General features: G+C 51.9%; 2 protein-coding genes and 10 non-coding genes across 12 annotated transcripts; 8 read left to right on the top strand and 4 right to left on the bottom strand.

Moving 5' to 3' along the window:
- The first annotated feature begins 30,043 nt into the window (after positions 1-30,043).
- trnav-aac (transfer RNA valine (anticodon AAC)) lies at positions 30,044-30,116 on the top strand. The gene has a single exon. It is a non-coding gene; the product is annotated as a tRNA-Val (tRNA).
- Positions 30,117-35,491: 5,375 nt separating this feature from the next.
- On the top strand, positions 35,492-36,490 carry LOC148666144 (uncharacterized). Its single transcript, XM_088633086.1, has 3 exons — positions 35,492-36,100; positions 36,202-36,317; positions 36,390-36,490. Exon 1 carries the CDS (start codon positions 35,543-35,545, stop codon positions 35,924-35,926), a length of 384 nt encoding a protein of 127 aa, XP_088489212.1. The 5' UTR covers positions 35,492-35,542; the 3' UTR covers positions 35,927-36,100; positions 36,202-36,317; positions 36,390-36,490.
- Positions 36,491-36,581: 91 nt separating this feature from the next.
- LOC148666143 (zona pellucida sperm-binding protein 3-like) lies at positions 36,582-37,901 on the top strand. The gene is made up of 5 exons (XM_088633085.1): positions 36,582-36,750; positions 36,828-36,945; positions 37,141-37,230; positions 37,311-37,384; positions 37,552-37,901. The coding sequence occupies exons 1-3, from the start codon at positions 36,626-36,628 to the stop codon at positions 37,180-37,182; spliced, it is 285 nt and encodes a 94-aa protein (XP_088489211.1). The 5' UTR covers positions 36,582-36,625; the 3' UTR covers positions 37,183-37,230; positions 37,311-37,384; positions 37,552-37,901.
- A 3,885-nt stretch (positions 37,902-41,786) lies between these two features.
- On the top strand, positions 41,787-41,858 carry trnad-guc (transfer RNA aspartic acid (anticodon GUC)). The gene has a single exon. It is a non-coding gene; the product is annotated as a tRNA-Asp (tRNA).
- Positions 41,859-42,479: 621 nt separating this feature from the next.
- Positions 42,480-42,552, bottom strand: trnav-cac (transfer RNA valine (anticodon CAC)). Its single transcript has one exon. It is a non-coding gene; the product is annotated as a tRNA-Val (tRNA).
- A 694-nt stretch (positions 42,553-43,246) lies between these two features.
- trnah-gug (transfer RNA histidin (anticodon GUG)) lies at positions 43,247-43,318 on the top strand. Its single transcript has one exon. It is a non-coding gene; the product is annotated as a tRNA-His (tRNA).
- Positions 43,319-44,074: 756 nt separating this feature from the next.
- trnaf-gaa (transfer RNA phenylalanine (anticodon GAA)) lies at positions 44,075-44,147 on the bottom strand. The gene has a single exon. It is a non-coding gene; the product is annotated as a tRNA-Phe (tRNA).
- Positions 44,148-45,169: 1,022 nt separating this feature from the next.
- trnad-guc (transfer RNA aspartic acid (anticodon GUC)) lies at positions 45,170-45,241 on the top strand. Its single transcript has one exon. It is a non-coding gene; the product is annotated as a tRNA-Asp (tRNA).
- Positions 45,242-47,447: 2,206 nt separating this feature from the next.
- Positions 47,448-47,520, bottom strand: trnaf-gaa (transfer RNA phenylalanine (anticodon GAA)). The gene has a single exon. It is a non-coding gene; the product is annotated as a tRNA-Phe (tRNA).
- Positions 47,521-48,542: 1,022 nt separating this feature from the next.
- trnad-guc (transfer RNA aspartic acid (anticodon GUC)) lies at positions 48,543-48,614 on the top strand. Its single transcript has one exon. It is a non-coding gene; the product is annotated as a tRNA-Asp (tRNA).
- A 2,206-nt stretch (positions 48,615-50,820) lies between these two features.
- trnaf-gaa (transfer RNA phenylalanine (anticodon GAA)) lies at positions 50,821-50,893 on the bottom strand. The gene has a single exon. It is a non-coding gene; the product is annotated as a tRNA-Phe (tRNA).
- A 1,026-nt stretch (positions 50,894-51,919) lies between these two features.
- Positions 51,920-51,991, top strand: trnad-guc (transfer RNA aspartic acid (anticodon GUC)). Its single transcript has one exon. It is a non-coding gene; the product is annotated as a tRNA-Asp (tRNA).
- Positions 51,992-60,414: the final 8,423 nt, after the last annotated feature.

Here is a 60,414-nt window from a genome sequence, read left to right as displayed (position 1 = left end):
TCCAGTAAGAGTCTGGGACGTCCAGAGGCAATCTGTGCTCTCAGAAGGCTATAATGGACCCGCGACCCTGTCTCTTGAGCCGAGGCGTGTCCTCAGTCAAGATCACCACTGGAAGTGTCTCTCCTCGTCTGGAGGTGTTACCGTGAGACCTGGTCTGTCAAGCGCTTTGCGCTGCTATGTGTGTGAAAGGTGCTCTATCAGTGAAGTTTATTATTATTATTATTATTATAATACAGCGAGCTCTGCTGGGGGCAGAGAGGCCAGTCGGAGGAGGGCTGGACGCTCGACGCTGGACGGCGGGCGGGAGGGGTGGACTTACGACGCCTCGCTGGGCCCGGGTCCTGCTGCGACCGCGCACGGCCGTGCGGCATCTCTGTCGGTCCATCGTCCTGCCGAGACAACCAGAGTCACAGAGGGGAGGGGAGAGGGCGGAGCCACACAGCTGAGCGGCTTGTTCCCCACCCCCGCCCCCCTCTGTGTACAGAAGAGCCTCCTGTCCTAACTGGAGGACCTCACCCAGCTGTGTCTGGAGAGAAGCCGGGGTATCAGCTTTGTTCCACACCCCCGCCACTCTTTGTGTACAGTAGAGCCTCCTGTCCTGACTGGAGGAGCTCACACAGCTGTGGCTGGAGAGAAGCCAGGGTATCGGCTTCAACCACAGGGCTGGGCGGCTTGTTCCCCACCCCCACCACCCTCTGTGTACAGTAGAGCCTCCTGTCCTGACTGGAGGAGCTCACCCAGCTGTGTCTGGAGAGGAGCCAGGGTATCAGCTTTGTTCCACACCCCCGCCACCCTCTGTGTACAGAAGAGCCTCCTGTCCTGACTGGAGGAGCTCACCCAGCTGTGTCTGGAGAGAAGCCAGGGTATCGGCTTCAACCACAGGGCTGGGCAGCTTGTTCCCCACCCCCACCACTCTCTGTGTAGAGGTGCACCTCCTCTCAATATCTTTTTACAGCACGATCACACCCATAAGAGTTGAGTAACGGTAAAAAAAAACAACTTATTTCTCCACTTATTTTGTTATTTCTCGCCAGCGGCACTTTTGACTGACTTACCGATTTCACGGGGATTCTGAAGAGCGATTCTGAAGCTGAAACTAACGATCTAAGTCGAAGTAACTTTATTGGAAGAAACACGTGTTTAGAAAGGACTATATAGCGCTTTCCTCCTCTTCTCTCTTCACTCCTCTGAGCTCACGGGGCTCCGGCGCCGCCCCGCGCTAGAATCCGCCGCTCTGTGACGTCATGCGGCTCATTGTGACGCCCCCGTGACGTCGCCCCAAACGCGCTCACGGCTCGGCCGCGAAACAAAAATGGCCGACATTTTTCACGGTTGCTGTTTTTTTTTGGGTGGACATTTTATTTTTCCAACTCTCGGCGGCCAGCCGGGTGTCCCTTCACGACCCCGGTAGTCGCCACCTCGGACAGGCAGGGGAAACGGGTCCAGCTGTTTCCGGCCCAAGGGTTACAAAAGCTGCACTTGAATTTAAAGACAACATCACGTCGAGGGCGCATTCAGCACCCCCACGTCCAACACGGGTTTCCGTGGGGTTTGGTTCAGTGAAATTAGACCCCCCCCCAAATCAAAGAAAGACCAACCTCCACCCCCCTCTAGCGCCCAAGGGCGGAAATTTCGGGCCACGCCACTTCCAAAAAACACGGGTACCCCCCTGTCCTGCGGGGAAAAGAGACGCCATTTTCTTTTCCGAGCGCTGCGTGGGACCTCACGACCCCCCCCCCCCAAAAAAAAACCGGGCTTCGCAGACGAGGAAAACCAGGCATGTCGACCTCTCTACAACACCACCCGGTTGTTTCTGTTTCAGACCGTGGGAAAAAAATAAATAAAATTTCGCCCCTCACCGACCGCTGCGCAAAAAAACACAACTTCACGCTACAGAAACGGCCTGTATGAGGGGGGGCACGGGAAAAAAATAAAACCTGCGTGTTTTCGGCAGAGTAAGCTCAGCGGGGAAACTCCCTGAATCTCGGGGTTGCTTCTTGAACCCCGAAAACGACCTTTTTTCTCTCTCTCGTTTTCTTGGTGTCTGGGACGTTCACGAACTCCACCGCGTCGGTGCGATTCCCAGCGAGAGTTGAACATAGCCCCCCGTGGAGCCACAGCGCCCCCGTGTGGCCAAGAGGACCACCAGCCGCAGGGCTGAGCTTTTACTGCCGTGTCCCGCTTTCACTCTGGCGATGAAGGAGGGAATCAAGGAGGAGAATTAATATTGTGATCCACCAGTCTATCACAGGACACACACACACCCTGGACAGGACAGCAGTCCTTCACAGGATATAAGTCCATTACAGTACACACACACACCCTGGAAAGGACAGCAGACCATCACAGGACACACACACACACTCACACACCCTGGACAGGACAGCAGTCCATCACAGGACACACACACACTCACACACCCTGGACAGGACACCAGCCCATCACAGGACACACACAGACTCACACACCCTGGACAGGACAGCAGTCCATCACAGGACACACACACACTCACACACCCTGGACAGGACACCAGTCCATCACAGGATGTTCAGTGCCTCTCTCTAATAAAGTAGAAACGCAACATTAAACTCCGTTCAAAACGGGAGAAGTCACCAGGACACGATACACCTTGCTCCGGCCGAAGGGAGAAGACCTGTACCTTCATGAGTCCGGGTTGTGAAAACTTCTTCTGGCAGTTCAAAACGTTTCGAAGAGACTACAGCGCTACCCTGTTTCCATTTCTATTGTGTATTATTATACAGTCATAAGTATCTGTACTGATCACAGAGTCCCCCTCTCACTGCCAGGACTGAAGCCCAGTGCAGCACGAATAATAATAATAATTAATAAGTCTGGACCCTCCCCTCAGAGCTCTTCCCAGGTCAGGGGGATCCCCTCCAGCCCCCCCAGTGTGCAGCCCCCACCTGGATGATGCTCCAGTCCGCTCAGCACACAGCAGCTCTCAGTGGGGAGGAGAGCAGAGGGATGGAGCCAGTTCAGAGAGGGGGGGGTGATTAGGAGGCCATGATGGGTCAAGACCAGGGGGGGAATCAGGCCAGGACACTGGGGTAACACCCCTACTCTTCTCCAGAGACACCCCGGGATTGTTAACGAGCACAGAGAGTTGGTTTGACGTCTCATCCGAAGGACGGCGCCTGTTTACAGTCCAGTGTCCCCCGTCACTATACTGGGGCATCAGGACCCCCACAGACCGCAGGGTGAGAGCGCCCCCTGCTGGCCCCACTCACACCTCTCCCAGCAGCAGCCTTGGGGGAGGGGGGAGGGAAAAAACCAAAAGCTAAACAGATTTTTTTTAATTTTTTTTTTATTGATCCTTAACAAAAGAATAAAAATTACAAGCTTCAGTCCAGTCCAGTCTGGTGTCTCTCAGCTCCAGTCCAGACTGGGGTCCCTCAGCTTCGGTCCAGCACAGTCTGGGGTCCCTCAGCTCCAGTCCAGTCCAGTCTGGGGCCCCTCAGCTCCAGTCCAGTCCAGTCTGGGGCCCCTCAGCTCCAGTCCAGTCCAGTCTGGTGTCCCTCAGCTTCAGTCCAGTCCAGTCTGGGGTCCCTCAGCTTCGGTCCAGCACAGACTGGGGTCCCTCAGCTTCGGTCCAGCACAGTCTGGTGTCTCTCAGCTCCGGTCCAGACTGGGGTCCCTCAGCTTCGGTCCAGCACAGTCTGGGGTCCCTCAGCTTCGGTCCAGCACAGACTGGGGTCCCTCAGCTTCGGTCCAGCACAGTCTGGTGTCCCTCAGCTTCAGTCCAGACTGGGGTCCCTCAGCTTCGGTCCAGCACAGTCTGGGGTCCCTCAGCTCCAGTCCAGTGCAGTCTGGTGTCCCTCAGCTTCGGTCCAGACTGGGGTCCCTCAGCTTCGGTCCAGCACAGTCTGGGGTCCCTCAGCTTCGGTCCAGCACAGACTGGGGTCCCTCAGCTTCGGTCCAGCACAGTCTGGTGTCCCTCAGCTTCAGTCCAGACTGGGGTCCCTCAGCTTCGGTCCAGCACAGTCTGGGGTCCCTCAGCTCCAGTCCAGTCCAGTCTGGTGTCTCTCAGCTCCGGTCCAGTCCAGTCTGGTGTCCCTAGGCTCCTGTCCAGTCCCGTCTGGTGTCCCTCAGCTCCAGTCCAGTCCAGTCCAGTCCAGTCCAGTCCAGTCCAGATCTTAGCCGGCACAGAACCAGGAAAGGAACCTGGAAAGAATATTGTTATTGCAGGTGTGAGGGACACAGACACAGACGTCACCATGACATCAAACAGCAAGAGGAGACTCCTCCTTGAATCACAGACACGACCAGGCGGCGCCCCCCTGTCTGCTCACCTGCACCTCCTCTTCCTCCTCTTGTCCTTCCCGGCAGCCAGCTCCTCCTCTCCCTCGCTCTTCCTCTCCTGAGCTACGGTCGCCACCTCCATCGGCTCGTCCTGGTCTTCTGTCTCCACCGACACGCAGCTCAGGGAGTTAAGAAGGGCGCACCAGCGCTTCTGAAGCAGAGACAGGAGAGTCACGTTAAGAGTCGGACTGGACACTCCAGTACATGAACACTGCACTGAGAGAGAGAGGGGTTCATACAGACACACTGACTGGACACTCCAGGACATGAACACTGCACTGAGAGAGAGAGGGGTTCATACAGACACACTGACTGGACACTCCAGTACATTAACACTGCACAGAGAGAGAGAGAGGGGTTCACACAGACACACTGACTGGACACTCCAGTACATGAACACTGCACTGAGAGAGAGAGGGGTTCATACAGACACACTGACTGGACACTCCAGTACATGAACACTGCACTGAGAGAGAGAGAGGGGTTCATACAGACACACTGACTGGACACTCCAGGACATGAACACTGCACTGAGAGAGAGAGAGGGGTTCATACAGACACACTGACTGGACACTCCAGGACATGAACACTGCACTGAAAGAGAGAGAGAGGGGTTCATACAGACACACTGACTGGACACTCCAGTACATGAACACTGCACTGAGAGAGAGAGGGGTTCATACAGACACACTGACTGGACACTCCAGTACATGAACACTGCACTGAGAGAGAGGGGTTCACACAGACACACTGACTGACTGGACACTCCAGTACATGAACACTGCACTGAGAGAGAGGGGTTCATACAGACACACTGACTGGACACTCCAGTACATGAACACTGCACTGAGAGAGAGAGGGGTTCATACACACACACTGACTGGACACTCCAGTACATGAACACTGCACTGAGAGAGAGAGAGAGAGAGGGGTTCACACAGACACACTGACTGGACACTCCAGGACATGAACACTGCACTGAGAGAGAGAGGGGTTCACACAGACACACTGACTGGACACTCCAGTACATGAACACTGCACTGAGAGAGAGAGAGAGAGGGGTTCACACAGACACACTGACTGGACACTCCAGTACATGAACACTGCACTGAGAGAAAGAGGGGTTCATACACACACACTGACTGGACACTCCAGGACATGAACACTGCACTGAGAGAGAGAGAGGGGTTCATACAGACACACTGACTGGACACTCCAGTACATGAACACTGCACTGAGAGAGAGAGAGAGGGGTTCATACAGACACACTGACTGGACACTCCAGGACATGAACACTGCACTGAGAGAGAGAGGGGTTCATACAGACACACTGACTGGACACTCCAGGACATGAACACTGCACTGAGAGAGAGAGGGGTTCATACAGACACACTGACTGGACACTCCAGGACATGAACACTGCACTGAGAGAGAGAGGGGTTCATACAGACACACCGACTGGACACTCCAGGACATGAACACTGCACTGAGAGAGAGAGAAGGGTTCATACAGACACTGGACACTGGACAGGAGTAAAGAGAGGATCAGAGCATCACCCACCTTCTTTTTCTTCTGTCTCACAGGAGGTGGTGATTGGACCTCCTCCAGCTGGAGTCCGAGGAGGGAGAGAGGGGGCAGGAGAGGGACAGCACAGGGAGAGAAAGACAGAGACGGGTGAGTCAAGTGTCCCAAGAGTACAGAGACTCTGCTGAGATCACACTCGCAGGGAGTGAGCCTGGGTGTAGCCCACTAATACCGACCCACTGGACACCACAGGACAGAGAGGAGGAGGAGGAGAGAGACACACTGCCTGGACACCACAGGACAGAGAGGAGGAGGAGAGAGACACACTGAGGACAGAGAGGAGGAGGAGAGAGACACTGACAGACAGGGCTGAAAGAGAGAGAGACAGAGAGGCAGGGACAGGCAGACAGCAGGCCGAGAGAGACACTGACAGACAGGGCTGAAAGAGAGAGAGACAGAGAGGCAGGGACAGGCAGACAGCAGGCTGAGAGAGACACTGACAGACAGGGCTGAAAGAGAGAGAGACAGAGAGGCAGGGACAGACAGACAGCAGGCCGAGAGAGAGACACTGACAGACAGGGCTGAAAGAGAGAGAGACACTGAGACCCAGGGACAGACAAGACGGCGAAACTCCACCACAGACAGGACAGGGGGCAGGGTGGGACCAGCACTGACCTCCTTCCTCTCTCCTGCCGGAGGAGCTGTCTCCACCTCCTCTTCCTCCTGCAAGTCAAGAGACAGGCTGAGAGAGAGACGGGCTGGCGGGACATCGGCGAACAGAGCTGAAGGCAGAGAGCCGTGGAGACAGGCCCAGCTGGGACAACGCAGGACAGACAGAGAGCAGGGAGACACAGGGAGGGAGACCCAGCTGGGACAACGCAGGACAGACAGAGAGCAGGGAGACACACGGAGAGACACAGGGAGAGAGACAGGGAGAGAGACAGGGAGAGAGGGACAAACACAGAGACTCAGATAGAAGGACAGAAAGACAGAAAGAGAGAAGTACAGACGGACAAAAAGACAGAGAAAAGGACAGATGGACTGATGGACAGAAAGAGAGAAAAGGACAGAAAGACAGATGGACTGAAGGACAGATGGACAGAGAAAAGAACAGAAAGTCAGAAGGACAGATGGACAGAGAAAAGAACAGAAAGACAGAAGGACAGTGAAAGGGACAGATGGACAGAAGGAAAGATGGACAGAGAAAAGGACAGAAGGACAGAGGGACAGATGGACAGACAGACAGATGGACGGACAGACAGATGGACAGAGAAAAGAACAGAAAGTCAGAAGGACAGATGGAAAGAGAAAAGAACAGAAAGACAGAAGGACAGTGAAAGGGACAGATGGACAGAAGGAAAGATGGACAGAGAAAAGGACAGAAGGACAGATGGATAGAAAGATAGAAGGATAGACGGACAGACGGACAGAAAGACAGATGGACAGAAGGACAGATGGACAGAGAAAAGAACAGAAAGTCAGAAGGACAGATGGAAAGAGAAAAGAACAGAAAGACAGAAGGACAGTGAAAGGGACAGATGGACAGAAGGAAAGATGGACAGAGAAAAGGACAGAAGGACAGATGGATAGAAAGATAGAAGGATAGAAGGACAGACAGACAGAAAGACAGACGGACAGATGGACAGAGAAAAGAACAGAAAGTCAGAAGGACAGATGGACAGAGAAAAGAACAGAAAGACAGAAGGACAGTGAAAGGGACAGATGGACAGAAGGAAAGATGGACAGAGAAAAGGACAGCAGGACAGATGGACAGAAGGACAGACAGACAGACAGACAGACGGATGGACAGACAGACAGACGGACAGACAGACAGACAGACAGACAGACAGATGGACGGACAGATGGACGGACAGACAGACGGACAGACGGACAGACTCTGCCCCACTTGCCTCGTCAGACATCTCCGCCTCTCTCCTTGCCCTCCGCACCGGGGAGCCCCAGGCGGGGCCTGGCGGGGCCGGGCGGGCGATGGGGGGCAGGACGGGTGGGGGCAGGGGCAGGGGCACCGCCCCGGGCAGCAGGGGGGGCTCGAGGGGCATGGCGGCGAGGAAGGGGTGGCGGCGGGGCGGGGCGGTCAGGGGCCGGAGGGGGCCGGAGGGGGGGGCCGGGGGCGGGGGGCGGAGGGGGCTCTCGGGCGAGGACGGGGGGGACACCGAGCGGAACGAGCCGGGCGAGCCCGAGCGGGACGAGCCGGGCGACTCTGGGAGCTCCAGATGCAGCTCGGCCGCCCTCTCCAGCTTCTGGACGAGCTCGGGGAGACACGAAGACACCTCGGGATTCTGTCCAGCGGGGAGAGGGGGAGACACAACGCAGGGGGGATGAGACTACGCCTGGACAGGTGAGTGTGGACAGTGAGAGTGTGGACAGGTGAGTGTGGACAGTGTGTCCAGTGAGAGTCTGGACAGGTGAGTGTGGACAGTGTGTCCAGTGAGAGTCTGGACAGGTGAGTGTGGACAGTGTGTCCAGTGAGAGTCTGGACAGGTGAGTGTGTCCAGTGTGTCCAGTGAGAGTCTGGACAGGTGAGTGTGTACAGTGTGTCCAGTAAGAGTCTGGACAGGTGGGTGTGTCTCTACAGTGTGTCCATTAAGAGTCTGGACAGGCGAGTGTGTCCAGTGTGTCCAGTAAGAGTGTGGACAGGTGTGTCCAACAGTAAGAAGCTGTCTTACCCTGTAACCCAGCTCAGGGGTGTTAGGGGGTGCTCTGTCTCCTCCCCAGATCTCACCTTCAGGCCTGCTGAAATGCCGGACCACTAGGAGACGCTGGAAACGAGGACACAAGACAGAGGTCAGGTCCACAGAGCTCACTCAATCACTACAGCAAGCAGAGACCTCTCGGCCATCAGGACTGTGGGGGTCAGTGTGGGGAGCTGTAGGGTATCGGGAGTTTAGGGGTCAGTGTGGAGCTGTAGGGTATCGGGAGTTTAGGGGTCAGTGTGGGGAGCTGTAGGGTATCGGGAGTTTAGGGGTCAGAGTGGGGAGCTGTAGGGTATCGGGAGTTTAGGGGTCAGAGTGGGGAGCTGTAGGGTATCGGGAGTTTAGGGGTCAGAGTGGGGAGCTGTAGGGTATCGGGAGTTTAGGGGTCAGTGTGGGGAGCTGTAGGGTATCGGGAGTTTAGGGGTCAGTGTGGGGAGCTGTAGGGTATTGGGAGTTTAGGGGTCAGTGTGGGGAGCTGTGGGGTATCGGGAGTTTAGGGGTCAGTGTGGGGAGCTGTAGGGTAGATGTGGGGCACCGGGCCCACCACAGGGCGGCCGGTCCAGTCTCGCGGAAGGCGACCGGGTCAGACTTACGGAAAAGCACCGGGACTTGGGCCGGGACCTCTCCCGCTGCCAGTCCGGGTTCGGCCTGACCGGTGTGACCTGTGAAGACGCCAGACAGCCCATCTCTGAGACAGCTCTAACCACACAGCCCAGCCCAGTCGTGTCGAGACTAGGGGCCTTGGGCAGTCTCTACAGTGTGTCCAGTGAGAGTGTGGACAGGTGAGTGTGTACAGTGTGTCCAGTGAGAGTGTGGACAGGTGAGTGTGTACAGTGTGTCCAGTGAGAGTCTGGACAGATGAGTGTGTCTCTACAGTGTGTCCAGTAAGAGTCTGGACAGGTGAGTGTGTACAGTGTGTCCAGTGAGAGTCTGGACAGGTGAGTCTCTACAGTGTGTCCAGTGAGAGTCTGGACAGGTGAGTGTGTCCAGTGTGTCCAGTGAGAGTCTGGACAGGCGAGTGTGTCCAGTGTGTCCAGTAAAAGTCTGGACAGGCGAGTGTGTCCAGTGTGTCCAGTAAGAGTCTGGACAGGTGAGTCTCTACAGTGTGTCCAGTGAGAGTCTGGACAGGTGAGTGTGTCCAGTGTGTCCAGTGAGAGTCTGGACAGGTGAGTGTGTCCAGTGAGAGTCTGGACAGGTGAGTGTGTACAGTGTGTCCAGTAAGAGTCTGGACAGGCGAGTGTGTCCAGTGTGTCCAGTGAGAGTCTGGACAGGTGAGTGTGTCCAGTGTGTCCAGTGAGAGTCTGGACAGGTGAGTGTGTACAGTGTGTCCAGTAAGAGTCTGGACAGGCGAGTGTGTCCAGTGTGTCCAGTGAGAGTCTGGACAGGTGAGTGTGTACAGTGTGTCCAGTGAGAGTCATGACAGGTGAGTGTGTACAGTGTGTCCAGTGAAAGTCTGGACAGGTGAGTCTCTACAGTGTGTCCAGGAAGAGTCTGGACAGGTGAGTGTGTCCAGTGTGTCCAGGAAGAGTCTGGGACGTCCAGAGGCAATCTGTGCTCTCAGAAGGCCATAATGGACCTGCAGCTTGGTGTTCCTCGGACCCGCGACCCTGTCTCTTGAGCCGAGGCGAGTCCTCAGTCAAGATCACCACTGGAAGTGTCTCTCCTCGTCTGGAGGTGCTACCGTGAGACCTGGTCTGTCAAGCGCTTTGCGCTGCTATGTGTGTGAAAGGTGCTCTATCAGTGAAGTTTATTATTATTATTATTATTATAATACAGCGAGCGCTGCTGGGGGCGGAGAGGCCAGTCGGAGGAGGGCTGGACGCTGGACGCTGGACGCTGGACGGCAGGCGGGAGGGGAGGACTTACGACGCCTCGCCGGGCCCGGGTCCTGCTGCGACCGCGCACGGCCGTGCGGCATCTCTGTCGGTCCATCGTCCTGCCGAGACAAGCAGAGTCACAGAGGGGAGGGGAGGGGGCGGAGCCACACCGCTGGGCGGCTTGTTCCCCACCCCCGCCCCCCTCTGTGTACAGAAGAGCCCCCTGTCCTGACTGGAGGAGCTCACCCAGCTGTGTCTGGAGAGAAGCCAGGGTATCGGCTTCAACCACACGGACTGGGCGGCCTGTTCCCCACCCCCACCACCCTCTGTGTAGAGGTGCAGCTCCTCTCAATATCTTTTTACAGCACGATCACACCCATAAGAGTGGAGTAACGGTAAAAAAAAAACAACTTATTTCTCCACTTATTTTGTTATTTCTTGCCAGCGGCGCTTTTGACTGACTTACCGATTTCACGGGGATACTGAAGAGCGATTCTGTTTATTAAGCGCTATATAGGTCTTTCCTCCTCCTCTCTCTTCACTCCTCTGAGCTCACGGGGCTCCGGCGCCGCCCCCCGCTAGAATCCGCCGCTCTGTGACGTAAGGCGGCTCATTGTGACGCCCCCGTGACGTCGCCCCCGACGCGCTCACGGCTCGGCCGCGAAACAAAAATGGCCGCCATTTTTCGCGGTTGTTTTTTTTGGGGGGGCGGACATTTTATTTTTCCAACTCTCAGCGGCCAGCCGGGTGTCCCTGTACGACCCCGGTAGTCGCCACCTCGGACAGGCAGGGGAAACGGGTCCAGCTGTTTCCGGCCCAAGGGTGACAAAAGCTGCACTTGAATTTAAAGACAAAATCACGTCGAGGGCGCATTCAGCACCCCCATGTCCAACACGGGTTTCCGTGGGGTGGGGTTCAGTGAAAGTAGCACCCCCCCCGACCCCCAAGTCAAAGAAAGACCAACCTCCACCCCCCTTTAGCGCCCAAGGGCGGACATTTCGGGCCACGCCACGTCCAAAAAACACGGGTCCCCCCCGTCCTGCGGGGAAAAGAGACGCCATTTTCTTTTCCGAGCGCTGCGTGGGACCTCACGACCCCCCCCCCCCAAAAAAAACGGGCTTCGCAGACGAGGAAACCCAGGCACGTCGACCTCTCTACAACACCACCCGGCTGTTTCTGTTTCAGACCGTGGGAAAAAAATAAATAAATAAAATTTCGCCCCTCACCGACCGCCGCGCAAAAAAACACAACTTCACGCTACAGAAACGGCCTGTGTGTGTGGGGGGGGGGCACGGGAAAAAAATAAAACCTGCGTGTTTTCGGCAGAGTAAGCTCAGCGGGGAAACTCCCTGAATCTCGGGGTTGCTTCTTGAACCCCGAAAACGACCTTTTTTCTCTCTCTCCCTCTCTCGTTTTCTTGGTGTCTGGGACGTTCACGAACTCCGCTGCGTCGGTGCGATTCCAAGCGGGACTTGAACATAACCCCCCCCCCCGTGGGGCCACAGCGCCCCCGTGTGGCCGAGAGGACCACCACCCGGAGGGCTGAGCTTTTACTGCCGTGTCCCGCTTTCACTCTGGCGATGAAGGAGGGAATCAAGGAGGAGAATTAATATTGTGATCCACCAGTCCATCACAGGACACACACACACCCTGGACAGGACAGCAGTCCTTCACAGGATATAAGTCCATTACAGTACACACACACACCCTGGACAGGACACCAGTCCATCACAGGACACACACACCCTGGACAGAACACCAGTCCATCAAAGGACACACATACAAACCCTGGACAGGACAGCAGTCCATCACAGGACACACACACACTCACACACCCTGGACAGGACACCAGTCCATCACAGGACACACACACACTCACACATCCTGGACAGGACACCAGTCCATCACAGGACACACACACCCTGGATAGAACACCAGTCCATCACAGGACACCAGTCCATCACAGGACACACACACCCTGGACAGGACACCAGTACATCACAGGACACACACACCCTGGATAGAACACCAGTCCATCACAGGACACACATACAAACCCTGGACAGGACAGCAGTCCATCACAGGACACACACACACTCACCCACCCTGGACAGGACACCAGTCCATCACAGGACACACACACACACTCACACACCCTGGACAGGGCAGCAGTCCATCACAGGACACACACACACACTCACCCACCCTGGACAGGACACCAGTCCATCACAGGACACACACACACACTCACACACCCTGGACAGGACACCAGTCCATCACAGGACACACACACACTCACACACCCTGGACAGGCCACCAGTCCATCACAGGACACACACACACTCACACAACCTGGACAGGACACCAGTCCATCACAGGATGTTCAGTGCCTCTCTCTAATAAAGTAGAAACGCGACATTGGACTCCGTTCGAAACGGGAGAAATCACCAGGACACGATACACCTTGCTCCGGACGATGGGAGAAGACCTGTACCTTCACGAGTCCGGGTTGTGAAAACTTCTTCTGGCAGTTCAAAACGTTTCGAAGAGACTACAGCGCTACCCTGTTTTCCATTTCTATCGTGTATTATTATACAGTCATAAGTATCTGTACTGATCACAGAGTCCCCCTCTCACTGCCAGGACTGAAGCCCAGTGCAGCACGAATAATAATAATAATTAATAAGTCTGGACCCTCCACTCAGAGCTCTTCCCAGGTCAGGGGGATCCCCTCCAGTCCCCCCAGTGTGCAGCCCCCACCTGGATGATGCTCCAGTCCGCTCAGCACACAGCAGCTCTCAGTGGGGAGGAGAGCAGAGGGATGGAGCCAGTTCAGAGAGGGGGGGGTGATTAGGAGGCCATGATGGGTCAAGACCAGGGGGGGAATCAGGCCAGGGCACTGGGGTAATACCCCTACTCTTCTCCAGAGACACCCCGGGATTGTTAATGAGCACAGAGAGTCAGGACCTCGGTTTGACGGCGCCTGTTTACAGTCCAGTGTCCCCCGTCACTATACTGGGGCATCAGGACCCACACAGACCGCAGGGTGAGAGCGCCCCCTGCTGGCCCCACTCACACCTCTCCCAGCAGCAGCCTTGGGGGGGGGGGGAGGGAAAAAACCAAAAGCTAAACAGATTTTTTTTTATTTTTTTTTATTGATCCTTAACAAAAGAATAAAAATTACAAGCTTCAGTCCAGTCCAGTCTGGTGTCTCTCAGCTGCGGTCCAGTCCAGTCTGGGGCCCCTCAGCTCCAGTCCAGTCTGGTGTCTCTCAGCTCCAGTCCAGTCTGGTGTCCCTCAGCTCCAGTGCAGTCCAGACTGGGGTCCTTCAGCTTCGGTCCAGCACAGTCTGGGGTCCCTCAGCTTTGGTCCTGTCCAGTCTGGTGTCTCTCAGCTCCAGTCCAGTCTGGTGTCTCTCAGCTCCGGTCCAGTCCAGTCTGGGGCCCCTCAGCTCCAGTCCAGTCTGGTGTCTCTCAGCTCCAGTCCAGTCTGGTGTCCCTCAGCTCCAGTGCAGTCCAGACTGGGGTCCCTCAGCTTCGGTCCAGCACAGACTGGGGTCCCTCAGCTTCGGTCCAGACTGGGGTCCCTCAGCTTTGGTCCAGCACAGTCTGGGGTCCCTCAGCTTCGGTCCAGCACAGACTGGGGTCCCTCAGCTTCGGTCCAGCACAGTCTGGTGTCCCTAAGCTTCGGCCCAGCACAGACTGGGGTCCCTCAGCTTCGGTCCAGCACAGTCTGGGGTCCCTCAGCTTCGGTCCAGACTGGGGTCCCTCAGCTTCGGTCCAGCACAGTCTGGGGTCCCTCAGCTCCAGTCCAGTCCAGTCTGGTGTCTCTCAGCTCCGGTCCAGTCCAGTCTGGTGTCCCTAGGCTCCTGTCCAGTTCCGTCTGGTGTCCCTCAGCTCCAGTCCAGTCCAGTCCAGTCCAGTCCAGTCCAGATCTTAGCCGGCACAGAACCAGGAAAGGAACCTGGAAAGAATATTGTTATTGCAGGTGTGAGGGACACAGACACAGACGTCACCATGACATCAAACAGCAAGAGGAGACTCCTCCTTGAATCACAGACACGACCAGGCGGCGCCCCCCTGTCTGCTCACCTGCACCTCCTCTTCCTCCTCTTGTCCTTCCCGGCAGCCAGCTCCTCCTCTCCCTCGCTCTTCCTCTCCTGAGCTACGGTCTCCATCGGCTCGTCCTGGTCTTCTGGCTCCACCGACACGCAGCTCAGGGAGTTAAGAAGGGCGCACCAGCGCTTCTGAAGCAGAGACAGGAGAGTCACGTTAAGAGTCGGACTGGACACTCCAGTACATGAACACTGCACTGAGAGAGAGAGGGGTTCACACAGACACACTGACTGGACACTCCAGTACATGAACACTGCACTGAGAGAGAGAGGGGTTCACACAGACACACTGACTGGACACTCCAGTACATGAACACTGCACTGAGAGAGAGAGGGGTTCATACAGACACACTGACTGGACACTCCAGGACATGAACACTGCACTGAGAGAGAGAGAGAGGGGTTCATACAGACACACTGACTGGACACTCCAGGACATGAACACTGCACTGAGAGAGAGAGGGGTTCATACAGACACACTGACTGGACACTCCAGGACATGAACACTGCACTGAGAGAGAGAGGGGTTCATACACACACACTGATTGGACACTGGACAGGAGTAAAGAGAGGATCAGAGCATCACCCACCTTCTTTTTCTTCTGTCTCACAGGAGGTGGTGATTGGACCTCCTCCAGCTGGAGTCCGAGGAGGGAGAGAGGGGGCAGGAGAGGGACAGCACAGGGAGAGAAAGAGAGAGACAGGTGAGTCAAGTGTCCCAAGAGCACAGAGACTCTGCTGAGATCACACTCGCAGGGAGTGAGCCTGGGTGTAGCCCACTAATACTGACCCACTGGACACCACAGGACAGAGAGGAGGAGGAGGAGAGAGACACACTGCCTGGACACCACAGGACAGAGAGGAGGAGGAGGAGAGAGACACACTGCCTGGACACCACAGGACAGAGAGGAGGAGGAGAGAGACACACTGAGGACAGAGAGGAGGAGGAGAGAGACACTGACAGACAGGGCTGAAAGAGAGAGAGACACTGAGACCCAGGGACAGGGAGACAGCAGGCCGAGAGAGAGACACTGACAGACAGGGCTGAAAGAGAGAGAGACAGAGAGGCAGGGACAGACAGACAGCAGGCCGAGAGAGAGACACTGACAGACAGGGCTGAAAGAGAGAGAGACACTGAGACCCAGGGACAGACAAGACGGCGAAACTCCACCACAGACAGGACAGGGGGCAGGGTGGGACCAGCACTGACCTCCTTCCTCTCTCCTGCCGGAAGAGCTGTCTCCACCTCCTCTTCCTCCTGCAAGTCAAGAGACAGGCTGAGAGAGAGACGGGCTGGCGGGACATCGGCGAACAGAGCTGAAGGCAGAGAGCCCAGCTGGGACAACGCAGGACAGACAGAGAGCAGGGAGACACAGGGAGAGAGACCCAGCTGGGACAACGCAGGACAGACAGAGAGCAGGGAGACACAGGGAGAGAGACAGGGAGAGAGGGACAAACACAGAGACTCAGACAGAAGGACAGAAAGACAGAAAGAGCGAAGTACAGACGGACAAAAAGACAGAGAAAAGGACAGATGGACTGATGGACAGAAAGAGAGAAAAGGACAGAAAGACAGATGGACTGAAGGACAGATGGACAGAGAAAAGAACAGAAAGTCAGAAGGACAGATGGACAGAGAAAAGAACAGAAAGACAGAAGGACAGTGAAAGGGACAGATGGACAGAAGGAAAGATGGACAGAGAAAAGGACAGAAGGACAGACGGACAGAAAGACAGACGGACAGAAAGAGATGGACAGAAGGACAGATGGACAGAGAAAAGAACAGAAAGTCAGAAGGACAGATGGACAGAGAAAAGAACAGAAAGACAGAAGGACAGTGAAAGGGACAGATGGACAGAAGGAAAGATGGACAGAGAAAAGGACAGAAGGACAGACGGACAGATGGACAGACAGACAGATGGACGGACAGACAGATGGACAGAGAAAAGAACAGAAAGTCAGAAGGACAGATGGAAAGAGAAAAGAACAGAAAGACAGAAGGACAGTGAAAGGGACAGATGGACAGAAGGAAAGATAGACAGAGAAAAGGACAGCAGGACAGATGGACAGACAGACAGACAGACGGACAGACAGACAGACAGACAGACAGACAGATGGACAGACAGATGGACAGACAGATGGACAGACAGACAGACGGACAGACGGACAGACGGACAGACAGACGGATGGACAGACAGACAGACAGACAGACAGACGGACAGATGGACAGACAGACAAACAGACAGACAGACGGATGGACAGACAGACGGACAGACGGACAGAAGGACAGATGGACAGAAGGACAGACGGACGGACAGAAGGACAGAAGGACAGACGGATGGACAGACAGACAGACAGACAGACGGACAGACGGACAGACAGACAGACAGACAGATGGACAGACAGACAGACAGACAGACAGATGGACGGACAGACAGACAGACAGACGGACAGACTCTGCCCCACTTGCCTCGTCAGACATCTCAGCCTCTCTCCTTGCCCTCCGCACCGGGGAGCCCCAGGCGGGGCCTGGCGGGGCCGGGCGGGCGATGGGGGGCAGGACGGGTGGGGGCAGGGGCAGGGGCACCGCCCCGGGCAGCAGGGGGGGCTCGAGGGGCATGGCGGCGAGGAAGGGGTGGCGGCGGGGCGGGGCGGTCAGGGGCCGGAGGGGGCCGGAGGGGGGGGCCGGGGGCGGGGGGCGGAGGGGGCTCTCGGGCGAGGATGGGGGGGACACCGAGCGGAACGAGCCGGGCGAGCCCGAGCGGGACGAGCCGGGCGACTCTGGGAGCTCCAGATGCAGCTCGGCCGCCCTCTCCAGCTTCTGGACGAGCTCGGGGAGACACGAAGACACCTCGGGATTCTGTCCAGCGGGGAGAGGGGGAGACACAACGCAGGGGGGATGAGACTACGCCTGGACAGGTGAGTGTAGACAGTGTGTCCAGTGAGAGTGTGGACAGGTGAGTGTGTACAGTGTGTCCAGTAAGAGTCTGGACAGGTGAGTGTGTCCAGTGTGTCCAGTGAGAGTGTGGACAGGTGAGTGTGTCCAGTAAGAGTCTGGACAGGTGAGTGTGTCCAGTGTGTCCAGTGAGAGTCTGGACAGGTGAGAGTGTACAGTGTGTCCAGTGAGAGTGTGGACAGGTGAGTCTCTACAGTGTGTCCAGTGAGAGTCTGGACAGGTGAGTGTGTCCAGTGTGTCCAGTGAGAGTCTGGACAGGTGAGTGTGTACAGTGTGTCCAGAAAGAGTCTGGACAGGTGAGTGTGTACAGTGTGTCCAGTGAGAGTCTGGACAGGTGAGTGTGTCCAGTGTGTCCAGTGAGAGTCTGGACAGGTGAGTGTGTACAGTGTGTCCAGTGAGAGTGTGGACAGGCGAGTCTGTACAGTGTGTCCAGTGAGAGTGTGGACAGGTGAGTGTGGACAGTAAGAGTCTGGACAGGTGAGTGTGTACAGTGTGTCCAGCAAGAGTCTGGACAGGTGAGTGTGTCCAGTGTGTCCAGTAAGAGTCCGGACAGGCGAGTGTGGACAGTGTGTCCAGTAAGAGTGTGGACAGGTGTGTCCAACAGTAAGAAGCTGTCTTACCCTGTAACCCAGCTCAGGGGTGTTAGGGGGTGCTCTGTCTCCTCCCCAGATCTCACCTTCAGGTCTTGAGAAATGACGGACCACTAGGAGACGCTGGAAACGAGGACACAAGACAGAGGTCAGGTCCACAGAGCTCACTCAATCACTACAGCAAGCAGAGACCTCTCGGCCATCAGGACTGTGGGGGTCAGAGTGTGGAGCTGTAGGGTATCGGGAGTTTAGGGGTCAGTGTGGGGAGCTGTAGGGTATCGGGAGTTTAGGGGTCAGTGTGGGGAGCTGTAGGGTATCGGGAGTTTAGGGGTCAGTGTGAGGAGCTGTAGGGTATCGGGAGTTTAGGGGTCAGTGTGGGGAGCTGTAGGGTATCGGGAGTTTAGGGGTCAGTGTGGGGAGCTGTAGGGTATCGGGAGTTTAGGGGTCAGAGTGGGGAGCTGTAGGGTATCGGGAGTTTAGGGGTCAGTGTGGGGAGCTGTAGGGTATCGGGAGTTTAGGGGTCAGTGTGGGGAGCTGTAGGGTAGATGTGGGGCACCGGGCCCACCACAGGGCGGCCGGTCCAGTCTCGCGGAAGGCGACCGGGTCAGACTTACGGAAAAGCACCGGGATTTGGGCCGGGACCTCTCCCGCTGCCAGTCCGGGTTCGGCCTGACCGGTGTGACCTGTGAAGACGCCAAACAGCCCATCTCCGAGACAGCTCTGACCACATAGCCCAGCCCAATCGTGTCGAGACTAGAGGCCTTGGGCAGTCTCTACAGTGTGTCCAGTGAGAGTGTGGACAGGTGAGTGTGTACAGTGTGTCCAGTGAGAGTCTGGACAGGTGAGTCTCTACAGTCTGTCCAGTGAGAGTCTGGACAGGTGAGTGTGTACAGTGTGTCCAGTGAGAGTGTGGACAGGTGAGTGTGTACAGTGTGTCCAGTGAGAAAGTGGACAGGTGAGTGTGTACAGTGTGTCCAGTGAGAGTGTGGACAGGTGAGTGTGTACAGTGTGTCCAGTGAGAGTCTGGACAGGTGAGTGTGTCCAGTGTGTCCAGAAAGAGTCTGGACAGGTGAGTCTCTACAGTCTGTCCAGTGAGAGTCTGGACAGGTGAGTGTGTACAGTGTGTCCAGTGAAAGTGTGGACAGGTGAGTGTGTACAGTGTGTCCAGTGAGAGTGTGGACAGGTGAGTGTGTACAGTGTGTCCAGTGAGAGTCTGGACAGGTGAGTCTCTACAGTGTGTCCAGGAAGAGTGTGGGACGTCCAGAGGCAATCTGTGCTCTCAGAAGGCCATAATGGACCTGCAGCTTGGTTTTCCTCTGACCCGCGACCCTGTCTCTTGAGCCGAGACGTGTCCTCAGTCAAGATCACCACTGGAATGTCTCTCCTCGTCTAGAGGTGTTACCGTGAGACCTGGTCTGTCAAGCGCTTTGCGCTGCTATGTGTGTGAAAGGTGCTCTATCAGTGAAGTTTATTATTATTATTATTATTATAATACAGCGAGCACTGCTGGGGGCGGAGAGGCCAGTCGGAGGAGGGCTGGACGCTGGACGCTGGACGGCGGGCGGGAGGGGTGGACTTACGACGCCTCGCCGGGCCCGGGTCCTGCTGCGACCGCGCACGGCCGTGCGGCATCTCTGTCGGTCCATCGTCCTGCCGAGACAAGCAGAGTCACAGAGGGGAGGGGAGGGGGCGGAGCCACACAGCTGGGCGGCTTGTTCCCCACCCCCGCCCCCCTCTGTGTATAGAAGAGCCTCCTGTCCTGACTGGAGGACCTCACCCAGCTGTGGCTGGAGAGAAGCCAGGGTATCGGCTTCAACCACTGGGCTGGGCGGCTTGTTCCCCACCCCCACCACCCTCTGTGTACAGTAGAGCCTCCTGTCCTGACAGGAGGAGCTCACCCAGCTGTGTCTGGAGAGGAGCCAGGTTATCAGCTTTGTTCCAGAGCCCCGCCACCCTCTGTGTAGAGAAGAGCCTCCTGTCCTAACTGGAGGAGCTCACCCAGCTCTGTCTGGAGAGGAGCCAGGGTATCAGCTTTGTTCCACACCCCCGCCACCCTCTGTGTACAGAAGAGCCTCCTGTCCTGACTGGAGGAGCTCACCCAGCTGTGTCTGGAGAGAAGCCAGGGTATCGGCTTCAACCACAGGGCTGGGCAGCTTGTTCCCCACCCCCACCACTCTCTGAGTAGAGGTGCACCTCCTCTCAATATCTTTTTACAGCACGATCACACCCATAAGAGTTGAGTAACGGTAAAAAAAACAACGTATTTCTCCACTTATTTTGTTATTTCTCACTTTTGACTGACTTACCGATTTCACGGGGATTCTGAAGAGCGTTTCTGAAGTTGAAACTAACGATCTAAGTCGAAGTAACTTTATTGGAAGAAACACGTGTTTAGAAAGGACTATATAGCGCTTTCCTCCTCTTCTCTCTTCACTCCTCTGAGCTCACGGGGCTCCGGCGCCGCCCCCCCGCTAGAATCCGCCGCTCTGTGACGTCAGGCGGCTCATTGTGACGCCACCGTGACGTCACCCCCGACACGCTCACGGCTCGGCCGCGAAACAAAAATGGCCGTCATTTTTCACGGTTGCTGTTTTTTTTTGGGTGGACATTTTATTTTTCCCAACTCTCGGCGGCCAGCCGGGTGTCCCTGTACGACCCCGGTAGTCGCCACCTCGGACAGGCAGGGGAAACGGGTCCAGCTGTTTCCGGCCCAAGGCTTACAAAAGCTGCACTTGAATTTAAAAACAAAATCACGTCGAGGGCGCATTCAGCACCCCCACGTCCAACACGGGTTTCCGTGGGGTTTGGTTCAGTGAAATTAGACCCCCCCCGCCGACCCCCAAATCAAAGAAAGACCAAACTCCACCCCCCTCTAGCGCCCAAGGGCGGAAATTTCGGGCCACGCCACGTCCAAAAAACACGGGTTCCCCCCCTGTCCTGCGGGGAAAAGAAACGTCATTTTCTTTTCCGAGCGCTGCGTGGGACCTCACGACCCCCCCCCCCCCCCAAAAAAAAAAAACGGGCTTCGCAGACGAGGAAAACCGGGCACGTCGACCTCTCTACAACACCACCCGGCTGTTTCTGTTTCAAACCGTGAGAAAAAAATAAATTAAATTTCGCCCTTCACCGACCGCCGCGCAAAAAAACACAACTTCACGCTACAGAAACGGCCTGTGTGAGGGGGGGGCACGGGAAAAAAATAAAACCTGCGTGTTTTCGGCAGAGTAAGCTCAGCGGGGAAACTTCCTGAATCTCGGGGTTGCTTCTTGAACCCCGAAAACGACCTTTTTTCTCTCTCTCGTTTTCTTGGTGTCTGGGACGTTCACGAACTCCGCCGCATCGGTGCGATTCCCAGCGGGACTTGAACATAACCCCCCCCCCGTGGGGCCACAGCGCCCCCGTGTGGCCGAGAGGACCACCACCCGCAGGGCTGAGCTTTTACTGCCGTGTCCCGCTTTCACTCTGGCGATGAAGGAGGGAATCAAGGAGGAGAATTAATATTGTGATCCACCAGTCCATCACAGGACACACATACACCCTGGACAGGACAGCAGTCCATCACAGGACACACACACCCTCACACACCCTGGACAGGACACCAGTCCATCACAGGATGTTCAGTGCCTCTCTCTAATAAAGTAGAAATGCGACATTAAACTCCGTTCGAAACGGGAGAAATCACCAGGACACGATACACCTTGCTCCGGACGATGGGAGAAGACCTGTACCTTCACGAGTCCGGGTTGTGAAAACTTCTTCTGACAGTTCAAAACGTTTCGAAGAGACTACAGCGCTACCCTGTTTTCCATTTCTATCGTGTATTATTATACAGTCATAAGTATCTGTACTGATCACAGAGTCCCCCTCTCACTGCCAGGACTGAAGCCCAGTGCAGCACGAATAATAATAATAATTAATTCGTCTGGACTCTCCACTCAGAGCTCTTCCCAGGTCAGGGGGATCCCCTCCAGCCCCCCCAGTGTGCAGCCCCCACCTGGATGATGCTCCAGTCCGCTCAGCACACAGCAGCTCTCAGTGGGGAGGAGAACAGAGGGATGGAGCCAGTTCAGAGAGGGGGGTGATAAGGAGGCCATGATGGGTCAAGACCAGGGGGGGAATCAGGCCAGGATAGTGGGGTAACACCCCTACTCTTCTCCAGAAACACCCCGGGATTGTTAATGAGCACAGAGAGTCAGGACCTTGGTTTGACTTCTCATCCGAAGGACGGCGCCTGTTTACAGTCCAGTGTCCCCCGTCACTATACTGGGGCATCAGGACCCACACAGACCGCAGGGTGAGAGCGCCCCCTGCTGGCCCCACTCACACCTCTCCCAGCAGCAACTTTGGGGGGGGGGAGGGAAAAAACCAAAAGCTAAATAGATTTTTTTTTAAAAATTTTTATTGATGCTTAACAAAAGAACAAAAATTACAAGCTTCAGTCCAGACTGGGGTCTGGGGTCCCTCAGCTTCAGTCCAGTCCAGTTTGGGGCCCCTCAGCTTCAGTCCAGTCCAGTCTGGGGCCCCTCAGCTTCGGTCCAGCACAGACTGGGGTCCATCAGCTTTGGTCCAGCACAGTCTGGTGTCCCTCAGCTTCGGTCCAGCACAGTCTGGGGTCCCTCAGCTTCAGTCCAGACTGGGGTCCCTCAGCTTAGGTCCAGCACAGTCTGGGGTCCCTCAGCTCCAGTCCAGTCCAGTCTGGTGTCTCTCAGCTCCGGTGCAGTCCAGTCTGGTGTCTCTCAGCTCCGGTCCAGTCCAGTCTGGTGTCCCTAGGCTCCAGTCCAGTCCAGTCTGGTGTCCCTCAGCTCCTGTCCAGTTCAGTCTGGGGCCCCTCAGCTTCAGTGCAGTCCAGTCTGGCGTCCCTCAGCTCCACTCCAGTCCAGTCCAGTCCAGTCCAGTCCAGATCTTAGCTGGCGCAGAACCAGGAAAGGAACCTGGAAAGAATATTGTTATTGCAGGTGTGAGGGACACAGACACAGACGTCACCATGACATCAAACAGCAAGAGGAGACTCCTCCTTGAATCACAGACATGACCGGGCGGCGCCCCCCTGTCTGCTCACCTGCACCTCCTCTTCCTCTACTTGTCCTTCCCGGCATCCTGCTCCTCCTCTCCCTCGCTCTTCCTCTCCTGACCCACGGTCTCCGCCGCCTCCATCAGCTCGTCCTGATCATCTGTCTCCACCGACACGCAGCTCAGGGACTTTAAAAAGACGCACCAGTGCTTCTGAAGCAGAGACAGGAGAGTCACGTTAAGAGTCGGACTGGACACTCCAGGACATGAACACTGCACTGAGAGAGAGAGAGGGGTTCATACAGACACATGACTGGACACTCCAGTACATGAACACTGCACTGAGAGAGAGAGGGGTTCATACACACACACTGACTGGACACTCCAGTACATGAACACTGCACTGAGAGAGAGGGGTTCATACAGACACACTGACTGGATACTGACTGGACACTGGACAGATGTAAAGACAGGATCAGAGCATTACCCACCTTATTTTTCTTCTGTCTCACAGGAGGTGGTGATTGGACCTCCTCCAGCTGGAGTCCGAGGAGGGAGAGAGGGGGCAGGAGAGGGACAGCACAGGGAGAGAAAGAGAGAGACAGGTGAGTCAAGTGTCCCAAGAGTACAGAGACTCTGCTGAGATCACACTCGCAGTGAGTGACACCGACACTAACCAGCCTCAGGACAGCACTGCTAGAGCACCACAACCCAGACTCAACCACATCACAGCACAGATCAAACAGCAATATCTCACACACTGGGACACACACACACAAACACAACATAAACTGGAATGCTACAGAACCTTAAACAGACAATACACACTAGCTGAATATTTGACCAAAATAAAAAATAACAAACAGAAACAGACCCTGACGAAGTACAGGCTCAGTGACCACAACCTGGCCATAGAAACTGGGCGACACAGGCAGACCTGGCTGCCCAGAGAGGACAGGCTGTGCTCCCACTGCCAGCGGGGAGAAATAGAGACAGAGGTGCACTTCCTACTGCACTGTGACAGATACTCTGGGATTAGAGAAACATTCTTCCCGAAATTCAGAAATCTAATCCCAGAGTTCCCACACCTGCCAGAATCACAACGGGTCCCAATCCTACTGGGAGAGGGAGGAGTGAACTCAGTTGATCTGGCAGCCCAGTATGTGATCTCCTGTCACAGCCTGAGGAACAGTGAGTCTGTCTCCCAATAATGCTCCAGCCGCCTACAGTATATGTCAATATTTTATAATATGTCTTTGTTGTAAATGTCTGTAACGTGTCTGCTTTACGCAGAGAGTGGCGGGGGTTGGATTTCAAGGCCTGACGATACCGTATTGCGCAGAGAGTGGAGGGGTGGGATGTCAGGGCCATACGACACTTCTTTATTCAGAGAGTGGAGGGGGTGGGATGTCAGGGCTAGATGACACTGCTTTACACAGAGAGTGGAGAGGTGGGTGTCAAGGCTATACGACAGTGCTTTCCGCAGAGAGTGGTGGGGGTGTGATGTCAGGGCCATACAACAGTGCTTTACACAGAGAGTGGTGGGGGTGGGATGTCAGGGCCATATGACACTGCTTTACACAGAGAGTGGCGGGGCTAGGATGTCAGGGCCATATGACACTGCTTTACACAGAGAGTGGTGGGGGTGGGATGTCAGAGCTTGACGACACTGCTTTATGCAGAGAGTGGAGGGGTGGGATGTCAGGGCTATACGACAGTGCTTTCGACAGAGAGTGGTGGGGGTGTGATGTCAGGGCCATATGACACTTCTTTACGCAGGGAGTGGCAGGGGTGGGATGTCAGGGCCTGACGATACTACTTTACACAGTTAGTGGTGGGGGTGGGATTTCAGGGCCATACGACACTTCTTTACGCAGAGAGTGGCAGGGCTTGACGACACTGCTTTATGCAAAAAATGGAGGGGTGGGTGTCAGGGCTATATGACAGTGCTTTCCGCAGAGAGTGGTGGCGGTGTGATGTCAGGGCCATACAGCAGTGCTTTACACAGAGAGTGGTGGGGGTGGGATGTCAGGGCCATATGACACTGCTTTACACAGAGAGTGGCGGGGGTGGGATATCAGGGCCTGACAACACAGCTTAACGCAGAGTGTGGAGGGGTGGGTGTCAGGGTTATACGGCAGTGCTTTACGCAGAGAGTGGTGGGGGAGGGATGTCAGGGCTTGACAACACTGCTTTATGTAGAGAGTGGAGGGGAGGGTTTCAGGGCCATAAGACACTGCTTTATGCAGAGAGTGGAGGGATTGGTGTCAGGGCCATATGACACTACTTTACACAGAGAGTGGCGGGAGTGGGATGTCAGGCCCTGACGATACTACTTTACGTAGACAGTGGCGGGGGTGCGATGTCAGGGCCTGACGATACTTATTTACGCAGAGAGTGGCAGGGGTGGGATGTCAGGGCCTGAAGATACTGCTTTTCGCAGAGAGCGGAGGAGGTGGGATACAACCTCTCAGTGGGGCCAGCAGGGGGCACTCACCCTGTGCTCTGTGTGGGTCTTAATGCCCCAGTGTAGTGACGGGGGACACGATCTGGCCCACCAGCGACGAGCAGGTTACCAGATCTAGACAAAGGGGGCAACTCTTAGTCGTATGAGCTTAGTCACACATCGCAGCGATTAAAAAAACAAAACAAACATATTATGTCTGTTACTAACGACTTTTTTTTCCTACATTGAAAGTCTCTTTCCCGGGTGATTTTCTAGCGCGACTGGGGCTCTTCATTTCTCCTCAGTGTCTCATCGCGGGCGGATTTGAAACAGACCACAGAAGATGGTCACACACTATATTATTATTGAGAGACAGGCTCACTGTACCTCAGGCTGGGACAGTAGATCACACTGTATTATTATTATTAAGATTACTGAGAGTCTGGCTCACTGTTCCCCAGGCTGGGACAGGAGATCCCACACTGTATTATTATTATTGAGAGACAGGCTTACTCTCTGTTCCTCAAGCTCAGACAGGACATCACATACTGTATTATTATTGATTGACAGGCTCACTGTTCCTCAGGCTGGGACAGGAGATCACACACTGTATTATTATTATTTAGAGACAGGCTCACTGTCTGTTCCTCAGAGTTGGACAGGAGATCCCACACTGAATTATTATTTTAGAGAGACAGGCTCACTGTATGTTCCCCAGGCTGGGTCAGGAGCTCACACAGTATTATTATAATTATTGAGAGACAGTCTCACTGTCTGTTCCTCAGTCTGGGACAGGAGATCACACACTGTATTATTATTATTGAGAGACAGGCTCACTGTCTGTTCCCCAGGCTGGGACAGGAGATAACACTGTATTATTATTGAGAGACAAACTCACTGTCTGTTCCTCAGGCTGGGACAGTAGATCACACTGTATTATTATTATTGAGAGTCTGGCTCACTGTTCCCCAGGCTGGGACAAGAGATCCCACACTGTATTATTATTATTTAGAGACAGACTCACTGTCTGTTCCTCAGAGTTGGACAGGAGATCCCACACTGAATTATTATTTTAGAGAGACAGGCTCACTGTATGTTCCCCAGGCTGGGTCAGGAGCTCACACAGTATTATTATAATTATTGAGAGACAGTCTCACTGTCTGTTCCTCAGTCTGGGACAGGAGATCACACACTGTATTATTATTATTGAGAGACAGGCTCACTGTCTGTTCCCCAGGCTGGGACAGGAGATAACACTGTATTATTATTGAGAGACAAACTCACTGTCTGTTCCTCAGGCTGGGACAGTAGATCACACTGTATTATTATTATTGAGAGTCTGGCTCACTGTTCCCCAGGCTGGGACAAGAGATCCCACACTGTATTATTATTATTTAGAGACAGACTCACTGTCTTTTCCTCGGTCTGGGACAGATGGTCACACACTGTATAATTATTGAGACAGGCTCACTGTCTGTTCCTCAATCTGGGACAGTAGATCACATTGTATTATTATTATTAATATTATTGAGAGTCTGGCACACTGTTCCCCAGGCTGGGACAGGAGATCCCACACTGTATTATTATTATTTTGAGACAGGCTCACTGTTTGTTCCTCAGGCTGGGACAGGAGATCACACACTGTATTATTTTTATTGAGAGAGAGGCTCACTGTCTGTTCATCAGACTGGGACAGGAGATCCCACACTGAATTATTATTATTGAGAGACAGGCTTACTCTCTGTTCCTCAGGCGAAGACAGGACATCACATACTGTATTATTATTGATTGACAGGCTCATTGTTCCTCAGGCTGGGACAGGAGATCAGACACTGTATTATTATTATAGTGAGACAGGCTCACTGTATATTCCCCAGGCTGGGACAGGAGGTCATACATTATATTATTATTATAGAGAGACAGGCTCACTGTCTGTTCCTCAGGCTGGGACAGAGGATCACACACTGTATTATTATTGAGAGACAGGCTCACTGTCTGTTTCTCAGGCTGGGACAGAGGATCACACACTGTATTATTATTGAGAGACAGGCTCACTCTCTGTTCCTCAGGCTGGGACAGGAGATCACACATTGGCTTGTTATTGAGAGGCAGGCTCACTGTCTGTTCCTCAGGCTGGGACAGGAGATCACACGCTGTATTATTATTATTGAGAGACAGGCTTACTGTCTGTTTCTCAGGCTGGGACAGGAGATCACACACTGTATTACTATTATTGACAGATAGGCTCACTGTGTCTTCACTTGGGCTTGAACAGGAGATCACACACTGGATTATTATTATTGAGAGAGGCTCACAGTCTGTTCCTCAGGCTGAGACAGGAAATCACACACTATTATTATTACTGAGAGACAGGCTCACAGTCTGTTCCTCAGGCTGGGACAGGAGATCACACACTCTATTATTATTATTGAGAGACAGGCTCACAGTCTGTTCCTCAGGCTGGGACAGTAAATCACACACTCTATTATTATTATTGAGAGACAGGCTCACTGTCTGTTCCTCAGGCTAGGGTAGGATATCACACACTGTATTATTAGTATTGAGAGAAAGCCTCAGTGTTCCCCAGGCCGGGAAAGGAGATAACACATTGTATTTTTATTATTGAGAGACAGGCTCACTGTTCCTCAGGCTGGGACAGGAGATCCCACACTGTATTATTATTATTGAGAGACAGGCTCACTGTCTGTTCCTCAGGCTGGGACAGGAGATCACAAACTGTATTATTATTATAGAGAGACCTGCTCTTTCCTGACTGTTCCTTAGGCTGGGACAGCAGATCATAATCTGCTTTATTATTATTGAGAGACTGGCTCACTCCTGTCTGTTCCTCAGGCTGGGACAGGAGATCACACACTGTATTATTATTATTGAGAGACGTGCTCACTGTCTGTTCCTCTGACTGGGGCAGGAAATGACACACTGTATAATTAGTATTGAGAGACAGGCTCAGTGTTCCCCAGGCTGAGACAGGAGATCACACACTGTATTATTATTATTGAGTATCTGGTTCACTGTTCCCCAGGCTGGGACAGGAAATCACACACTGTATTATTATTATTGAGAGACAGGCTCACTGTCTGTTCCTCAGGCTGGGGCAGGATATCACACACTGTATTATTAGTATTGAGATACAGACTCACTGTCTGTTCCTCCTGCTGGGACTGGAGAACACACACTGTTCTATTATAACTGAGGGACATGCTCACTGTTTGTCCTTCAGACTGGGACAGGACATTCCATACTAGGTTATCATTATTGAGAGACAGGCTCGCTGTCTGTTCCTCAGGCTAGTACAGGAGATCACGCACTGTATTATTATTATTTAGATACAGGCTCACTGTGTGTTCCTCTGGCTGGGACAGTAGATCACACTGTATTATAATTATTGAGAGGCTGACTCACTGTTTCCCAAGCTGGGACAGGGGATCACACACTGTATTATTATTGAGAGACAGGCTCACTGTCTGTTCCTCTGGCTGGGGCAGGGAATCACACACTGTATTATTATTATTGAGAGACAGTCTCACTGTCTGTTCCTCAGGCTGGGACAGGAGATCACACACTGTATTATTATTGAGAGACAGGCTCACTGTCTGTTCCTCTGGCTGGGGCAGGGAATCACACACTGTATTATTAGCATTATTAAGAGACAGGCTCGCTGTCTGCTCCTCAGGCTGGGACAGGATATCACACACTGTTGTAGTGTTCTCTCACGAGGCACCAGTTCTGTAGGGGTTTGGGCATTTACTGGGACAATTATTTTTGTGGCAGTAAATCACAAAATTGATTATTTTAATGGTCTTAGAATCCAACCATGCGACATAACTCAAACAATGCACACACAGGTACTAATACACGAGGATACATTTGTTAATATATAGAATATGCATGCAAACCTAACAGATCTTATCGTAAGGCTTAACAGAATACAAAAGATATAAATTCATTCAGTTACAAAGAGTTACACATATCAAGAGGACATAAGTTCTTTATATCATTCATTTAGACCGTTTCGTAATTGAACTTGTTTACAACGTCTACATGAGATACTCAAAACAAGAACATAACCCTTAGGAATTAAATTGATATCAACTGGTTGGGAGCAGTAATGCAATAAGGTTCAATACTCACTGCCAGTGGGTCCCTTTTCTCACCGTTTCCGTAGTGCAGCGGTTATCACGTTTGTCTCACACGCGAAAAATCCCCGGTTCGAAACCGGACGGGAACAGCCTCTTTCTCTACGCTCCTGTACTTCACAGAGGTCTTGAGCGACCGGTCACATGTTCCTTGGTGCGCTCATGCCGCAACACAGGAAGGCTTGAGCAGGTGGCTGTGGGCTTTGCGCACTGCCGAAATAGCTCAGCTGGGAGAGCGTTAGACTGAAGCTCTGAAGGTCCCTGGTTTGATCCCAGGTTTCGGCATTTTGTTTCATCGCGCCCTTTGTTCCTCTCTCCAGCGCCCCCTGCCTACAGTGACGCGTCCCTTTCTCAGCCCGAAACGCAAGCGAGACACCAGCAGCGATCCCTGCAGGTTTCCGTAGTGTAGAGGCTATCACGTTCGCCTAACATGCGAAAGGTCCCCGGTTCGAGACCGGGCGGAAACAGCCTTGTTTTGCACGCTCCTGTACTTCACAGAGGTCTTGAGCGACCGGTCATTTGTTCCCAATGTATTTCCGGTGCCTTCGTGCACTCTTGTACCAAACGCACGTTCCTTCTGTACGCGGAGCCGATCATTTGCAATTGGGCTGTGCCGACAGACCAGGTCGAGCTCTGTCGGCTCAAAAGCAGCGCAGGACCTGCAAGAACAACAGAAAGATTAGCATCCAGCGGGGGCCTCTTAGTGAGCCCAAGAGCTCATCAAGAATCGGCTCCAGCAACAGGGCTGGGCGCATTGTTCCATTCTCCGCCCACTCTCGGTGTAAACAAGTCCCTCCTGGTCTCTGCTTGAAATGCACTTTCCTGCGTTTGCTTTGGTGTAACTGGCTTCCCCTGCATGGGCGAATGTGAAGAAGATCCTTAGTAAGTCATTGAAGAAAACCGAGAAGAGGTCGGAGTGGCCTCTGTCGTTCATCAACGATCCAGTCAGGCAGTACTCCTCTGTAAAGCGCCGTTCGTTCACGTCGATTGGCTTTTTTTTGCCTTCATTCGTGCGAGTAGTACGTCTTCATGGCTCAATAGCATTTCAAATACAGCACCCACTCTGCTGAAACCAAGTGTTTTACACACCAGACAGGCCCCCAAACCTCATACAACCTTACTGTGGCTGTGGCCCCTTTCTTTATTTTGTAATGAGTTTCTGAAGATAACACTACAGGTAATACACTGGGACAGGTGGGTCGTCTTCATGGCTCAATAGCATTTCAAATACAGCACCCGCTCTGCTCAAACCAAGTGTTTTACACACCAGACAGGCCCCCAAACCTCATACAACCTTACTGTGGCCCCTTTCTTTAATTTTTTATGATTTTCTGAAGATTACACTACAGGTAATACACTGGGACAGGTGGGTCGTCTTCATGGCTCAATAGCATTTCAAATACAGCACCCACTCTGCTGAAACCAAGTGTTTTACACACCAGACAGGCCCCCAAACCTCATACAACCTTACTGTGGCTGTGGCCCCTTTCTTTATTTGGTAATGAGTTTCTGAAGATAACACTACAGGTAATACACTGGGACGGGTGGGTTGTCTTCATGGCTCAATAGCATTTTAAATACAGCACCCACTCTGCTGAAACCAAGTGTTTTACACACCAGACATGCCCCTGGACCTCGTACAACCTTGCTGTGGCTGTGGCCCCTTTCTTTATTTTTTTATGATTTTCTGAAGATTACACTACAGGTAATACACTGGGACAGGTGGGTCGTCTTCATGGCTCAATAGCATTTCAAATACAGCACCCACACTGCTGAAACCAAGTGTTTTACACACCAGACAGGCCCCCGAACCTCGTACAACCTTGCTGTGGCTGTGGCCCCTTTCTTTAATTTTTTATGATTTTCTGAAGATTACACTACAGGTAATACACTGGGACAGGTGGGTCGTCTTCATGGCTTCATGATTTTTTGACTGTAATCAAGTGTTGTGCACACAAGGCAGGCCTCCTGACCTTTCACAGTCATGCTTTGTTGTTAGAAACTTTAATTCTCTTTTTAGGATTTTTTGAACATGGGAACTTCCACCGAGATGAATGAGGTGCTCTTCAATAGCTTTTTCATCTATACACACAAGCGTATGTAACCAAGACACTCAGAACCAACAGAATCAACGTGAAGTCATAGAAAATCAAGAATGCCCCCGAGACATCTGCACCCCCCTCTTGGACCACTCTGGTATCAACACCCCCAAACCAATCCATACCAGCTAACAAGACTCAGAATCGGTGCAACCCTCCAACCTGGACCAAGAACAGGATGGGACAAGTACCTGCACCACACTACGCACCCCTCATCCAGACCAGCAGGACAGCCAGACAGCACCATCATGACACACATAATGAGATCACTCTCTGTCAGTATGTGTAACATTCTGGGCCTGGGCTCCTCTGTATTTTGGCTGAAGGGAGTTCAACAACATTATTAAACCGACTGACATCATAATCTGACAAGATACATTGTTTAGGGGAGACTAAACAATGTATCTTGTGTGAACGAGAGAAAAAGATCAGTGTAAATTCACTTCATTAGACTGACGGTGTGTATAGCAATGGATGGTTCCGATACATCGACCTCTGGGTTATGGGCCCAGCACGCTTCCGCTGCACCACTCTGCTGACAGCTGTCATGGTGTGATTCAACACAACTGCTCTATCTTTGCTTTCTAAAAGTGCGCCCGAGATGAAAAGTTTCAACGGCAAACACAGACGTCACTTTGAGCACTTGGTCTTTTATAGTACGAATCATCACACGCTGCTCTACATGGGCGTGTCTTCAAGATCGTTGAGAACCAAACCTTTTGCTTTCCGAGGCAACTGATTCTTTCCTTGTTAATTCACAAATCTTCAATGGGAATCAGTGAAACGAAAACCAAACACGTACACACTCGCGTCCTAGCCTGAAAGAAAAATGATGGAAGCACTTGAGGAATAACAAGAGTAGTCTGAACAGCTCCAGTCTATCAACTGCTCTACAAAGTGATCGCTACTTCCACACCCAGTTTATAACGCTGAAAATGATTCAGGAAGCACAGCAAAGTTCTAAAAGCAGTGGTTGAAAAGCGTCTAGATACATAAAATGACAATTTCTCAAAAGTAAAATCTTCAGCTTTTAAATATTGTCATCCATATATTTTCGTTTTTCTCTTTTTTACATAACACGCTTTCGAGAAATAGACTGTCTTGTAATGAAGGCTGCATTAGAAAATGTGTGTCTAAATTAAAATCGGGTTTATGACTTCTGCGTTTTTCAGCTTTCTTAGCGCTTGGGTCTCGATTCAGATATTGCAATGAAAGCAACAGGGGAGTAAGTTTTCCTTTTCTAAATCAAAGGTGATCTGCTCACAAGGAAGTATAAAAACTTCAGCGTTTACTTTTTGAAGACCGCAAATTGTCGAAACACTATTGCTTCATAAGCTAATAAGTAAGGTTTCTGAGCACGCATTGTATTACTAATGCTGTTATTAATAAAAAAAAAGCTTAAATTCACATAATGGAATTTGGACTGCTCAAAGTAGTCTATTCTTTGTACAACTTTACTTGCCCGCTGAGTAGAGTTTAAAGCAACGGCAGCAGAAGTAGCAGTAATAGCAACAACGTGGTTTGAGTGTCACAATACACTCTGTGAAATTATTGCGGCTTCAGATCGTTTTGTTCTGTTGAAGCTGCCTACAGGCTCTGAATTGCTGACATTGGCTGTAATCTTTTTTCAGGTTTCATGTAATTCTTCACATATTTGAAATATTTAATTCGGGTTCGCCTAATACACGGTGCAAACCGTACCTGCAGCAGAATGCTGTGGCACATGAAGCCGTTTTGTTTATCGGTTGTAAGGATATAGGAGCGTACTACAAATCGAGCAAGCGAAAAGAAAATTAAACAGGAGTCACTTTTTGGATTGCTAATTCATTGTGCTCTGTTCGTCTAGGTTCAAATCCTATCCTTGTCATGGTTAAGGCCTGAGACGTGTGTGTTTTTTCTAAACGGTGTTTGCATTTGTTTCCTCTTTACTCCTGTAAACTCAGGATTTTTTTTTCCTTGGTGGCAACAATACGCTTCTGTAATACAGTAAATGGTAGACTCTGCTTTCAAATGAGCTGCACCAGGCATTCGGATACAGAAAAACACAGGGATTTAAAATTCAGGAATATGAATGGCCAATTGCTTACAGCTAGGGTTTTTACGTTTTCTTATTTAGCGATTTGTGTATCAATCTTTTAACAATTCATTAAAATGCTAACAATATGTAAAATCAAAACAACAGCACCGTTAAATGCCGGGGAGACAGGTAGTTTTTTTTTCATCAGATGCCAATCTCTAATACTGTGTGTGAGAGCTTACGTACCTTTCCTTTTCTCACATTTTCTGACAACTATTCCAAAGGGGCACCCTGTCAGCTCCTAATACTTTTTAAAAGTCTGCCTGCATGTTTGATTATTGTCGTTTTATTTAGAAAAAGTTCAATATTGATCATAACTAAAGAAAATTAGGATCACGAATAAAAAAAGGGCTGAAGATGCGAGTCGCTCTTGAATCAGAGCTGGGCGACACGGGCTTCTGTTCTGATATGATTGTACGAGAAGCAGGAGGAATCTCTTCTCTCCTATGGAGCATGAGCTGAATCAGGAGTGAGACATTTCGTATGCTCGTGCATATGTTAACACATGACCTACATCGTAAAACTAAATTAAAAACTAACATTAAGTTGTCAAAGACATTCATTTATATACAAACAAGAGACAGACATAGTAATGATTCTACATTAACTTGTCCTGCACTGATCAGACTAATTGAAATGTATGAAAGCCCGTTTCCGCCAGGGAGTTACAAAACAACGCGCTATGGTATCGCAGAATTCCGACTAAGTAACTCAGAATTGCGACTTAGTAACTCACAACTCTGACTTTATATCTCACATTTGCAACTTCGAAATAGCCCATATTTCATTGTCTGTCCTTTTGTTATTGTAACGGATTCGGGTTCTAGCTAGCAAGACCTGGGTTTGAGCCAATAGAGTGAGGCACGAAGTAGGGTGGGAGCGGCGAGGGCACAAGCCCTAGAACCCGAATTCGTTACAATAACAAAAGGTCAGACAATGAAATATGGGCTTTTCGAAGTCGCAAATGTGAGAGATAAAGTCAAAATTCTGAGTTTTTAGGTCGCAATTCTATGATTCTAAGTCACAATTCTGAGATACCATAGTGCGTTTTTTTTACTCCCTGGCGGAAACGGGCTTCCATAGGTTCTCAGTGCTGCGAAGCAAAAGCAATCTCTGGAAAATCAGACAAATTATTATCAGATCATGTCAAAAGCTGATCAGTATTTCTTTACTGGGAAGCAAAGAAATGCTTGTATTACACATTTTAATATGACATGCAATTACACATGAAAAATAGTAAAATTATTTTCATTGCGGTACGTGTTGATAGAACAGCCCCCTCGATAAAAGAAAGTGTGGACGGACGTGTCGCATGTTCCGTACTCTGTCTGACAGCGAGTTTAACACACTTTCCACGGAAATTAGAAACTAATTGAACAATAAATTAATCTGAGCAAATTTTACACGTGTGGGTGATTTAATTCTGTCGAAATTGCGTGGAACTCCTCCGCTGAGGTCAGATACACACGGGAAAATGTTCAGGCGGCTTCACGGAGTCCTGCCTCAGACTGGAATCAGGTTCTAATTAGACGCTGAGAACAATCCGGATCTCTGTATGTAATTGATTGTGTTGATTGTGTGACCAGGTGTGCGGTAACAGGTCCTGCCAGTATAAAAACCTAGTCACCGCGTTCACACTTTATACTTTCTTGCTTCAACAGTTTTGTGGTTTACTTATTTTACTCCTGTAGCAATTGAGCGGGACGTTAATTTGGCGATGCGCTCGTTTCTCTTTATGCTGTGCCTGTGCACAGGGGCCGGGCTCCCCGCACTGGTTTCCGCCGGGCCGGCTGGCTGGGACTCTCGGGAAATGGCGCTCCAGGCCGACCTCCCGGCTCCTGAAGACGCAGCCCAGTTGGAGGATTTGAACCTGGCAGATGCGCCCTCCGAAGACCTGTCTGCAAGCGAGAACGACTCGCAGTCCTTGGCTCCCGACTTTCGCCGCCTTCCCGTGTCCAGAGACGCGTACTCGCCCTACTTCGACAAGGAGAAGATGAAGCCCGAAGCCGGCAGCCGCCCCTTACCCGCCTACATCAAGAGCGTCCTGTTTCCTCCCCAGCGAGGGCGGCAGCCGGCTCGCCCGGCCATCGGGGGCACCTGAGGAGTGGCTGTGTGGTGCGACTCCAGCAGGCTGTACGTGAGGGTCAGTCGGCTCCTGTTCGGCTTCAGCTGTCGGCCATCGGAGGTGACCTTGGGCAACTGCAGCGTCAGCCGAACCACACGCAGTTACTTCTACATCATCTACGGGCTTCACGAGTGCGGCACCGAGCGATCGGTAAGCGGGTCTTCATCTACAGGCAGTGTATCGACGTGAGCTGTAGGGCCAGTGTCGGGGTTGCCTTTCCTGGGAATATCCCTTCCTCTGTGACCCTGCAGGTTGTCCAGGGCCGCCTGGTGTACTCCAACACTCTCTGCTATGCCCCGCCCTCCTCCAGTGCACCTGTGCATCGCTTCATTCCCTTCTCTGTGCCGGTCAAGTGCTCCTACAACAGGTAGGCAGGGCTCTGCTGCTGAGAAGCCACTAGGAAAGTGTCCAGATGCCCCTCATCCCCTCTGTTCTGCAGGTTCCACTACTCCTACAAGGTTGGCTATGTCCCCACGTGGGCCAGGAGAAGGACCTTCTTCAAGGACCTGAAGAACAAACACAGCTTTGTGCTACTCGGCACCAACTGTAAGCTCCTTGAGTGAGTGGCTCCTCCTGCCTGCAGGGGGTGCTGTGTGCAGGTGTAATGCTGCCTCTCTCTCTCCAGCCCGCTGGGTCCGGCTCTCTCCTAAGGATGAGTACTTCCTGGGTCAGCCCATGTACTTCCAGGCCACTGCCTACTTTGCCACAGCAGAGCAGAGGCTGTACATCCACTCGTGTTATGTAACGGAGAAACCAGACCAGCACTCCCAGCCCCGTTTCCCTGTGATCGACAACTTGGGGTACAGCCACTTCTGGGAGGGGAGGTGGGCAGGAGCCCTGAGAGCCTGCAGGGGTTCATCCTTGTCCTTGTCCCCAGGTGCATGGTGGACAGCAAGGCAGATGGCTGCCTGTCCAGGTTTGTCCCCTCCAAGCAGAAGGATGTGCTCCGCTTCACAATTGATGCCTTCCTCTTCCAGAAGAAGCTGTCCAGGAAGGTACTGCTCTCAAAGGCTGCTCGGCCTTCTTGCTCTACTGATCCATGGTCTGCTTTCACATCCATGATCTAGATGTGAACCAGACTGTGGCAGCTGTAGTGCCTAGAGCTGCCAGCTTGCCTTCACTGATGGCAGGTCTTTCTCTGTCCCTCTATTGGCCTTGATCCCTTAATGCTGTGACCTTCCCTCTTGCAGCATGAAGTGACTGAGCTGTACATGCACTGTGGCTCCTGCTAAAGCAACACCAGGGACCAAGTCCTGCACCTACAACAGGGAGGCTAAGAGGTACTTCTGCAAGGAGCCTGCTGAGGGTGCTCTGGGACATGTCAGGTTTAGGCCTCACCTGTCCTCCTCCTCTCCTCCAGGTGGGAGGAGCTGTATGGTGACCATGAGGTCTGTGCCTGCTGTGAGTCCAGGTGTGCTGGCAGTCGGAATGAAGGTGGGTCTGGTTCTCTATCCCTTGTGGATGCATCTCTGCTCAAGAGACAACCATGCTTGGACAACTGAGGAATGATCCCGTGCTGGACAAAGGGACTGTTTAGATGAGTAGACTGTGGGTCTCTGGGTATAGCGGATCCCTCACTCCTGGGTGCTGCTTGTCCACAGGTACCAGGAGCCTGGTGACCAGCAGTCGGGTGGCTGTGGCACCAGTAGAAGCTCCTCTGGATGTGGGAGCTGACTGGACTGAGGATGAGGAAGGAGACCCTCGGAGCTCCAGTGAAGATGCTGAGAGCACCAGTGAGGATATGGAGGGAGCAGATGACTTTGGAGATGTTGGCCAGTGGACAGGTAGGGTCTGGCAGGAGGAGCTCCTGTAGGGGTGGTGTCCTGCAGTGTAGCTGGATTGTTCTCCTTCCTCCCCAGGTGCCTGAATGAAGGCTCCAGCCTGGCCCTTGTGACTCTCCTGCCTCCACTTGCCTTGTAATGGCAACATCTCAATAAAGCTGTGAAAGACCCTTCTGCCTGCCCTTGTTTCTTTATGGTTTATAGGTTTGAATGGGGTGGAGGAATTCAAGGGAAGTATTTGTGGGGGTTCCCCTTTCAAGAATGCTTCTCGTATTGCTGCCAATGAGGACTGAAAATGGCTGGAGTAATAAAGTGTTGTACTGGGGGAAGATAGCCGCACTATTCCTTGGGCAGGTCATTGTGACTTTTTTTACTGGGGGAGAGACAGAGGTGTTCAATATACTGGCAGTCCTCCTGTTTCCGAGAGGGGTAGTGCTTATGGAGTGTGAGTTGCTACTGTAGTGCCCAGTAAGAGTGAGATCTGGTGTCCTATTCTAGGCTGCACAAACTGACTAAAAGAAACACAAGGAAGGGATTGTCAACAGGGGCTTGGTGTAAAGTAGGCCTTCCCTTCCTTAGCAGAGGAACAATTCTGGTGCCCAAACATCAGTGAATAAAGGTACAGTTAGAATCTTGGAGGTCTTGTCTTATGGGTGTTGGTTTCACAGTATTGGACAGTCACGGGAAGTATTAGGATTGAGACTGGAGATCCCAGTACTTGATCCGGAAGACAAGTGTTCACAACCACCTCTACCAGCAGTACAGACTGTGTAGATTGAGACTGAACGCTTACTACACAAAGCCTCTCCACTGTTTCAGTGTCCCATGTCATGAATTTCAAGCGAATCCTAGTCTCCCATTGTGACTACCTATAATTTGCACAAATCCTGCTGGCCCACTAACACTGCTAATTTTTAGCCCTACTGCCATGCCCTATTAAAGTTTCAAAGATTTAGGATAAACTATTTAGTATAATGGTTCCAAAGGTGGCTTCGCAAAGTACTTGAAACAATTACAATAAGAATACACAGGATAACACAATTCCAATAGACAGAGGAGACCATGGATGGTGGTACTAAGGAAAGTAGAAGCAGAGGGCTAAAGAATGGAACCAGTTCAGTTAAGGCTCTTCTACAGAACAAGGTGTTGAGTCTGAATTTGAAGGAGTTTAGGGAAGGTGACTCTGGTATCCTTGGGGAGAGAGTTGCAGAGCTTGGGGGCATAACAGGAGAAGGCCTTGTCACTCATACAGTGTGGATGGGCGTGGGGGACAGTTAGGAGACCAGAATAAGAAGAGTGAAGGTTCTGAGGTGGGGAGTAGGGTGATAATAGATCAAACTGCTACTGAGGTGCAACTGAAATGTGACGGCATGTTCTACAATTTATGCAAGAAAGGGTAATGTTAGGCTTTTATGGACCGTTGGTACAACAGCAGTGCTCAAGGATTCATTTCTAATATTGAGGACAATGGGTTATATACCCATCGTTCTTACCAAAGGATCAGAGACCTTTTGCTATATAAAAAGACTCCTTTCCACCACTAATTTATACAGGTTTGGTTCATTTGGGTTTTATGTCTGGTTTCTGGTTTCTGTCGCTGGGCGCTCACCCTGCGGTCCATATGGGTCCCAATGCCCCAGTATATGGTAGTGGCAATTTCCCTAAGGAAACAAATACTCCACATTAGTCTGAATGCCACATTCTTCATTGGTCCCATTACATCACAGAAAAACAAAACTACTCACTCTTTAATCTCGTCTAATCCAAGACGCACCGAATATCACAGTCTTCTTTTAACAAGCGTGCTGTGATTCCTCTATGTAGCAGAAATGACAACCGAGGAGCCGAGAGATCATTTCAGCATTTCGCGTCGGAACGGAAAACACAAACGACCAACTTGGAATGACTTGCTTTTGACGCTTTTCAAAGCGTTCTTTGTGCACGACGACTGCGCCACCAAGCAAACTACATAAATATGAGAAAACACGCAAGAGATTTGTCACTCAGAGTGTCGAAGGGTCAATGTATACTGGGGCTAAGTTGAAATGCAACGTCAGGACTTTTCCGAATTATGTCACACGAAGAGAGCACAGCCCTTTCCGCCCTGCCGCGTGTGTCTCGGTAACCCGCTGTGATCGTATAGTGGTCAGTACTTTGCGTTGTGGCCGCAACAAACCCGGTCCGAATCCGGGTCAAGGCAGAATAGGGGCGTCGGCTTTTACTACTCGCACGAATGAAGGCAAAAAAAAAGCCAATCGATGTGAACGAACGGCGCTTTACAGAGGAGTACTGCCTGACTGGATCGTTGATGAACGACAGAGGCCACTCCGACCTCTTCTCGGTTTTCTTCAATGACTTACTAAGGATCTTCTTCACATTTGCCCATGCAGGGGAAGCCAGTTACACCAAAGCAAACGCAGGAAAGTGCATTTCAAGCAGAGACCAGGAGGGACTTGTTTACACCGAGAGTGGGCGGAGAATGGAACAATGCGCCCAGCCCTGTTGCTGGAGCCGATTCTTGATGAGCTCTTGGGCTCACTAAGAGGCCCCCGCTGGATGCTAATCTTCCTGTTGTTCTTGCAGGTCCTGCGCTGCTTTTGAGCCGACAGAGCTCGTCCTGGTCTGTCGGCACAGCCCAATTGCAAATGATCGGCTCCGCGTACAGAAGGAACGTGCGTTTGGTACAAGAGTGCACGAAGGCACCGGAAATACATTGGGAACAAATGACCGGTCGCTCAAGACCTCTGTGAAGTACAGGAGCGTGCAAAATGAGGCTGTTTCTGCCCGGTCTCGAACCGGGGACTTTTCGCGTGTTAGGCGAACGTGATAGTCGCTACACTACGGAAACCTGCAGGGACTGCTGCTGGTGTCTCGCTTGCGTTTCAGGCTGAGAAAGGGACGCGTCACTTTAGGCAGGGGGCGCTGGAGAGAGGAACAAAGGGCGCGATGAAACAAAACGCCGAAACCCAGGATCGAACCAGGGACCTTTAGATCTTCAGTCTAATGCTCTCCCAACTGAGCTATTTCGGCGGTGTGCAAAGCCCAAAGCCACCTGCTCCAGCCTTCCTGTGTTGTGGCATGAGCACACCAAGAGTAGCAGGAGAGTGTTGCAGGAACGTCACTCAGTAGGAAAGCCACCCAGCTGGGCCCTCTGAGCTCTGTCCAGCGCATCTTCCTCGCATGGACTCCTGCCTGCGACGGGCAGGAAACAATTAGCAAGAACAGAACGACACCCCGTGGGTGTCTCATGACCGCACCTTAGGTTGTGACACGTGCAGGTGTGAGGGGTTGCTGGGCTACTTTGGAGCAGAGCTTGGGCGGAGGGGGGGCGGGAAAGCAGACAAAGAGGTGACACCTCAAGGTCTGCACGATCACAGCTCTCCGCCGCCCCAGGCTTCCGCTCGATAAGCTACTGGACACACCCGCCCCTCCTCACACAGACCGTGGAAAAGCCCCCGAGTGGGAGGGCTCTCTCTTCCTCCCAGGAGCTCTTGGACACGACGCCCAGACAGGGCGCGGGGAGCGGCCGCCTGCAAACACGGCTCCAGGCAGGACTCCACTCCGCAGGAGCCGCAGAGCAGAGGAGATGAGGGCAGCTTAGCTCCTGTGCAGAGACCTGAGCTGTTGTTGCTGTGGATGCTGTCTTTTCTGCACTCGGGGTAGGAGTGAATGTTGAGTTGCCCTTAGAAATGAAGCAGAGCACTTCAACGGCACGGGTGTGTGTGTGTGCGTGCGCCCTGGTGATTCTGGGAGACAGATCGAACCTGGGCTAAAAGAGAGGGGGCTAAGCCCTCTTCCATTTGCTAGTTCAAAGTTGTACAACCCATTTGTATCTGCTAGGCGGCGCAGTCGTCGTGCACAAAGAACGCTTTGAAAAGCGTCAAAGGCAAGTCATTCCGAGTTGGTCGTTTGTGTTTTCCGTTCAGACGCGAAATGCTGACATGATCTCTCGGCTCCTCGGTTGTCATTTCTGCTCCGTAAAGGGATCACAGCACGCGTCGGCTTCCAGCATGCTGGGTCGGGACACGATGCCGGGGGTTGGGAAAGCGATGTTTTCCTCGTTAGTATAGTGGCAAGTATCCCCGCCTGTCACGCGGGAGACCGGGGTTCGATTCCCCGACGAGGAGTAGCTTTTCTTTCACCTCCTTAGAGAAATGACTGCCTTTCACTTCTCTGTTTTCTTTCACAGCGTCGTGCACCTTTTCATTGCTCTCGCTTTCAGAGCCTCCGCACGGCACACGACTCGACATCAGGAAGCACATTGAAGTGAAAGCAGGAAGCGCTGCGACATGCACTGTGCAGATCCCGCCACACTAAGAGGTGAGTGGGTCTGTTCGATGCACAAAGAACGCTTTGAGAAGCGTCAAAGGCAAGTCATTCCGTGTTGGTCGTTTGTGTTTTCCGTTCAGACGCGAAATGCTGAAATGATCTCTCGGCTCCTCGGTTGTCATTTCTGCTCCGTAAAGGAATCACAGCACGCGTCGGCTTCCAGCACGGTGGGTCGGGACACGATGCCGGGGGTCGGAGAGAGCGATGTCTTCCTCGTTAGTATAGGACCTGTCACCTGTCCCCACCTGTCACGCGGGAGACTGGGGTGCATCAGGACGCGCCTTGAAGTGAAAGCAGGATGCGCTGCGACATGCACTGTGCAGATCCCGCCACACTAAGAGGTGGGTCCAGTGGGTCTGTTCGATCACAGCGCTAGGCGAATCCCCAATCCCCTTTTGTGCCTGGCGACAAAAGATGTCTGTTTCCACCCGGTTTCGAACCGGGGACCTTTCGCGTGTGAGGCGAACGTGATAACCACTACACTACGGAAACGGTGGTAAGACGTGCCCAGCGGCCCAGCGCTGAGCTTCGCCAATGCGATTTAGCTGCTTCCAGTGCCTTTATTGGAGTGCGCTGATGGACCGTGCTCTCTCTCCAGAGACCAGCACGCCTGTCATGGACGGAGCAGGAAAGGCGGCGCCACATTCTACAGCCCTCTCCACGCAATCGACGAAATCGGGCTACTGAAGTGGAGAAAATCGCCTCTCCAGAAAGTGCAAATATCATCTTGGAGACTATAAATCCTATTGCCGAAGGTCAGCCCTGTCTACCAGAGTAACCCTCCCCCAGCGATGATCAGCTCGTCTCACACGCGAGAAGTTTCGGTTGGAAACAAGCGCCCCCTCTTCTCGCACGTTTTGCACGTTCGAGTAGTTTTAATGCGGCTCTTTCGTACACGGTGCTGATCTTTTGGAAAGCAGGAGGCAAAACCGAGTCGAACCGCCTGGGTGAAAACCAGGAACCCTAACCGCTAGACTATATGGCAGCGAACAACCATGCTGTTCCCGGCATCATGCAAGCAAACTACATAAATATGAGAAAACACGCAAGAGACTTGTCACTCAGAGTGTCGAAGGGTCGATGTATACTGGGGCTCAGTTGAAATGCAACGTCAGGACTTTTCCGAATTATGTCACACGAAGAGAGCACAGCCCTTTCCGCCCTGCCGCGTGTGTCTCGGTAACTCGCTGTGATCGTATAGTGGTCAGTACTTTGCGTTGTGGCCGCAACAACCCCGGTTCGAATCCGGGTCACGGCAGAATAGGGGCGTCTGCTTTTACTACTCGCACGAATGAAGGCAAAAAAAAGCCAATCGATGTGAACGAACGGCGCTTTACAGAGGAGTACTGCCTGACTGGATCGTTGATGAACGACAGAGGCCACTCCGACCTCTTCTCAGTTTTCTTCAATGACTTACTAAGGATCTTCTTCACATTCGCCCATGCAGGGGAAGCCAGTTACACCAAAGCAAACGCAGGAAAGTGCATTTCAAGCAGAGACCAGGAGGGACTTGTTTACACCGAGAGTGGGCGGAGAATGGAACAATGCGCCCAGCCCTGATGCTGGAGCCGATTCTTGATGAGCTCTTGGGCTCACTAAGAGGCCCCCGCTGGATGCTAATCTTTCTGTTCTTCTTGCAGGTCCTGCGCTGCTTTTGAGCCAACAGAGCTCGTCCTGGTCTGTCGGCACAGCCCAATTGCAAATGATCGGCTCCGCGTACAGAAGGAACGTGCGTTTGGTACAAGAGTGCACGAAGGCACCGGAAATACATTGGGAACAAATGACCGGTCGCTCAAGACCTCTGTGAAGTACAGGAGCGTGCAAAACGAGGCTGTTTCCGCCCGGTCTCGAACCGGGGACCTTTCGCGTGTGAGGCGAACGTGATAGCCGCTTCACTACGGAAACCTGCAGGGACCGCTGCTGGTGTCTCGCTTGCGTTTCGGGCTGAGAAAGGGACGCGTCACTTTAGGCAGGGGGCGCTGGAGAGAGGAACAAAGGGCGCGATGAAACAAAATGCCGAAACCCGGGATCGAACCAGGGACCTTTAGATCTTCAGTCTAACGCTCTCCCAACTGAGCTATTTCGGCGGTGCGCTAAGCCCACAGCCACCTGCTCCAGCCTTCTTGTGTTGTGGCATGAGCGCACCAAGAGTAGCGGGAGAGTGTTGCAGGAACGTCACTCAGAAGGAAAGCCACCCAGCTGCGCCCTCTGAGCTCTGTCCAGCGCATCTTCCTCGCATGGACTCCTGCCTGCGACGGGCAGGAAACAATTAGCAAGAACAGAACGACACCCCATGGGTGTCTCATGACCGCACCTTAGGTTGTGACACGTGCAGGTGTGAGGGGTTGCCGGGCTACTTTGGAGCAGAGCTTGGGCGGAGGGGGGGCGGGAAAGCAGACAAAGAGGTGACACCTCAAGGTCTGCACGATCACAGCTCTCCGCCGCCCCAGGCTTCCGCTCGATAAGCTACTGGACACACCCGCCCCTCCTCACACAGACTGTGGAAAAGCCCCCGAGTGGGAGGGCTCTCTCTTCCTCCCAGGAGCTCTTGGACACGACGCACAGACAGGGCGCGGGGAGCCGCCGCCTGCAAACACGGCTCCAGGCAGGACTCCACTCCGCAGGAGCCGCAGAGCAGAGGAGATGAGGGCAGCTTAGCTCCTGTGCAGAGACCTGAGCTGTTGTTGCTGTGGATGCTGTCTTTTCTGCACTCGGGGTAGGAGTGAATGTTGAGTTGCCCTTAGAAATGAAGCAGAGCACTTCAACGGCACGGGTGTGTGTGTGTGCGCCCTGGTGATTCTGGGAGACAGATCGAACCTGGGCTAAAAGAGAGGGGGCTTAGCCCTCTTCCATTTGCTAGTTCAAAGTTGTACAACCCATTTGTATCTGCTAGGCGGCGCAGTCGTCGTGCACAAAGAACGCTTTGAAAAGCGTCAAAGGCAAGTCATTCCGAGTTGGTCGTTTGTGTTTTCCGTTCAGACGCGAAATGCTGAAATGATCTCTCGGCTCCTCGGTTGTCATTTCTGCTCCGTAAAGGGATCACAGCACGCGTCGGCTTCCAGCACGCTGGGTCGGGACACGATGCCGGGGGTCGGAGAGAGCGATGTCTTCCTCGTTAGTATAGTGGCAAGTATCCCCGCCTGTCACGCGGGAGACCGGGGTTCGATTCCCCGACGAGGAGTAGCTTTTCTTTCACCTCCTTAGAGAAATGACTGCCTTTCACTTCTCTGTTTTCTTTCACAGCGTCGTGCACCTTTTCATTGCTCTCGCTTTCAGAGCCTCCGCACGGCACACGACTCGACATCAGGAAGCATATTGAAGTGAAAGCAGGAAGCGCTGCGACATGCACTGTGCAGATCCCGCCACAATAAGAGGTGAGTGGGTCTGTTCGATGCACAAAGAACGCTTTGAGAAGCGTCAAAGGCAAGTCATTCCGAGTTGGTCGTTTGTGTTTTCCGTTCAGACGCGAAATGCTGAAATGATCTCTCGGCTCCTCGGTTGTCATTTCTGCTCCGTAAAGGAATCACAGCACGCGTCGGCTTCCAGCACGGGACACGATGCCGGGGGTCGGAGAGAGCGATGTCTTCCTCATTAGTATAGGACCTGTCACCTGTCCCCACCTGTCACGCGGGAGACTGGGGTACATCAGGACGCGCCTTGAAGTGAAAGCAGGATGCGCTGTGACATGCACTGTGCAGATCCCGCCACACTAAGAGGTGGGTCCAGTGGGTCTGTTCGATCACAGCGCTAGGCGAATCCCCAATCCCCTTTTGTGCCTGGCGACAAAAGATGTCTGTTTCCGCCCGGTTTCGAACTGGGGACCTTTCGCGTGTGAGGCGAACGTGATAACCACTACACTACGGAAACGGTGGTAAGATGTGCCCAGCGGCCCAGCGCTGAGCTTCGCCAATGCGATTCAGCTGCTTCCAGTGCCTTTATTGGAGTGCGCTGATGGACCGTGCTCTCTCTCCAGAGACCAGCACGCCTGTCATGGACGGAGCAGGAAAGGCGGCGCCACATTCTACAGCCCTCTCCACACAATCGACGAAATCGGGCTACTGAAGTGGAGAAAATCGCCTCTCCAGAAAGTGCAAATATCATCTTGGAGACTATAAATCCTATTGCCGAAGGTCAGCCCTGTCTACCAGAGTAACCCTCCCACAGCGATGATCCGCTCGTCTCACGCGAGAAGTTTCGGTTGGAAACAAGCACCCCCTCTTCTCGCACGTTTTGCACGTTCGAGTAGTTTTAATGCGGCTCTTTCGTACACGGTGCTGATCTTTTGGAAAGCAGGAGGCAAAACCGAGTCGAACCGCCTGGGTGAAAACCAGGAACCCTAACCGCTAGACTATATGGCAGCGAACAACCATGCTGTTCCCGGCATCATGCAAGCAAACTACATAAATATGAGAAAACACGCAAGAGAGCTGTCACTCAGAGTGTCGAAGGGTCGATGTATACTGGGGCTCAGTTGAAATGCAACGTCAGGACTTTTCCGAATTATGTCACACGAGGAGAGCACAGCCCTTTCCGCCCTGCCGCGCGTGTTTCGGTAACTCGCTGTGATCGCATAGTGGTCAGTACTTTGCGTTGTGGCGGCAACAACCCCGGTTCGAATCCGGGTCACGGCAGAATAGGGGCGTCTGCTTTTACTACTCGCACGAATGAAGGCAAAAAAAAGCCAATCGATGTGAACGAACGGCGCTTTACAGAGGAGTACTGCCTGACTGGATCGTTGATGAACGACAGAGGCCACTCCGACCTCTTCTCAGTTTTCTTCAATGACTTACTAAGGATCTTCTTCACATTCGCCCATGCAGGGGAAGCCAGTTACACCAAAGCAAACGCAGGAAAGTGCATTTCAAGCAGAGACCAGGAGGGACTTGTTTACACCGAGAGTGGGCGGAGAATGGAACAATGCGCCCAGCCCTGATGCTGGAGCCGATTCTTGATGAGCTCTTGGGCTCACTAAGAGGCCCCCGCTGGATGCTAATCTTTCTGTTCTTCTTGCAGGTCCTGCGCTGCTTTTGAGCCAACAGAGCTCGTCCTGGTCTGTCGGCACAGCCCAATTGCAAATGATCGGCTCCGCGTACAGAAGGAACGTGCGTTTGGTACAAGAGTGCACGAAGGCACCGGAAATACATTGGGAACAAATGACCGGTCGCTCAAGACCTCTGTGAAGTACAGGAGCGTGCAAAACGAGGCTGTTTCCGCCCGGTCTCGAACCGGGGACCTTTCGCGTGTGAGGCGAACGTGATAGCCGCTTCACTACGGAAACCTGCAGGGACCGCTGCTGGTGTCTCGCTTGCGTTTCGGGCTGAGAAAGGGACGCGTCACTTTAGGCAGGGGGCGCTGGAGAGAGGAACAAAGGGCGCGATGAAACAAAATGCCGAAACCCGGGATCGAACCAGGGACCTTTAGATCTTCAGTCTAACGCTCTCCCAACTGAGCTATTTCGGCGGTGCGCTAAGCCCACAGCCACCTGCTCCAGCCTTCTTGTGTTGTGGCATGAGCGCACCAAGAGTAGCGGGAGAGTGTTGCAGGAACGTCACTCAGAAGGAAAGCCACCCAGCTGCGCCCTCTGAGCTCTGTCCAGCGCATCTTCCTCGCATGGACTCCTGCCTGCGACGGGCAGGAAACAATTAGCAAGAACAGAACGACACCCCATGGGTGTCTCATGACCGCACCTTAGGTTGTGACACGTGCAGGTGTGAGGGGTTGCCGGGCTACTTTGGAGCAGAGCTTGGGCGGAGGGGGGGCGGGAAAGCAGACAAAGAGGTGACACCTCAAGGTCTGCACGATCACAGCTCTCCGCCGCCCCAGGCTTCCGCTCGATAAGCTACTGGACACACCCGCCCCTCCTCACACAGACTGTGGAAAAGCCCCCGAGTGGGAGGGCTCTCTCTTCCTCCCAGGAGCTCTTGGACACGACGCACAGACAGGGCGCGGGGAGCCGCCGCCTGCAAACACGGCTCCAGGCAGGACTCCACTCCGCAGGAGCCGCAGAGCAGAGGAGATGAGGGCAGCTTAGCTCCTGTGCAGAGACCTGAGCTGTTGTTGCTGTGGATGCTGTCTTTTCTGCACTCGGGGTAGGAGTGAATGTTGAGTTGCCCTTAGAAATGAAGCAGAGCACTTCAACGGCACGGGTGTGTGTGTGTGCGCCCTGGTGATTCTGGGAGACAGATCGAACCTGGGCTAAAAGAGAGGGGGCTTAGCCCTCTTCCATTTGCTAGTTCAAAGTTGTACAACCCATTTGTATCTGCTAGGCGGCGCAGTCGTCGTGCACAAAGAACGCTTTGAAAAGCGTCAAAGGCAAGTCATTCCGAGTTGGTCGTTTGTGTTTTCCGTTCAGACGCGAAATGCTGAAATGATCTCTCGGCTCCTCGGTTGTCATTTCTGCTCCGTAAAGGGATCACAGCACGCGTCGGCTTCCAGCACGCTGGGTCGGGACACGATGCCGGGGGTCGGAGAGAGCGATGTCTTCCTCGTTAGTATAGTGGCAAGTATCCCCGCCTGTCACGCGGGAGACCGGGGTTCGATTCCCCGACGAGGAGTAGCTTTTCTTTCACCTCCTTAGAGAAATGACTGCCTTTCACTTCTCTGTTTTCTTTCACAGCGTCGTGCACCTTTTCATTGCTCTCGCTTTCAGAGCCTCCGCACGGCACACGACTCGACATCAGGAAGCATATTGAAGTGAAAGCAGGAAGCGCTGCGACATGCACTGTGCAGATCCCGCCACAATAAGAGGTGAGTGGGTCTGTTCGATGCACAAAGAACGCTTTGAGAAGCGTCAAAGGCAAGTCATTCCGAGTTGGTCGTTTGTGTTTTCCGTTCAGACGCGAAATGCTGAAATGATCTCTCGGCTCCTCGGTTGTCATTTCTGCTCCGTAAAGGAATCACAGCACGCGTCGGCTTCCAGCACGGGACACGATGCCGGGGGTCGGAGAGAGCGATGTCTTCCTCATTAGTATAGGACCTGTCACCTGTCCCCACCTGTCACGCGGGAGACTGGGGTACATCAGGACGCGCCTTGAAGTGAAAGCAGGATGCGCTGTGACATGCACTGTGCAGATCCCGCCACACTAAGAGGTGGGTCCAGTGGGTCTGTTCGATCACAGCGCTAGGCGAATCCCCAATCCCCTTTTGTGCCTGGCGACAAAAGATGTCTGTTTCCGCCCGGTTTCGAACTGGGGACCTTTCGCGTGTGAGGCGAACGTGATAACCACTACACTACGGAAACGGTGGTAAGATGTGCCCAGCGGCCCAGCGCTGAGCTTCGCCAATGCGATTCAGCTGCTTCCAGTGCCTTTATTGGAGTGCGCTGATGGACCGTGCTCTCTCTCCAGAGACCAGCACGCCTGTCATGGACGGAGCAGGAAAGGCGGCGCCACATTCTACAGCCCTCTCCACACAATCGACGAAATCGGGCTACTGAAGTGGAGAAAATCGCCTCTCCAGAAAGTGCAAATATCATCTTGGAGACTATAAATCCTATTGCCGAAGGTCAGCCCTGTCTACCAGAGTAACCCTCCCACAGCGATGATCCGCTCGTCTCACGCGAGAAGTTTCGGTTGGAAACAAGCACCCCCTCTTCTCGCACGTTTTGCACGTTCGAGTAGTTTTAATGCGGCTCTTTCGTACACGGTGCTGATCTTTTGGAAAGCAGGAGGCAAAACCGAGTCGAACCGCCTGGGTGAAAACCAGGAACCCTAACCGCTAGACTATATGGCAGCGAACAACCATGCTGTTCCCGGCATCATGCAAGCAAACTACATAAATATGAGAAAACACGCAAGAGAGCTGTCACTCAGAGTGTCGAAGGGTCGATGTATACTGGGGCTCAGTTGAAATGCAACGTCAGGACTTTTCCGAATTATGTCACACGAGGAGAGCACAGCCCTTTCCGCCCTGCCGCGCGTGTTTCGGTAACTCGCTGTGATCGCATAGTGGTCAGTACTTTGCGTTGTGGCGGCAACAACCCCGGTTCGAATCCGGGTCACGGCAGAATAGGGGCGTCTGCTTTTACTACTCGCACGAATGAAGGCAAAAAAAAGCCAATCGATGTGAACGAACGGCGCTTTACAGAGGAGTACTGCCTGACTGGATCGTTGATGAACGACAGAGGCCACTCCGACCTCTTCTCAGTTTTCTTCAATGACTTACTAAGGATCTTCTTCACATTCGCCCATGCAGGGGAAGCCAGTTACACCAAAGCAAACGCAGGAAAGTGCATTTCAAGCAGAGACCAGGAGGGACTTGTTTACACCGAGAGTGGGCGGAGAATGGAACAATGCGCCCAGCCCTGATGCTGGAGCCGATTCTTGATGAGCTCTTGGGCTCACTAAGAGGCCCCCGCTGGATGCTAATCTTTCTGTTCTTCTTGCAGGTCCTGCGCTGCTTTTGAGCCAACAGAGCTCGTCCTGGTCTGTCGGCACAGCCCAATTGCAAATGATCGGCTCCGCGTACAGAAGGAACGTGCGTTTGGTACAAGAGTGCACGAAGGCACCGGAAATACATTGGGAACAAATGACCGGTCGCTCAAGACCTCTGTGAAGTACAGGAGCGTGCAAAACGAGGCTGTTTCCGCCCGGTCTCGAACCGGGGACCTTTCGCGTGTGAGGCGAACGTGATAGCCGCTTCACTACGGAAACCTGCAGGGACCGCTGCTGGTGTCTCGCTTGCGTTTCGGGCTGAGAAAGGGACGCGTCACTTTAGGCAGGGGGCGCTGGAGAGAGGAACAAAGGGCGCGATGAAACAAAATGCCGAAACCCGGGATCGAACCAGGGACCTTTAGATCTTCAGTCTAACGCTCTCCCAACTGAGCTATTTCGGCGGTGCGCTAAGCCCACAGCCACCTGCTCCAGCCTTCTTGTGTTGTGGCATGAGCGCACCAAGAGTAGCGGGAGAGTGTTGCAGGAACGTCACTCAGAAGGAAAGCCACCCAGCTGCGCCCTCTGAGCTCTGTCCAGCGCATCTTCCTCGCATGGACTCCTGCCTGCGACGGGCAGGAAACAATTAGCAAGAACAGAACGACACCCCATGGGTGTCTCATGACCGCACCTTAGGTTGTGACACGTGCAGGTGTGAGGGGTTGCCGGGCTACTTTGGAGCAGAGCTTGGGCGGAGGGGGGGCGGGAAAGCAGACAAAGAGGTGACACCTCAAGGTCTGCACGATCACAGCTCTCCGCCGCCCCAGGCTTCCGCTCGATAAGCTACTGGACACACCCGCCCCTCCTCACACAGACTGTGGAAAAGCCCCCGAGTGGGAGGGCTCTCTCTTCCTCCCAGGAGCTCTTGGACACGACGCACAGACAGGGCGCGGGGAGCCGCCGCCTGCAAACACGGCTCCAGGCAGGACTCCACTCCGCAGGAGCCGCAGAGCAGAGGAGATGAGGGCAGCTTAGCTCCTGTGCAGAGACCTGAGCTGTTGTTGCTGTGGATGCTGTCTTTTCTGCACTCGGGGTAGGAGTGAATGTTGAGTTGCCCTTAGAAATGAAGCAGAGCACTTCAACGGCACGGGTGTGTGTGTGTGCGTGCGCCCTGGTGATTCTGGGAGACAGATCGAACCTGGGCTAAAAGAGAGGGGGCTTAGCCCTCTTCCATTTGCTAGTTCAAAGTTGTACAACCCATTTGTATCTGCTAGGCGGCGCAGTCGTCGTGCACAAAGAACGCTTTGAAAAGCGTCAAAGGCAAGTCATTCCGAGTTGGTCGTTTGTGTTTTCCGTTCAGACGCGAAATGCTGAAATGATCTCTCGGCTCCTCGGTTGTCATTTCTGCTCCGTAAAGGGATCACAGCACGCGTCGGCTTCCAGCACGCTGGGTCGGGACACGATGCCGGGGGTCGGAGAGAGCGATGTCTTCCTCGTTAGTATAGTGGCAAGTATCCCCGCCTGTCACGCGGGAGACCGGGGTTCGATTCCCCGACGAGGAGTAGCTTTTCTTTCACCTCCTTAGAGAAATGACTGCCTTTCACTTCTCTGTTTTCTTTCACAGCGTCGTGCACCTTTTCATTGCTCTCGCTTTCAGAGCCTCCGCACGGCACACGACTCGACATCAGGAAGCATATTGAAGTGAAAGCAGGAAGCGCTGCGACATGCACTGTGCAGATCCCGCCACAATAAGAGGTGAGTGGGTCTGTTCGATGCACAAAGAACGCTTTGAGAAGCGTCAAAGGCAAGTCATTCCGAGTTGGTCGTTTGTGTTTTCCGTTCAGACGCGAAATGCTGAAATGATCTCTCGGCTCCTCGGTTGTCATTTCTGCTCCGTAAAGGAATCACAGCACGCGTCGGCTTCCAGCACGGGACACGATGCCGGGGGTCGGAGAGAGCGATGTCTTCCTCATTAGTATAGGACCTGTCACCTGTCCCCACCTGTCACGCGGGAGACTGGGGTACATCAGGACGCGCCTTGAAGTGAAAGCAGGATGCGCTGTGACATGCACTGTGCAGATCCCGCCACACTAAGAGGTGGGTCCAGTGGGTCTGTTCGATCACAGCGCTAGGCGAATCCCCAATCCCCTTTTGTGCCTGGCGACAAAAGATGTCTGTTTCCGCCCGGTTTCGAACTGGGGACCTTTCGCGTGTGAGGCGAACGTGATAACCACTACACTACGGAAACGGTGGTAAGATGTGCCCAGCGGCCCAGCGCTGAGCTTCGCCAATGCGATTCAGCTGCTTCCAGTGCCTTTATTGGAGTGCGCTGATGGACCGTGCTCTCTCTCCAGAGACCAGCACGCCTGTCATGGACGGAGCAGGAAAGGCGGCGCCACATTCTACAGCCCTCTCCACACAATCGACGAAATCGGGCTACTGAAGTGGAGAAAATCGCCTCTCCAGAAAGTGCAAATATCATCTTGGAGACTATAAATCCTATTGCCGAAGGTCAGCCCTGTCTACCAGAGTAACCCTCCCACAGCGATGATCCGCTCGTCTCACGCGAGAAGTTTCGGTTGGAAACAAGCACCCCCTCTTCTCGCACGTTTTGCACGTTCGAGTAGTTTTAATGCGGCTCTTTCGTACACGGTGCTGATCTTTTGGAAAGCAGGAGGCAAAACCGAGTCGAACCGCCTGGGTGAAAACCAGGAACCCTAACCGCTAGACTATATGGCAGCGAACAACCATGCTGTTCCCGGCATCATGCAAGCAAACTACATAAATATGAGAAAACACGCAAGAGAGCTGTCACTCAGAGTGTCGAAGGGTCGATGTATACTGGGGCTCAGTTGAAATGCAACGTCAGGACTTTTCCGAATTATGTCACACGAGGAGAGCACAGCCCTTTCCGCCCTGCCGCGTGTGTTTCGGTAACTCGCTGTGATCGCATAGTGGTCAGTACTTTGCGTTGTGGCGGCAACAACCCCGGTTCGAATCCGGGTCACGGCAGAATAGGGGCGTCTGCTTTTACTACTCGCACGAATGAAGGCAAAAAAAAGCCAATCGATGTGAACGAACGGCGCTTTACAGAGGAGTACTGCCTGACTGGATCGTTGATGAACGACAGAGGCCACTCCGACCTCTTCTCGGTTTTCTTCAATGACTTACTAAGGATCTTCTTCACATTCGCCCATGCAGGGGAAGCCAGTTACACCAAAGCAAACGCAGGAAAGTGCATTTCAAGCAGAGACCAGGAGGGACTTGTTTACACCGAGAGTGGGCGGAGAATGGAACAATGCGCCCAGCCCTGTTGCTGGAGCCGATTCTTGATGAGCTCTTGGGCTCACTAAGAGGCCCCCGCTGGATGCTAATCTTTCTGTTCTTCTTGCAGGTCCTGCGCTGCTTTTGAGCCGACAGAGCTCGTCCTGGTCTGTCGGCACAGCCCAATTGCAAATGATCGGCTCCGCGTACAGAAGGAACGTGCGTTTGGTACAAGAGTGCACGAAGGCACCGGAAATACATTGGGAACAAATGACCGGTCGCTCAAGGAAACCTGCAGGGACCGCTGCTGGTGTCTCGCTTGCGTTTCGGGCTGAGAAAGGGACGCGTCACTTTAGGCAGGGGGCGCTGGAGAGAGGAACAAAGGGCGAGATGAAACAAAATGCCGAAACCCGGGATCTTTAGATCTTCAGTCTAACGCTCTCCCAACTGAGCTATTTCGGCGGTGCGCAAAGCCCACAGCCACCTGCTCCAGCCTTGCTGTGTTGTGGCGTGAGCGCACCAAGAGTAGCGGGAGAGTGTTGCAGGAACGTCACTCAGAAGGAAAGCCACCCAGCTGCGCCCTCTGAGCTCTGTCCAGCGCATCTTCCTCGCATGGACTTCTGCCTGCGACGGGCAGGGAACAATTAGCAAGAACAGAACGACACCCCATGGGTGTCTAATGACCACACCTTAGGTTGTGACACGTGCAGGTGTGAGGGGTTCCCGGGCTACTTTGGAGCAGAGCTTGGGCGAAGGGGGGCGGGAAAGCAGACAAAGAGGTGACACCTCAAGGTCTGCACGATCACAGCTCTCCGCCGCCCCAGGCTTCCGCTCGATAAGCTACTGGACACACCCGCCCCTCCTCACACAGACCGTGGAAAAGCCCCCGAGTGGGAGGGCTCTCTCTTCCTCCCAGGAGCTCTTGGACACGACGCACAGACAGGGCGCGGGGAGGCGCCGCCTGCAAACACGGCTCCAGGCAGGACTCCACTCCGCAGGAGCCGGAGAGCAGAGGAGATGTACAGCTTAGCTCCTGTGCAGAGACCTGATCTGTTGTTGCTGTGTACGCTGTCCTTTCTGTTCTCGGGGTAGGACATCAGGAAGCACATTGAAGCACTGCGACATGCACTGTACAGATCCCGCCACCACTGGGCCCGATTTCTCCGGATCGAAACCGGGCGGAAACAGGCCCGTTTCGTTTGTTGCCACACACACTGTTTGGGGATTCGCCTAGCGCTGTGATCGAACAGACCCACTCACCTCTTAGTGTGGCGGGATCTGCACAGTGCATGTCGCAGCGCATCCTGCTTTCACTTCAATGCATGTCCTGATGTACCCCGGTCTACCGCGTGACAGGTGGGGATACTTGCTACTATACTAACGAGGAAGACATCGCCCTCTGCTTAGTGTGCAAAACACTTACTTGCAGCATTGTGGGTGCTGTGGTTTAAATGCTATTGGTTTGTGAACAGAATACCCCTATCCCAGTGCATTGTGCCACATTAAATAAACGCACGAGAAAAAGAGATTCAGAACGCAAAGCTGTGTCAGTGTTCTGTGTAAAAAATCGGTTTGAACATCATGGGAGTTGTTTTTAATAAGCTGCTGAGTAAAGAATATTTTAATCTTCCTGCTGTCAGTAGTATTGTGCATATAGATGACTCTTACCTGAATGAAAACAGGACGTAAAGGAAGGGTTTGAGAATTCAGACAAAGCTTTATTCGCGTGCTTACAGTCTGAGTAATTGGAGACTGCACTATTCTGTTGCCTATAGTCATATACGGGTTTTTCGCATGAAGCCGTATTGAACAGTATTTCTCGCGTTGTGAACTTGTGTATACAGCGGTCCCCCGGGTTCCAGTTAGTGCGTAATTACGCATCGATGAAAAACCGGAGGTTTAAAAAAAGATAATTAGCTCACTGATACTTTGATGTAGAGGCTGTGGAAATATCCACATGTCGTGGTCTTTAAAATGTATTTGGTTTGAAGGCGTTCTGTGCGTCCGTTGCGAAGATATGGACAAAATAATATTCGTGCTTGGTCAAAAAAATGTCATATAAATGAAAAAGTAAAGGCTGAGAAAGCATTCACAATGTGTTTTATACACAAGTATTCTCGCGATTCTTAGAGGTTTCGTGTAAACGCTACAGGCGTGCCAAAATCGTTTTTGAACTTCAAGCTAACTTTACCCCAGTCTGGTACCGTAGGTCACGTAGCTTAAAATCCCAGTCATGTTTTTTTTTCCTATCTTCTTCTATCATAACGTACTATTTCGGACTGTCACAAAGGGCTTGATTTCGTTAAATGCATGTATTCATACCCTTTCTGGGAAACTTGTATTTCAAGAAATTCACACAGCTTGCGAGAAATGAAATTCAATTCTTGATTATCAGTGCAGAAGAAATATTACCAGCTGGCAAAAAAAGTTTTTTTTTTAACCAGAAAGTTGTGATGCAAGACACGGACCCACCATTCCCTCTGTGTGGCGTGTTTGGTTGTTAACTGAAAGGTTGGTGGTTCCAGTCCACCCAGGGACAGGTTTCTTTTGCGATGTAAACATTGTCTTCGCAAAGGTCGATTGGATTTCTCAGCGAAACCTTTACCATTTTAATATTTGCAGGAAATGCGAGTGCTTAACACGTGTCAGAATCACCGGGAAATGTCCAGTTACTGTATGCCCAACGTCGCAACTCCCCAGAAAACCATATTCACCCAAGAAAAGTCGAGTCGTCATTTATACCCCCGTTGCATCCTCTGCTGAAATATTTTAAAAATACAATGCAGATTTGTTAAGGAACTTGCAAGCATTGTTACATTAGCACCGTGCATTTGGACTTCGATATTTTGACACATTTACTTTAATTTTAAACATAAATACTGTACAATCTATTGTAATTTTGTTGTACTATTAAAATATGTTAGCTGAGGATGCAAAGGGGTGAAAGGGAAAGGTCAGAGGGTGTAGTCCAAGGTTAGGATTGGTGGAGGTGATAAGGGTGTTGATGGTTTTTCTCTGTAGAGGATTTTGAGTTTTTTATCCTTCTCTGAAGTGAGAAACTGGAAGAGTTGGGAGTTGAAGGATCTGATGAGGTTAGTTATGAAAGGAAGTTGATGTGGAGCTGTTAGCCGTAAAAACTCCTTAATGTCTTTGTTGTTGTCATCAGCGATAAACTGCACTCAGCAAAGATAAAAAGAAAATTATCTTTGCTTACTGCCCTGTCTTTCTCACACCTGAAGAAGGCTCCACAGCCGAAACATTGTGATTCTTTTCTTCTCTTTTCAGCAGGAATAGTCCTTTACTTGTTCCTTTGCAGCCTACGCATATCTAACATTCCTATAATCACAACTATGAATGTCCACTTTGGGTATTTTTTCCATGATTATTATTATTATTATTATTATTTATTCTGTCATTGAAGCATATTTTATGTCATACTGAAGTGTCATAATCACTGAAAAAATATTTTTTTAATTTAGAAAGTAAGAAAATGATAAATCACTAGGAATTGCATTTAGCCTGTTCTGATCTAGATTTTCTATATACTTTAACATGCCATGTTCACAATGTCACAACTCATAAATGAAACAGTGAAGTGTTGTAATAACAAATGTACATAATGCCGAGACATTGAGATGTTTTGGTAATGAGGAAGGAGGGACATGCAATGTTCACAGGGTCAAATTTATAAAACGCTACAGTAAAATTTCTTGTATTTCGGGATTATGAGAGCCTGTTACATTGTGTCTCACACCTCAGTGTCAGAATTTTGAGACATTTTTATAACCAGGGGTAGGTTCATAGCAATAAGCAGAAAGTGCAATCATCCTTTGCTCATCCTCGGTTAACCATATATTCTCATATGCCATGTTCTGAATGTCCCATTTAAAACTGCTATATTAAAATTAAGACTTTTTATGATCAGAAGGCAAGGTTGTGGTAAATATGCATAAAGTGAAAGTGAACTTATGTTTTGCCTTTGTCTTGTTATTGTGAGTTTTGAAAATTGGTTTTCAATTTTCTGAAATGTGTTTCACACAAAAATGCAATTTGGATAGTCACTACTTATATATTCCCCTTTACTGAGGATATGTACAGTAATCCATCCCGATTAGTACTTTTAAAAATTACTGTAGAGAGCCATCAGAAAGGGAATGAAAACTTGCATTAAACAAAATCAAGCTGCATGTAATCATCCATAGTGATACATTTTGTAAGACAAGACAGGAAGAAAGACACTGCTGGGATTTGAACGCAGAATCTCCTGTTTAATAGGAAAACACTTTAACCAAATCAGCCAAGATGCTGTCAGAGTATTAACATCATGTCTGCGTCAGTGATTACAGCTGACTATCGCTGGAGGACAGTTCACTGTAAACAAGTCAGCCTGCATAATGAGGGGAAGAGACCAGCCTCTGTGATGCACTATAGAGTTACACTAACCTTCTATCCAACTGTTCTATGCTGCATTCTACCCTAATGGTAAATATTGATTTCCGTGCGTGTAATATTAATTTTTTTGTCAAATATTATAAAGCACAAATTTTGTTGTTGAAAATAAGCCTTGTGGTTTTCAATGTTGTGATCCTTTTCCCCAACTGTCACCCAAATTGATACACTGTGCTTTGACAATTCTTCAGGCGATATTGTTTAGAGGAGCTCAGTAGAATTAGTTTGCGTATATAAAGTATTTCTTTTCCCTTTAATCCTTTAAAACATATTACATTTTCAAAATATTGTATCTTTCTTCCTACTAATTGTAGCGGCAATGCTTGTTAATAAGACAGAATTAAGTGTTGCTGTGCTTTCCCAAATGAGGCCCCATCTCTCTCTTCATCTCTGTGGTGCAGCCACAGAGAAGCTATTCAGCGAGCTGATTTAAAGATGTTTTCTTTTGATAAGGGACAGCTCCCAAATGGGGATGCATTTAGCTAAGTCTGGCTATCATGATCAATGGGCATCCATTGGCGCCTATCTGTCTAGGGAGTGCCAGATGGACATCTGGACTGCATTCCTAAGTGTCAGGAGTAAGTGACTCATATCTCACCTTGATCAACCAATCTGGGACTGGTAGGGCCGAGTAACCCACGTGGGTCTCTGATGCCCATGAAACTTTCATCCAATAAACGAGCTGAAGTTCCTCCAGGTAAAAACAGGCAACACAGAGCTCCAAGACTATTCTAAAGGGAATTCAAAGGAGAATTCCAGGGCTGTGAGACAATTCCAGGGCGGGACGGCCCAGGAGCAGAAAGGCTCCCAAGGGCAGAACATTCTTGCAGCGCGCCTCCTGACCATCCTGAGACTCAGCCTGGACAACCACGGAACGGCCAGTGTGTCCGAGTGCCAGAACTTTGCTTTGTTCTAAGAGTCGAGAGCGGAGGTTGCCAGAGAGTAACCAAACGATCCACCCGAGGTTAGCACCAGCAGCAGGCCTCGTGAACAGGTCGGAACTGTGGACAGATGAATCACTATTCAGAACTATCGCTTCATCAGGAACGAACTGGTCTTCTTCCTGACCTGCTGGGACCCACAGTCATCTTTTCTCCTGTGCACAAACTTCACTAGTTTCAGCCAAAACTAACTAGCCGGTCTTCAGAGAGCATCAGCAGCGCAACGTCGTGTGATCCACTGTCCCAGCCTGAGGAACAGACAGTCAGCCCGTCTCTCAATAATAATAATACGGTGTGTGATCTCCTGTCCCAACCTGAGGAACAGACAGGAGTGAGCCAGTCTCTCAATAATAATAATACAGTGTGTGACTTCCTTTCCCAGCCTGAGGAAAAGACAGTGAGCCTGTCTCTCAATAATAATAATACAGTGTGTGATCTCCTGTCCCAGCCTGAGGAGCAGACAGCGAGCCTGTCTCTCAATAATAATAATACAGTGTGTCATTTCCTGCCCCAGCCAGAGGAACAGACAGTGAACATGTCTCTCAACAATAATATAAATAAACTGTGTGATCTCCTGTCCCAGCCTGTGGAACAGACAGTGAGCCTGTCTCTCAATAATAATAAAACAGTTTTTGATCTCCTGTCCCAGCCTGGGGAACAGACACTAAACCTGTCTCTCAATAATAATAATCCAGTGTGTGATCTCCTGTCTTAGCCAGAGGAACAGACAGTGATCCTGTCTCTCAATAATAATAATCCAGTGTGGAATATCCTTTCCCAGTCTGAGGAACAGACAGTGATCATGTCTCTCAACAATAATATTAATAAACTGTGTGATCTCCTGTCCCTGTCTGAGGAACAGACAGTGAGCCTGTATCTCAATAATAATAATAATACATTGTGTGATCTCCTGTCCCAGCCTGGGGAACAGACAGTGAGCCTGTCTCTCAATAATAATAATACAGTGTGTGATCTTCTGTCCCAGTCTGGGGAATTGAAAGTGAGCCTGTCTCTCAGTAATAATAATATAGTGTGTGATCCACTGTCCCATCTTGAGGAACAGACAGGAGTGAGCCAGTCTCTCAATAATAATAAAGCAGATTATCATCTCCTGTCCCAGCCTAAGGAACAGTCAAGAAAGAGCAAGTCTCTCGATAATAATAATACAGTGTGTGATCTCCTGTCCAAATCTGAGGAACAGACAGTGAGCCTGTCTCTCAATAATAATAATACAGTTTTTGATCTCCTGTCCCAGCATGAGGAACACTGAGCCTGTCTCTCATTACTAATAATACAGTGTGTCATTTCCTGCCAAAGCAAGAGGAACAGAC

This window comes from Lepisosteus platostomus, chromosome 5 (genome assembly GCF_059453375.1).
Source record: "Lepisosteus platostomus isolate fLepPlt1 chromosome 5, fLepPlt1.hap1, whole genome shotgun sequence".
Lineage (NCBI taxonomy): Eukaryota > Metazoa > Chordata > Actinopteri > Semionotiformes > Lepisosteidae > Lepisosteus > Lepisosteus platostomus.
This window is presented reverse-complemented; position numbering and strand designations above follow the sequence as displayed.

Bases quoted from the DNA above. Each gene is read 5' to 3' on its own strand.
- LOC148666144 (XM_088633086.1), top strand. From the start codon at position 35,543: ATGCGCTCGTTTCTCTTTATGCTGTGCCTGTGCACAGGGGCCGGGCTC.
- LOC148666143 (XM_088633085.1), top strand. From the start codon at position 36,626: ATGTACTTCCAGGCCACTGCCTACTTTGCCACAGCAGAGCAGAGGCTG. The intron at 36,751-36,827 runs GTACAGCCACTT...CCTTGTCCCCAG, and splicing joins CCTGTGATCGACAACTTGGG to GTGCATGGTGGACAGCAAGG. The intron at 36,946-37,140 runs GTACTGCTCTCA...TCCCTCTTGCAG, and splicing joins AGAAGAAGCTGTCCAGGAAG to CATGAAGTGACTGAGCTGTA.